General features: G+C 43.0%; 1 protein-coding gene across 3 annotated transcripts; it reads right to left on the bottom strand.

Moving 5' to 3' along the window:
* Positions 1-16,003: 16,003 nt before the first annotated feature.
* Positions 16,004-49,864, bottom strand: NR1D2 (nuclear receptor subfamily 1 group D member 2). 3 transcript variants are annotated; one of them, XM_029213966.1, is made up of 8 exons: positions 49,556-49,571; positions 43,275-43,535; positions 42,267-42,355; positions 40,236-40,380; positions 37,785-38,407; positions 35,864-36,049; positions 33,270-33,480; positions 16,004-16,059 (listed from the first exon to the last, which is right to left on the bottom strand). In XM_029213966.1, exons 1-8 carry the CDS (start codon positions 49,569-49,571, stop codon positions 16,016-16,018), a joined length of 1,575 nt encoding a protein of 524 aa, XP_029069799.1. In that variant the 3' UTR covers positions 16,004-16,015. The 3 variants fall into 3 exon arrangements, with proteins under 3 accessions (XP_029069799.1, XP_029069798.1, XP_029069800.1); XM_029213965.1 differs by lacking the exon at positions 16,004-16,059 and adding an exon at positions 23,390-26,784 and having other exon boundaries at positions 49,556-49,864; XM_029213967.1 differs by lacking the exons at positions 16,004-16,059; positions 33,270-33,480 and adding an exon at positions 23,390-26,784.
* Between the last annotated feature and the right edge of the window lie 22,225 nt (positions 49,865-72,089).

Raw genomic sequence — 72,089 nt, 5'->3', positions numbered from 1 at the left:
CTGCGCGTCCGGAGCCTGTGCTCCGCGGCGGGGGAGGCCACAACAGCGAGAGGCCCGCATACCGCAAAAAAAAAAAAAAAAAAAAAAAGAATCACACAGGTAAATAAAAATTACTACTATGGCAAAAGCTACTAAAAAGTGCTACTCTCTGTTACAAGAACTCAAAGAGTGGGCATTGGTTTAGGAGGAGATGTTGGCTTTGGATAGATCAAGTGCAGCTGCAAGGCAGAAAAATGGATTGGTTAAAAAGCAGTCTTGGGGACTTCCCTGGTGGCGCAGTGGTTAAGAATCCGCCTGCCAATGCAGGGGACACGGGTTTGATCCCTGGTCCGGGAAGATCCCACATGCTGCGGAGCAACTAATCCCGTGCTCCACAACTACTGAGCCTGCGCTCTAGAGCCCGCAAGCCACAACTACTGAAGCCCGCACGCCTAGAGCCCGTGCTCCGCAACAAAAGAAGCCACCGCAATGAGAAGCCCGCACACCACAACGAAGAGTAGCCCATGCTCACCACAACTAGAGAAAGCCCGCGGGGCAGCAACAGAGACCCAATGCAGCCAAAAATAAATTAATTAATTTTTTTTAAGAAAGCAGTCTTGGGTCAGGGGATAAACAGAATGTGGGCAGTGGCAGTGTAGTCCTCACAAAAGCTGTGAATAGCTTGGACTAGAGTGGTCGCAATGAAAATAAAGAGGAGCTTATAAAAGGTGTATTTGGAAGGTAAGATGGACATGAGTTGATAGTGGACTGGAGGCTGAGGGTGACAGAAAGGGAGGTGTCAAGAATGGACAGATGTAAATCAACTATGGCCCAATACAAAATAAAAATTGAAGAAAAAAAAAAAAAAGAATGGTTGGATGGATGGTTCTCCCCTTTGCAGACATGAGGAGCACAGACCCAAGTCTGCGCTGGGGAAACCACGAGTTCATGCTCGGACAGGTAGGGTCTGGCGCATCCCGAGATGCCCACTGTGGGTATCAAGTGGGCAGTACGGAAGCTGAGGGGAAATACTCACACGTCACTTTTCCAACAGATATGAGATGGAGCAATACTAGCTGCTCGCACAAGCGCGCCCCTCGGCTGTGCTGACTTACACTCCCGAAGTGGGTGTAGTCCTCGTGGAGCCTCGAAGGCGACGGCCGTGAGCAACTCGGGGCCACGTTTATCCGGGGCCCTCCGGTCCTGGCAGAAGCGGAAGGAGAGGGTGCGGAACACACCCCCGGACGCCGTCGCCGGAAGTGACGCACCACGCTCTGCATGTCACCGACTTCCACAGGGGAGGAGAGCCCGGGACTGCGGCTGCGCAGCCGCCTCTACCTAGTGTTGCTGCGGATAAAGTCCAGGGGGAAGAGGGGGCGTTTGCAGTAAGTTGTTACTGAGTTTGAGCGACTAGGGAACGGGCGACTTAGCGGATGAGCGCGGAGCGCTCTTGGCAAACCTTGAAGTCAGAAAACACAATTCTGTGCAGTTTACCCATTTCGTCAGTGAGTATTTATTGAGCACCTACTGTGTCCTCAGTGCCGTGCCAGACGCGGAAGACCCTGGGGTATTGCGGTCCTCGCCCTAAGAACGTCGCAGTCCAGGGTAGGGATGCGGGTGGGGTAAAAGGAGCATAAATGGGCGTAAAGGAGCAGATGACAGTGTAGCCCAGAGCTCAAACTGGTGGAACCCCGAAAGGTTTCCAAGGGGAGATGCTGGCTGAGGCTGAGCCTTCGAAGTGGGGCAAGTAGGAATCCACCAAGTGAAGATGCGCAGACTGTTACCTCCACCCATGGGTGTAAGTAAGTAGTAAGTGGTCCTCGACGTACCTTCCCACTGTAAGCAACGAGAACACTGGACAAAATATGTGAAGCCGTTGACAGCTGGCAGGTCAGGTCTGTAATCTCTGAAAGAAAGTAAATAAGGTGAGGCCTCCCTACAATTGCCCTGGTTTTCTGCCTGGAGGCAATTTCTGGACTTTGGCGCAGGGAAATGAGCCCAGACAGAACCTGGGAGACTCGCCAGAGGAGGAGACAAAGATGCACTTGGGGAGGCTGAGGCAGCTGGAATTTATGGGGCAGAGCTGGCATCAGAGGGGAGGGAGCTATGCAGAGAAAGTTTTCCAGAAATCTGCATAGGAGTCTTCTCAAGTCTTTGACTGAATATTTATCTGTAAACACTTAGGTACAGCTCCACAAAGCCAGAGACAGGATAACTGCCAGGTAGCTAAAAGTTGAACAATTCCCAGAGCCAGTTCAGGGCTGGGAGATATTTTGAGTTCCCCCAGCCGGAGTTGAGTGGACTCATTGAATACAAGGGCATTCAGTGCGACCCCGAAATTGTCATGCCTTCGTAGGAGAGTAGACCAGACCTAACAAAACTTAAAAACAAGCCTAGGAAGGATCAAGGTGATCTGCAGAGTAAGTTTACTGCCTACCAAAACAAATGTCAACATTCTGCTTAGACAGCAAAATCCAAGCACACAACAAAATATCATTTATAAGGTCAACATCTAAAAAAATCACTAGACATGCAGGAAGATGTGACGCACATCTAGGAGAAAAATCAGTCCAAAAAACCGCAAAAAACTGACTCAGAAATAACAGAGATAATGGAATTACCAAGTGAAGGTGTGTAGGAAGGAGGTGGAATACCAAGCCAAAAGAGTAGCTGGAATACACAGGGCTTCTGGACAGCTGGCCTGGAGAGTGTCCAGTTTCTCTTGGTTGCTCTGGTGAGAACTGTTCGGGTCTTGTCAACTGACAGAATGGCTGCCTTCCTTCCCGCTAAGGTACCAAGTTCCCTGGGACTCAGCCAGAATCTGAGTGTCTCTCTTCTCGTTACAGCTTCTCACTTATGTCTAAGATGAACTTGGATTGAATACTTGCATTTCTAAGGAAAGAAAAGGGAGTTAAGCTTTAAGAAGCACCTACTATGTGCCAGGCACTCTGACATACATTGTTTCACTGAATTCTTCTACTAGCCTGAGAGACAGCTACTTATCTCCTTAGAAATGGAAACACTTACATCCAGAAATTAAGGAGTTTGCTCGTGGTCATACATGTAAGGTCAGTTTGAACTGAAATCTGTGAAAATTCCATAAACTGTGTCGAGCGTTTTGAAGTCCTCTTGTGGTGGGTAGCCTTTGCAGTCAGGCACACCTGGGTCCAAATCCTGTTCGGTCACTTGCCAGCCTTGCCTTTGGAAAGTTCCCCAGCTCTTGAAAACTCAGGTTCTACACGTGTTCAGTGGGGAGAGTAGATCGTAGGGAAGATTAAGTGAGAAGATGAAGAATGTAAAGAGCCCAGAATAGAGCCAGGCACACAGTAGGTGTTCAGTAACTATATCCTCCGCCTCTGGTAGATCTTACATCATTGGTAGGAGGGTGAATAGCAAAGCCACAGCTAAATCATAGAGAAGGTTTTTCAGCAAACGTACATGTCAGTGGTTCTCAGAGGGAGGTCCCTGGACCGGGAGCGTATCAGCATCACCTGGAATTTGTTAGAAATGCACATTTTCTGACCCCACCCCACAACTCCTGAATGGGAATGAGCCGAGCAATCTACCTTCAGGAACCCTCGGGTGAGTTCGATGCACGCTACATTTTCAGAACCACGTGTACAATAGTTTTACCTTTGCGTTAGTTTAATTAAAATACTGCATAGACTGTGTTCAGAGTCTAATAACCAATCTAACAATTGTTCATCCTCTTGTCTTTTATGGATTGTTTTCAGATTACTTTAACGTATTCTGCTGATTGCATCTCTCTATAGGAAAGAGTAAACCAAGGGAAATGGTGTTACATGAAAAACCTTATAACAAGAGATTTGCAAAACTATTGATTTGATACAAAAAGATAAACGTAGAGAAGTTCTCCTTGAGAAAAGTCATTTTAATGGCCCGGGGGAGGAAGTGACTAAATTGGGAGCATCTTCCCTAACTCCCATAAGAGGTTAGCACACATGACACTTCAAAACCCCAGCCATTTTCACAGTGAATACGCTTTTTCCTTTAATTTAGCTATTCCTGCCCCAATCCTTTTAACTAAAACTTAGTTCCTAATTCAGCTGTTTTGTTTTCCTAACTTGAAACTTTGGAAACCAGTGAAGCACTTTTGATCCAGAAATCAGGCACTTGTTATTAGGTGCAAAAGTTTATATGCTGAAGACCTCAAAATATTGAAAGCTGCAAAACAAAACCTGGATGTGGGCTGGGCAGCTGAAACCAATTACGCAGGAAATTTGGCATCTGAAGTCAATGGTGCATCTGAATACTTAGCATGATTCTCAATTATATTTCAGTCGTTTTCATTTTTTCAACTGTAGACTCTTCCTCCACACCCCTCTCCCAAGGCTGTACGCATACATCCTTGCTCGCAGATGATTTCAATTGTTTCCTATTTTCTTATTCTTCTCTTTTATCTCTGCTGTTTTTCTTTCCTTCCTCGTTTCATGATTTTTTTTCCTTACAAGGCACTCACACAGCATCTGATGCCTCTATAAATGAGGGGATTTTTCTTCCTATGTTTTCTTCCTATGAAGTGACAGCTTGTCTTTCTCCTCAAGTGTCTTTGTCGCAATGACTGATAAACTGTTTATTTTTCCTCACAGCTTTCCTATTTTGTCTGAAAAACAAACATTAACCGGGAAGTCCTTGTTTTGCTAGTGGTACTTTCCATGCCATCCCTGGTGCTAGAGCGCCCCCTGCTGGGTAAATGAGAATTAGCAGGTCTTCCGCCTCTGGTTCAGCGGAGGATGAAATACTTGAATTTGAGTGGCCATGTTCTCACCCCGGGTACAAATTCTTCAGAAATGACTGGTGTACTATTCTTGATATGGTCCCTCCTCTAACTGTCCTGCAGAAGTCCCATGCTCTCCAATAAAATCACACTGCTGTATGATAAAACTATATTTTTTTACCACCGCCTACTAGATACTCAGCAAAATGCCCCCCATAGAATAGAATGGCCAACAAGGGGAATGATATGGAACGTGTGACCTCGTATAACAGGGAGGCCAGATGATTCCGAAGTTCTTTCTTATAATAAATTGAACTCAGCTTAATATAGTTTTCATAGCTTTTATCTGTAATTTCCCCTTCCTCTTCTGAGATACTACAAGGTTTACTTACTTTTCCACAGGTGAGCCCTTTAAATATTTGAAATGTGCTACCATATCCCCCTAGACATTCAAAATACTGCTCACTCCCCAGTAAATGTAAACCTGTGTCTGCAAGCCAGGAAGAGGGCCCTCAGCAGAACCCAGCCACGCAGGCACCCTGATCGCAGACCTCCCAGCCTCCGGACTGCGAGAAATAAATTTCTGTTGTTTAAGCCAGTCTGTGGTATTTGGTTATACAGTGATCCTACTTTGCATAGCACTATTATGTCTTGTAATCGTCCATAGCATATTCTGTACTCTACAGGTTTTATTTCCTGGTAGTTACATTTTTTTTATTATTAGATGTTCTTAAATTTATTGGAGAACCGGAGTTCAAGTACTGGATACAATCTATGGATCATCTCCCAAGAAAAAAAAGGCACATAAGTTGATTCATGCAATGTTAGGTACGATGTTTCGTGCATTTCCTGGAGCTCATTTATGGATCATCTAAATTTGGTAGATCTCAGGTTAAGAATCTGTTTTAGATCATAAAGAGTAAATACTAAAGCGCATCTCATTTAATCCTCTTATTTAACAGATGACAAATGGAGGCATGGAACTTATCAAGGTAGTTACTTTTTCGAGTGAGCTAACTAGATGTACCTGTTCTATAGCTGAGATACTGAAGATGGTCTCTTCAAGGCAAATGCTCTATTTATTTATCTCACCAAGGCACATGCCACAGCAAGTTTTTGCCATAATGGTTTTTGAAAAAGCTCTTCACCAACTGCTGACTTGCCATCTCAACTGAACTCAAAATCCTCATTTTCAGGGCTTCTCTGTTACTCTGACACATTGATATACCTGCTTTCCCAGGAACTTACATTTTCAACAGTAGCCTTGGACATTTTCTTGCTGGTGCCCATATGCAAGTTGGGGAAAACATGCACTGACCAAAATTACAAACCCAATGTGGTAGACTGAAAAAGTGGCCGCACATTCTTTCCTTCCTTATACCTACACCCTAGCAAGGTGACACAGTAGCTCCTTAAATCAGGAAGTAGATTCTTTTTCTCCACCCTGGACTGGTCTTGAGACTTTCTTTGACAGAGTGATATTGTACTAGTTCAGAACCTGAGGCCTCGTGTGCTTTCACTCTCGCTCTTGGAACCCTGGCTGCCAGGTGAGTGAGCCCAAACTAGCATCACATGGATCACAGTTACCCGAGCCCCCAAGCTGAACCCATCAATAAGCCAGGTAACCCATCCGAACCACCAGCTGACCAGAGATACATGAGTGAACCCAGCCAAGATTAACCAAGCCCAGCCAAGACCAGATCTTCCCAGCGGAACTCAGCCCAAACTGAAGACTGATTCAGAATCATGGGCTAAATTACTAGGTACGATACTATGTGAAGCTGCAATGTCACCTACAGTGTATTGTAGACATAAATAATTAACTTACATCTAATCAAGTCTTGAGATCTAATTTCCAGTTTACAGGAAATATACAGGATAAAGGAACAAGCTAACTTCTGTTTGGGGATGAGGCAGGTATACATAAATAAACACACACATATGCATACTCTATACACATCATTTTACACTCTTGCTGTAGTGTTTTACATTAGAGAACTCCCCGAGAACTTTTGGGGGACATTTTCCCAGAACTTTCTTGTGCCTAAAACCTAAATTAGTCTTAAAAAGAATAAAAAATCATACCAGTGTTCCAGCAGCACTGTTTACAGGGTTCTGTAGACTGAAGATGTGCAGTTGCATTTCAGGGACCCTGAAGAAAGTTGAAGTCTAGCCACTTTAGAAGCTGTGACAAAAGTTCATCTATATACAGTCTCTGAATTGACCACTTCTCAGTTAAATCTTTTTTAGGACCATTTTAACACCCAGCTTCTGAAGCCCAGCTGTACAGTGTCTGTGACTCAACAGAGTGAAGGAAAACCATCAGACTGGCCATTTTTCATCTCAAAATTTTTATTCTCATTGACACAAGGAAGGATTTATTATCAGCTTCTGCAAGATGCAGGTAATAAATCAGCCTTAGGAGTTTGAACTAGAAATGGATAAGTATGACCAGAATGTGGGTCCGTCTGATATCAGGAGTGGTTGGGAGTTCTGAAATTTTTTTTAACTAATATTATACATTTTTTTAAACCGATAACATATTTTCTTAAGGATTTTCTCCTTCATTTCTAAGCCCACATGTCTTATCGAGGAAAATGGAACCCATGTACTGTTGAATGTATTTACACCCCGTTCATTATAGGCGTTACATTATAGGACACTGACATTCTCTTCTGTAGGAGTTATTTCAGGGCTCAAATGATTCTGAGGCTAAAATTCTAGAGAACTCTCTCTCCCAGCCCCTCAAAGAGTCCCAGAATTTGTAAACCATACTCTTGACTCCTCACTGGAACATCAGATTCTTTTTTTTTTTTAAATTGAAGTATAGTTGATTTACAGTGTGTTAATTACTGCTGTGCAGCAAAGTGATTCCATTACACACACACACACACATATATATGTATATACATTCTTTTTTTTAATATTCTTTCCCATTATGGTTTATTACAGGATATTGAATATAGTTCCCTGTGCTATACAGTAGGACTTTGCTGTTTATCCATTGTGTATATATATATATATATGTAGTTGGCATCTACTAATCCCAAACTCCCAGGCCATCACTCCCCCATCCCCCCTCCCCCTTGGCAACCACCAGGAACATCCGATTCTTAAAAAGGTTTGTCCAATTTTAATATTCATCTGATGGAAAGATCTCCAGATTAGGGAAACCAATACTTCCCCCTCTCTCTTTTGTCCTTGATTCTAGCTGCTCTGGATAAAGCGAATGAAATTGTTTCTCTGTGAAGCAGCGGTTGGTACAATCTTGCAACCCTCTCAGCAACTGAATGAAACAGGATGCCATTGGGGACTTCCATAGTAAGGAAAGAAAAGGCACCATATGAGTGCAAGGTGCTACCAGACTCTTCACAAAGCCCATTTCAAAATATTATCTCCCCGGAAGGCAGATGAGGGACTGCTAACGGTACAGCCGGAAACACCTGCCAGTGTGCACTCAGGGGAGGGTCTCCACCGCCCTTGGCTTCCACGGCCTCTCTGAGAAATGACGGCTGCCCTTGCCCCCAAAGGTGCTATGTGCGCATTACTCCAGTTACCATTATTGCATAACAATGTACTTCAAATGTCAACATGTAAAACAACTATCATTTTATTTTGCTCCCAGATTCCGTGGGTCAGGGATTCAGGCAGAGCTTGACTGGGACAGACGGTCCCACTGGGGGTCATGCAAGAGGCTGCAGTCAGATACTGGCTGAAACCCCAGGTATCTGCAGGTTCAACTGGGCTACACGTCCGAGATGGTTCACTCACAGAGCCGGCAGCTGACGCTAGCCATCGGAGGGGAGCTCAGTGGGGGCTATTGACCAAAGAGCTTCCCCATGGCCCCTCCGTTGTGGCAGTCCCAGGGTAGCTGGACTCCTTATACAGATCAAAGCTCCAAATGCAGGCATCCCAGCAGCCAAGGTGGAAGTTGCATGGCTTTTGATGACCTAACCTTGGAAGTGACAGAGATTATAACCGAGCAGGACCCTAGGAGGCCTTCCCAGAATAGACCCTCCCCACCCATGTCCTCCGCCTGCCTTTTGTCTGTAGAAAAACTTTAGTCAAAGAATAAATTTCATCCGAGAAGTGAGCAAATGTAGACAGAAAGGAAAAACAAGCAAGACAAAATAATAGTTTAGCCATTAAACAAAGTCAAGGACCTTTAGTTCTTCCCCCAGGACTATAGAGAATATTCTGAGCCGTGTCCTTTGAGCTGTTTTGCAGGTACTGAAAACCCCACCAGGTGGAGGAAGTTAACTGCTGCCCACAGGCATGTAGACCTCAGACCGGTTGGAACCAGAAGGCTGACGATGCCGACTCCCCATTACCTCACCACCAACCAATCAGAAGAATGTCCACGAGCTGACCACGCCCTGCTCCTTGAACACCGTAAGACTCCTCACGACCCCCTCCAGGGCGGGGCGCACAGTCTGGAAGGCATGAGCCCGCTGTGTTCTCCTTTGCCTGGCAAAGCAATCAAGCTCTTTCTACTTCACCCAATACTCTGTCTCCGTGTTTCTATTCGGCACCAGTGAACAGAGGCCAAGTTCTGGCAACAGGATCACTTTTCTCCTGTTCTATTGGTGAAAGCAGTCACAAGCCTGCCTAGATTCTAGGGAAAGAATCCATAGATCCCCACGTGTCAATGGGAGGTGTGTCAAAAATTTGCAAATGAGACTTTAAAACCACCCCAATTACTACGGATACTCCCACGGAAATATGTAACCAAAAGTTACCCCCGAGGCCAACACTGCTGCTGCCGTGGTCCACGTCTGGGTCCACCTCCAAGTGCAGAGGGCAGTTCCGGGGTTGCTGACCGTGACCCACTGCAGGGGCTCAGGCCGCTCTGTCTCACAGCCTGAGGGCTTTCTCTGGGGTGTGGGAAGGAGCTCAGCCCTAAGGTAACCCCCAACCAAGAAGAGACAGAGTCGGCGGGTAAATACCCTACTTCCTGTCCTTCTGGGGAGACAGTTCCGAGGCACTTTCAGGTGGTCCCCAACACAACGGTGTGGCGGCCACCTCACGAGCACACCCTGTACAGGCTTCCCTCCTGTCCCTCTCCGGCTCTTCCTGGTCACTTCTGCCTCCTTGCATCCCTTCCCAGTACCCAACATCCTGTCCTCGGCTTTTAGGAGGATGCAAACTAAAACACTCGCTACATGTGTCCTGGCGAGAAAACCCTGAGCATCCTTGCAACAGATGGTCTGAAAGTCCTTCCCCAGCCCAAATTCCTGCTATTGTCATCATCCATTTCATGAACTGGGTCAACTGAGAAGGTCTGAGACTGCCCTGCATTCTCAAAGAAGTCACAGGGTAAAGCCAAAATCACCCCCATGCTGGGGGGGACAACCAATTTTCCCTTAGCGGATCCCACCTTCCCAATGAAAGAAAGCACTTGTTGCACCAAAAAGCCGGGCGTCCCTGAAAGCAGCCATAGAAGTCAGCACTGAACAATGGTCTAAAGCCTGAAAAGAAATTAAGCAAGATTGAAAATAAATAGATCCCGGTAAAATCTAAACTTTCATAGCCAGCAAACTTCAGGCAATTACGATTTCTGCCGTGAGGGGTGGGTTTTATGGATGGATTTTATTTTATTCTTTCACTCTCATCCTTGCCTCCTGGAAAGCTATGCTCTGGAATTAGCGTATCAGATGAATCAGCCTTCCCTGGTCTCGCAGGATCTCTTATAACTAGCTTTGTAACATAATGCAGAAGTGGCTGTGCGCAGAGCTCAGAAGAGTGAGAAAATCCATCTAGAGCCGTTGCCAGGAGTTCCAGCGTTTTCTCAAGCTTAGCTGGCTAATTCAATTTCTTGGCATAATCAAGAATGGGTCCCCAGATCCGCCAGGCCTTTCTGGCTCCCCTTAGGTTGGAAATGTCTCGAGAACCTTCCGTTTCTCTGGAGCCTTCTCTTATGTCCTACCTGAATGAAAGAAGTGTGGTCACAGAAGTGACAGGAGTTTCTCATGTGTCCAGCCTTGAATTGGAGCGGGAGTTTAATACATCCATGCCAGCCACCCCCAAAACTTCTTAACTCCCACTGACTGTTACCAACAGAAGTAACAAAACTGCCTGGGAGACAGCAACCTGGTTGTTTTCTTGAAAGAACTCCAGAGACCAAATTATACAATTTCTAACACTGGGCTATTCAGGGGCCTGGTAAACACAGAAACCACAAGAGGGAAGGGAAGGAAAGAGAGGCCGGAGCAGGATGTCTGCCCTAATTCCGCATTCGCTTTGCTCTGCTCTGTTTTATAATAATGTCAGCTCTATGGAATAAAATCAAATGTGGTGTCTGTGTCTTTAAAGCCCAGGCAGTTTGGGCAATAGATAGGTTGCCATGGCAACCTGTAATTCTACTGTCAACTAAATTGAAAAGCAACAATAGAAAATCCCTAGCAAACAAAGTGTGCTACCTCTCAATGACAATTATCTGTTTATTACAGTCTGGCTTTGAGTGCTGAAAAATACAAACACCTAGAATCCTTTGCCATGTGTGAATGAAGCAGGCTATTTTTTTTTTCTTTTTTCTTTCAAAAGCTCTCAGACAGAAAAGAAGAAAACAAACAAACAAGTTTCTGAGAGAGTTTAGATGTCAAGCCTCTGCTGTGGCCCCAGAAGAATGCTCCCAGTACACACACACTGCACAAAAGAAGCGAGCCGGATTAGGCAATTCAGAAATCTATGGCAACAGAAAGGGGTAAGACCTCAGCCAGTAAGTGTGCTACATCAGACTTGCTTGAAAAAAGGCCTAAGACCCTACTAGGCCTCGACATGTGTGCTTTGCACACCAAAAAGAGATTTTAAGATTATAACCCCAGGGGACTTCCCTGGTGGTGCAGTGGTTAAGAATCCGCCTGCCAATGCAGGGGACACGGGTTCCAGCCCTGGTCCAGGAAGATCCCACATGCCGCGGAGCAACTAAGCCCGTGTGCCACAGCTACTGAGCCTGTGCTCTAGAGCCTGCGAGCCACAGCTACTGAGCCCACGTGCCACAACTACTGAAGCCCGTGCGCCACAACTACTGAGCCTGTGCTCTAGAACCCACGAGCCACAACTACTGAGCCCGCATGCCACAGCTACTGAAGCCTGCGTGCCTAGAGCCTGTGCTCCACAACAAGAGAAGCCACTGCAATGAGAAGCCCGTGCACTGCAACGAAGAGTAGCCCCTGCTCGCCGCAACTAGAGAAAGCCCGCACACAGCAACAAAGACCCAATGCAGCCAAAAATAAATAAATTTATTTATTTAAAAAAAAGATTATAACCCCAATAAAACATCAAAAAGCTCCTCCACCAATAGTCAATCAATTTAAACAACCTTTATTGAAAGCCTACTGGCGCACTTTGTAAGACACTCGAGCTACAAGAACAGGGAAGGACTTCCCTGGCGGTCCCGTGGTTAAGACTCCATGCTTCCACTGCAGGGGACACGGGTTCAATCCCCGATCAGGGAACTAAGATCCCACATGCTGCATGGTGCTGCCAAAAAATAAAAACCAGGGAAGACCCGATCTCTGACCTCTATAAGCTCACGATCGGGGAATGGGGGGGTGGGGGAAACATACATAAATTATATGACCAGGTTTCCCAAGTGTTACAGGCTGAATCATGTCCCCACAAAACTCCATATGTTAAATCCTAAGCCACAGTACCTCAGAATGTAACCATATTTGAAGATATGGTCCTTAAAGGAGTAATCATATTAAAACAAGGTAATTAGGGTAGACCCTAACCCAATCTGACTGGCATGTTTATATGAAGAAGAAATTTTGGACACAGACAAGTACGGGAGGAAGATGTTGTGAAGACACAGGGAGAAGGCGGCCGTCTAGGAGCCCAGGGGCAAGGCCTGGACAGAGCCTTCCCTCACGGGCCTCAGAAGGAACCAACCCTGCTGACACTTTGATCTCGGACTTGCAGCTTCCAGAACCGTGAGAAATGAATTTCTGTTGTCACCACCCAGTCTGTGGTACTTTGTTACAGCAGCCCTAGCAAACTAATACTCCGAGCTATATTCTAGAGTAGCAGTCCACAACCGTTTTGGCACCAGGGACCGGTTTCGTGGAAGACAATTTTTCCACAGACGGGACGGGGAGGGGGAATGGTCCAGGCGGTGATGCGAGCGATGGGGAGCGATGGGGCAGCGGCAGGTGAAGCTTCGCCCACTCACCCGCCACTCACCTCCTGCTGCGCGGCCCGGTGCCTAACAGGCTGTGGACCGCTAACGGTCCACGGCCTGGGGGTTAGGGACCCCTGTTCTAGAGTAGTGGCGCGCAATTGTTTTGCTGAATCAGAGTCGCCTGGCGGATTTTTTAAAACAGACTGTTAGGCTCCAGCTACAGAGTTTCTGATCCAGGAGTTCTGGGGGGACTCTAGAACCTGCGATTTTTATTTATTTATTTTGCCACACCACACGGCTTGTGGGATTTTAGTTCCCCAACCAGGGATCGAACCCAGGCTTTCAGCAGTGAGAGCGAGAAGTCCTAAGCACTGGACCGCCAGGGAATTCCCTGGAACCTGCATTTCTAACATGTTCTCAGGTGATGCTGCTGCTGCCTGTTTGAGCACTCCTCCCTAAGAACGACTGTTTTAGGGGTACACATTCAAGATAAAGGCTATATCTAATCTGGCAGAATCAAGACCGGAGACCTCTTGCTTCCTACCTGCCCCGAGACTAAAACGGGAAGTTTTCAAACCTGAGCTTCACACCAAGGTGCAGGAACAGGAGGTGAGCTGCCCAGGTATGCTCACCCCACTGGAGGACACAGTCAAAAAGCTGCACCTTGCAGCAATCCCAAACCTTGGGAAACAGTAACCCTGTCCACTACTAAAACACGGCCATGAATGAGTCCTGGGTTCTGATCAATAAGACCGGCAATCCTCCCTGCATTGAGAAGGTCGTCAGGAGGGTAGATGGGGGATGCAGTTCAATCCTCCCTGTGTTACCAAACCCAAGTTCGTGTGCCCAACACACAGTGAGGCCAAACAAACTGAAACATCGGAGTCTGGAGCAGAGAAAGGTTTATCGTAGAGCCAAGCAAGGAGAATGGGTGCCTTGTGCCCAAAAACACCCGAACTCCCCGAAGGGATTCAGCAAAGCATTTTTAAAGGCCAGGTGAGGAAGGGGCGTGGTTGGTTGTTGCAGACTTCTTGGTGTCAGAATCCTTTGTTCTTGCAGCTGTCCATGTAGGTCAGGTCATGATGTTCCTGTAAACCTCCAAGACAAATGTTATTCTCTATTCTGCTTTTTATCTCTGTATGAATGGAAAAGCATTATACCCTCAAAGGTCAGAACCTTGAGAATGGGCTCTATATTTCAGGCTCTAGGCAACATTCTTTCGTTCTTTTTTTTTTTTTTTGGCTGCGCTGCGCGGCATGTGGGATTTTAGTTCCCCGACCAGGGATCGAACCCGTGCCCCCTGCAGTGGAAGCGTGGAGCCCTAACCACTGGACCGCCAGGGAAGTCCCTAGGCAACATTCTTAACTCAAAGCAGAAGCAATAGAATACAAAAGTTGTAAAAGAAACAGATCTAATATGGAGTCAGATTTTTTCTTAGCTATTACACCTGCCTTGAGAAGGTCGTCAGGAGAGTAGATGTGGGACAGAGGTGTTGTCTCCCATCCAACCAGAGGCTGAAGACTGGAGGGAGGGGACAAAAGAATTCCTCTCTTGCCCTCCCTACAACCCAAGCTACTTACTGGGCCTCTGCCCCCGAGTCACACTTTAAAGTCTCAAGCCTATCCCTCCTCTGGCTGTGCCCCTCTCCTCGGCCAAGTATGCCCAGAACCGATCCTAGCTTCTAGATCAGCTCCAGATCTGAACCCCCTGCCCGAATGGCCCTGGGCTGCTTCCTAGGCCTGCACAAGCCTCTTTCCTTGGATGACACAGCCGAACTACACTGCCAGTATCCAAAGCTCTGGGCCCCACGGATGGTGAAGGGGGATGAGCAGAGCTTGGACCTAGGAGCCAGGGTGTGTGAGAGGCTGAGCAGCGCATTGGTACCTGGGGTGGAAGGAGCCCTAAACTGTAGCATTTACTGATTTCCACAGTTATCAACACTCCCACTGGGGACAATTTCAAGATACCAATGTATCTTGAAAATCACAAAATTCCTGAAAAAATAGCTCCTCTTGCTATGGGACAAAGGCAGGAGTGGGCAAAGGACAGGGACAGGCTAGTGGCCTTCGTTTGTATTTCTGCCCCAGCCCTGCATATATTAGAGGTAAGCCAAGAGCATCATTTCTGCATCAACAAGGATGCTGCTCTGGGCATGACTGATTGTAGCTCTCAGTGATAAGCTCACAAAGGAGGACGCTTCCTCCCTAACAGGGTTCCATGCAGAAGACAATATTGTTGGTTGCCTACCCGACAGCCATTCTCCAACCCCTTGTTCTTTCTGGGAGAGACTGCTGCTCTCTACAGAGGGTGAAAGACACTACATACCAGCTTTCCAGGCTCCTTTGCCACATGAGACCCAACTGGCCAGTGGCAGCTGAGACGTGAAGTCTGCTGGGGCCTCCTGAGAAAGGTTCCGCCCTAATAATCAAGAGGAAGGTCTCTTCTTCTCTGGACACAGTGCTTCTGTTGCGATGCCTGATGGTGGTGCCCTCTTGCAATGTTACAAACATGCACAAGATGACAAAGAAGGATCAGAAGTTCCTGGGTTTGGTTTTGTTTTTATTAATTGTGATAAAGTACACATATCATAAAATTAACCATTTTTAAGTGTATAGTTCAGTAGTGTTAAGTACAATCACATTGTGGTACAACCAATCTCCAGAACTTTTTTCTTATCAGTATTTTTTGAAGTATAGTTGATTTACAATGTTGTCTTAATTACTGCTATACAGCAAAGTAATTCAGTTACACACATATATATATATATATATATACACATTATTTTTAATATTCCTTTCCATTATGGTTTATTACAGGATATTGAATAGAGTTCCCTGTGCTATACAGTAGGGCCTTGTTGTTTATCCATCCTATATATAATAGTTTGCATCTGCTAATCCCAAACTCCCACTCCGTCCCTCTCCCACCCCCTACCCCTTGGCAATCACTAGTCTGTTCTCTATGTCCTTGATTCTGTTTCTTTTTCATAGATAGGTTCATTTGTGTCATATTTTAGATGCCACATATAAGTGATATCATATATTTGTCTTTCTCTTTCTGACTTACTTCACTTATCATGATAGTCTCTGGGTCCATCCATGTTGCTGCAAATGGCATCATTTCATTCTTTTTTATGGCTGAGTAATATTCCATTGTATATATGTGCCACATCTTCTTTATCCATCCGTCAATGGACATTCAGGTTGCTTCCATGTCTTGCCTATTGTGAATAGTGCCACTATGAACATAGGGGTACATGTATCTTTTTGAATTATAGTTTTGTCTCCAGAACTTTTTTCATCTTGCAAAACTAAAACTCTGAAATGCCTCTCCATCCTGCCCCTCCTTCATCTCCAGGCAACCACCATCCTACTTTCTATCACTATGAATGTGGCCACTCTAAAGTACTTCATATAAGTGGAATTATACAGTATTTGTCATTTTGTGACACTTACACTCAGTGTAAGGTTCATCCTAGTTGTGGCATGTGTCAGAATTTTTTCTTTTTTAAGACTGAATAATACTCCCATTGCATGTACATGTGCCACATATTGTGTATCCATTCAGACATCAGTGAACACTTGGGTTGCTTCCACCATATTTGGCTACCATGAATAATGCTGCTATAATCTGGATGTACAAATACCTTTTCAAGACGCTGCTTTCAATTCTTTGGGGTATAATCCCAGAAGTGGCATTGTTGGATCATATGGCAATTCTATTTTTAGGACTGCCATACTGTTTCCACAGCAACTGCACCATTTTACATTCCCACCAACAGTGCACAATACTTCCACATCCTCACTTATTTTTTTTTGTTTTCCTGTTTGTTTGATGATAGCCAATCTAATGGGTGTGAGGGGTACTCGAGTTTGTTTTTTTTTTTTTGCGGTACGCCGGCCTCTCACTCTTGTGGCCTCTCCCGTTGCGGAGCACAGGCTCCGGACGCGCAGGCTCAGAGGCCATGGCTCAAGGGCCCAGCCGCTCCGCGGCATGTGGGATCTTCCCGGACCGGGGCACGGACCCGTGTCCCCTGCATTGGCAGGCGGACTCTCAACCACTGCGCCACCAGGGAAGCCCGGTACTCGAGTTCTTGATGGCACTTGGAGCCACTGAACCAGCCTGGAATTGCCCTGCCTCCAGAGGTCTTTAGCAGGAAATAAGTAATAACTATCCTTATTGTTTTACTCCCTTTTCCATAGGTCTTAAGCATCTTCTAGTTGATGCACTGCTCTTTCTATTAAATTATGATTTAATTCTGTTTCTCATGCTTTCCGTTATGTGCTGCTTTCCACACTCTTGGAACCTAACACTAATTCTACCCCAGAGTCAAGTTGTGCTATAGAGCTACTACAAATACAAAGGAGTGCTCATAAAACCTTTACCCATAATAACCCCAAAACTGGAAACAGCCCAGATATTCATCAATAGGAAAAATAAACTGTGGTACATCCATACAAAGGAATACTATTCAGCAATAAATAGGAACATATAATTTTAGAACAGGTTAATCTAATCTAGAGTAGAAGAAATCAGAGCTTAGTTACTGTCTCCGTAGAGGTGAGGATTGCCTGGAAAGGGGTCTCAGGGGACTTTTTGGGGTGACAGTAATGTTCTATACCTCAGTTGGGTTTGGGGTTGCACAGGGAGACTGCATTTGTCAGAGTGATGAATGTACCTAAAGATGTGTGCATTTCATTGTCTATAAATTTTACAGCAAAAGAACAAACTGTAAATTAATATTCAACTCTAGCAAACTATATGCAAGCTGAAAATTTTAGGGGGCAGTTTACTGATGACTGCAATTTACTTTATTATTTTTTTGAAACCCAAGATGGACTGATGGATAGATATGTAATAAACAAGAACAAAACAGTGGTAAAATACAGGTGGTAGGTGTCTGGGTGTTCCCTGTAAAATTCTTTTGACTTCACCAGTTAAGGGTGTTGGAAAGTGACAGTAGGTGAAATTTTGGTTTTACATTGTAAAGATTTCCCTGATTTCCTTGAGGGCTGGAGTAAAATTAGAAGGATTTAGGGGAACCCGCATACACTGTTGATGGGAATGTAAATTGATACAGCCACTATGGAGAACAGTATGGAGGTTCCTTAAAAAACTAAAAATAGAACTACCATACGACCCAGCAATCCCACTACTGGGCATATACCCTGAGAAAACCATAATTCAAAAAGAGTCATGGACCACAATGTTCATTGCAGCTCTAATAGCCGGGACATAGAAGCAACCTAAGCGTCCATCAACAGATGAATGGATAAAGAAGATGTGGCACATATATACAATGGAATATTACTCAGCCATAAAAAGAAACGAAATTGAGTTATTTGTCATGAGGTGGATGGACCTAGAGTCTGTCATACAGAGTGAAGTAAGTCAGAAAGAGAAATACAAATACTGTATGCTAACACATATACATGGAATCTAAAAAAAAAAAAAAAGTGGTCATGAAGAACCTAGGGGCAAGACAGGAATAAAGCCACAGACCTACTAGAGAAAGGACTTGAGGACATGGGGAGGGGGAAGGGTAAGCTGGGACAAAGTGAGGGTGGCATGGACATATATACACTACCAAATGTAAAACTGATAGCTAGTGGGAAGCAGCCGCATAGCACAGGGAGATCAGCTCGGTGCTTTGTGACCAGCTAGAAGGGTGGGATAGGGAGGGTGGGAGGGAGGGAGATGCAAGAGGGAAGAGATATGGGGATATATGTATATATATAACTGATTCACTTTGTTATAAAGCACAAAGTAACACACCACTGTAAAGCGATTATACTCCAATGAAGATGTTAAAAAATAAAATTAAAAATTAAAAATAAGTAAATAAAATAAAATGCCACCTTAAAAAAAAGTAGTTTCTAATAATTTTAACTACATAGTTATGGTTGCCACAAATAATATAAATTACAATGATAAAGTGTAAATTTTAATGTGTTATTGACTATACTAGATGACACAATGAAATGCTTATTTGCTTGAACCCATATGTAGACTCCTAGCAGCTACATCATTGAACTGACACAGGTGTTTCGTATTGTAATTCAAAAACCACAGATGTCCTTGCCATAATGAATGGTATTCCAAAATGAGGAAATAAATCTTGGTCTGGTTTTGCCTTGAAAAAAAAAAAAGGATTTAGGGGAAGAGGTAAGAGAATCAACTACAAAAAACTTCACACTCTTTTACACTTTTACTACAAAAACCTACATTTCTGTTAGGATCGAAAACTGGAAAGCGCTGCTGTGCAGGAAAGGTCTGGTCTTGAGCATCCCGCGTTCCCCTAGCACTTGAGGACCGCCTGGAGCAGACAGGTCAACCCGGCGCCCCCTGCCGGGAGCTCCTGACATTGCTCCTGCTCTGGGCACCCGCTCTAGCTTCGCAGGAACCTTGGGGGAAGGGAAACTCCTCGACACAACCCCCTCCCCGGCACACTTCTGCCCCTGAGCCTTGGGAGGTGACTCGGAGCTAATGGCGGGCGAGGGAGGACCATGGACAGACGGCCGGCCGGCAGGGCGCCAGTTCACCCCGGGTTAAGGTAGGTGAGGTGTCACCCTTTAGCTGCAGGGTCTCTGCCCACCCCAATCCCCAACACATTCTCCACTCTGGCCCTTCTTTCTCTTTTAACTGTGTTGTTTGCGTACCATCACATCACAGAGTCGGCCCTGGAAGGGATGCTGGAGGGCATAGTTCAATCCCCTCACTTCGCAGAGGAGCACTCAACCCAGGACGGGAAAAGGGAACCTCTAGAGACCATTGAGGATACGGAAGTTATTTTTACTGTCCAGAAGCATTAAGCCAATGATTCCTGCCCTCTGAGGTAGAAGTTCATCTTGGACGATGCCGGCACCAACTAGAACACTACGGATCCTCCCCGTATGCTCTCGTCTGGGGGACCGGTGATGAGATACAGACTCGGTTGTCTGTTGTCCCGTGTTTCAGATTCTCCTGAGGAAGCAGTGTCTGAAGGCTGAGATCATCACCGAGTCAGTCTTTACTGACAGGGCAGTTTCTAGCTGAGAAGGCCTAAATCCAGAGTCACCCCTCAGTGACTCCAGCCCAGAGGGCTTGTGAGAGACCCACCACCCAGGCTGAGCCGGAGAGAGGACCCTCCAGGGCGCCTCACTGCCCCAGGGACAACTCCCACTTTCTCCTCGTTCTATTTAATGGCAGGGACCTTGGGTCTGTATAGGCTTCTCCATCTGCAAAGTTTTTAACACACCTCATTTAGTCTTGCAGCCACTTGAGTTTACCCTTTTTACAGATGAGAGAAAATTTTACTTAGGGGTTGGGGGGATAACATTAGACTATTATGTACTGAATCCTTGCCTAAGAGCTTCCCCTTTACCCCTTCCCAAATAACCCACATCTGCAGAGATCAAAGCAGACCTACGAAAAACCACTCTGCCAAGGAGACCCCAAGCCCAGTGCCTCTCTGTTACACATAACAGCTGAGAACAGATTCTAAGGCCCAAATATCTGGGTTTTGCAATCCGACTCTCTACTCAGTAGCTGTGCGACCTTCAATAAGTTACTGAAACTCTGAACGCAGGTTTCAGAATCACCTCTTGGGGTTAAGCAATAGTGGTGTGCTGCTAATGTTTAACAACCAGCTCCCTGGGAAGGAAAAACATATGTGTGAGTGTGTATGTATGTATTATTCTTACTGAAAGGCTATGCAGCACACAATATATAAACCATACAATACTCTTTACTGTAAATTCCATATAAACAATTAATTCTCATAGAATGCATTATTTTATTTTTGCCAGAGTTGCAACTGACAAACAAGTATAGTTCTGGCATGAATGTTGATTGATATTTTAAGTATATTAATACAACAAAACAAACAAGAACTATGTTAGAACTTGACTTGTTTATCAGTGATATGAGAAACTTCTTTGCTGAATCAGATAATAGATTTCAACTACTGGACAATTTCTTCACTTCTCTGTGCCATTTGCAATGGTTAATGGCAACAGACTTTTAACCTGTATTATTAACATTTTCTCCATCACTTTCTTAGGTCTAGAAAGTCAACAAAACAATAAATCAAGCCGTGATTCAGAGCATGTGCAGCTTTTCACGGTATAAATAATCCCTTGGCAGGGAGCTGGGAAGAGATGTGCAGGAACACAGCGTCATGAAGTATTCCCACCATACACATAACCCACCATACACATAAAGCATTAACAATAAACTTAAAAGAATTAGGAAGAGGCGAGCTTTGAGTATTCTCTTTCAAATATAACTCAACTGTAAGCTTATATGATTTAACTTTTAATAATGGCTGTGTTTCTAACAACCAGGTCCCTAAATTCCTGAACATGTCACACCAGACCTCAGGAGCCCCCAGAAGCCGGCCCCGGCACAGCACGGCTAGAACAGGAGCTGCTGGCACCCACCAATGCAAGTGCTGTGACTGACAGCCACCTGCTGTACCGGCATACAACTTAACAACGCTGTCCGGATTAGCGCCCTGGATTTTCATGGAACCTCCCTTTACATTTGGATTAAAAAAAAATAAAAATCCTGAGACACAGATGTTCAATAAACATAAGTAATGAAGAACTAAACCATCAGTCTATTCCTCAAAAATCCTGTCAGATATAACAGTTCAGAAAAAGAACAGCAATTGCAGGGGCAGGGGAGGGGCAAAAAGGTGATCGAGAGAATGGAAGTGTAGGTGCTTTCCACTTTTGGAAACTACCCTACTTGTGTTTAACTGCAGAATCTCTCAAGAAATGAAATGCCTCTTGTAGGAGGGAAAATTATAGATGAAAATTTACAAGCAAAGCAACAAAGTAATGGGGGGGTGTGGGGAAACTGCTGAGGTTAAGGGTAAGGAGGGTTCAGAGAAAAATGAAACAACGGAAGAGAAAAACGCTTACCTTCGAGACCTCAGAAGATCACACTCAATTCTACGTACACCAGTAGGAAAATGGACAAAAAAGATTTAGGAACGCCATATTCACCCCAGGTGTTTTGTATTGAGTTTTCTGAAAAACACTGATCTCACCCTCTTTAGTAATTTGTTAAAATGTAGGGGAGGGCTTCCCTGGTGGCACAGTGGTTGAGAGTCCACCTGCCGATGCAGGGGACACGGGTTCATGCCCCGGTCCGGGAAGATCCCACATGCCGCGGAGCGGCTAGGCCCGTGAGCCATGGCTGCTGAGCCTGCACGTCCGAAGCCTGTGCTCCGCAACGGGAGAGGCCACAACAGTGAGGACCGCGTACCGCAAAAAAAAAAAAAAAAAAAAAAATGTAGGGGAAATGCTGATTTTGAGAGCATGATTACCTTCTGGGGAAATGTGCCCCACATAAAGCGTTCTGGAGAGGTTCTGAGCTTCCTCGGAGACTGCCCTTATGGATCCTACACCCGTTCGATGCACTGTTGCTCTAAGTGGATCTACTACTCTGGTGTCTGAAAATCACCACAAAGCCACCAAATTTCACACTGCGAAGAGCAACTCTGACTTTCACAGAGTTTTCTTACACTTTTAGACAGAGTAAGAGTTAAGAAAAGCAAATGTAACAAATTTTAACAGGCCGAAATGCGTGTAAAAACTAAAACCAGATCCGTGAACTGGCTGTCTTTACTCATTTACTCAGCTGTAGCATTCCCAAAATTTGGAAGGGCTTTAATCTCTTTTGTTTTCCATCAACCACACATTTATTTAGAGCTCAATGTTTCTTACACTGTGCAAAAAAGGGGCAAAATACAATGCAAATTTGTACACTAATCCACAGAATACGACCAACATCCTTATGAAAACCCAAAGTGGGTTAACAGGGATTTTTTCTCCAGAAAAGCACACTTTCCAAGGAGCCCTCAGAAGAGCTCAGCACAGAAAAAAAAAAAGGGGGGGAGGGGTTATTTGGTGGAGAAAGTTTGGGAAAAACTACATCCCACTAAATCCTTCCTTAGGATCCACGACGCACATTTGCTCATGAGAGCACAGGAATGCCACAAAGACGTCTCAGTAACCTTGGTTAACCCACTATTGCCACATTTGTTTAATCAAGAAGCCCATTTCTCCCACCTAACATCGATTAACATTCACAGAAAAGTAGTGGATGTTACTGGTCTTGGAAACAACCGCAGGGAGTGCTGAGTTAAGTAGCTACCTTAACTTTGCCCCCCTGGCTGCAACCACTGGGAAAGGGAAAAGGAGGTCGTGGTCCTGCTGAGGCTCCTTATCCCATTCACGGCCAAGGCTGAGTCTCAGCTACATCAGGTTTCTTACCCCTTCCTCTCTCACCATCTCCTTCCCAGAAAGACCACCTTATCCAATACGGCAAACCACCATTCAGCTGGCATTACAGAAAAACGATCCTTGCTGGAATCTCTCGACAAACTCTACGACAGTCTTCTTTTTAAAACAGCCCTGCATACGGACATGCCCCCTCCCCCCACTGAATCAGAGATTTGTGCAATGCGTAGGAGACCCTGCTCTGCTCCAGGGAAAGTAGTAAGTTAAATTATAGATGGCCTTACCAAAAAGTCAGGATAGAAAGATACCAGAAACCACAGCTGGTTAGAAATAATATTTATTATTCCCTCCCCCCATGTACAGATCACTTTTCAGAAAGAGGAAGATATTATCCATGTGTTCATCGATAACAGTTTGTAGAAAATAAACGTAATTCCTATCTTGTCAACAATATAGTTCTATCATTTTTTTTAAAACAATAGCCATTTTATTTTTCCATGTTAGTTCAAGAATAGCTTCAAGTTTTATGTTTCAGATCAAATCAAGACAATCTTTGTTTCTAGGTAATTTCCTGACAGAGCCCCTCCCCCCCAGCCCCTAAAAAATTCTATATCCTAAGTGATAAACTCTTCTTGTACATTCAGCAAACTTTATATTGGAAAAGGATAACTGAGATAGGTACTTACTCTCGTGCACAGTAATAAATCTAGCTGAGCTTCTACACCTTGCTTTGCAATGATGTTTACATAAAATAAATCATATCTTATCAAGTTACAATGGTAATTTCTTGAAATGTAGTTACGAAAGCTATACACTTAATCCACTGAAATTTCCTTCTAATTTCCGAATCTGTAATTAAACCATCGCCATAAGGAAAAGCTTCATCCCAAGAAGATGTTCACCCCCTTTTCCTCAGCTAATTCTCTCTAAAGGCTTGAACCCTCTCTCAGATCATGTAAAGAGATATATTAAAAGCACAGGAAAAGAAAGTTTTAGCTCGCTGACATAATGCCCTTAAGTTTGCTGACATAATGCCCATATGTTAACTTTAAAATGTAAAATCAGAGTTAAAGCGTCACTTAATTCATACAGTACATTGTTCATTAATCAACAGTGTCCCACCAACTCAGAAGTTCCCTAAACTGGTCGTCTTCTCCGCATTTAGTAGGTTTATAACCAATGACTCAATCAAAGAATGTGCTTGTAATAGGCTGCTGGTTTAATTCTAGAATTAGAAGTTTCAATCTTGGGCTATTTTCAAATACAGAAATGCTACAAGTGGCATATGAACTATTAATTTTGTTTCCCATTACCTACAGGAAGAATTTGTTCAAATAAAATTTTACAAGACAAAATGCAAATCTCTATACCTATATATAGATGTATACATGTATATATTGAACCTAACTAAAGTTTTATAAGCAATACTAACATAGTTCTGGTTACACATTCCTAAAGACTTAGTAACTGTTTTAAAGATATATGTTATAAAGAGGCTTATGCAAAAGGCAAAAATTAAGAAACAACATGATCTTTGAGGTTTTCAGTATTACTTCAAAAAAGCTGTTTCTATTCCCCATATAAGAAAACTGTGCATTTATCTTAGAAAAAAAAATTATAAAAAGATAATGGTATCATGTGAAGAGTTCACAAAAACTACACTATATATCCCATAAAAGTCATACCTATTTAAGGTAAATCACGATTATGGTTTATATTGTATTACAGACATCACCATCACCTTTCCTCTTTAATAATGAGAGGGTTTAACTCTGTTTTAACTTAACTAGTGCCACAGAAATTCAAGTCCCAGTAGCAACAAGTTAAACAAGGTTATTACAAAATAAGGCATTCTGCTCACATGTCATTAAAGTAACAGGCTGAGTATAGTAAAATGGGATCTTTTCGTTTTTGTAATTTTATACAATCCAAAAATTATATAGAAGGCAATTTTACCCAAAAATCCAATTAATTGCTATCTTCCAGGACAACAGAAAAACATACATAAAATCCTCAACTTTTGGGCAATTTTCTCCAACTGCCATAAAGAGGCTGATCTTATCTATTTAATAAAGCCCAGCATCAGAAATACGGATGAAATGTCTCTGACTATGCCATTTCTAAGCCTGTAGGTCACACACTAAACGATTTTTCAAATTATACATTAAATCTAATTTGACAAAATCCCTGTAGTGTTATTTAGGGGAAAAAAAACCCCAAGTGGATTCAGAACACACCTGCACACCCACACTCACACACACAGGCACACATCAACATATTGAACAGTTTTCTTAAACATTGGTTGGTTCTCCAGAAAGACTCCAAGTATTTATCATCAAGCTACAGCATGTGTGTAAGGGGCAGCAATGCAACTTTCTTAGCACAAAGAATCTGAATGAACTTTTAAACAACTAGTACCTGAACCAAAGATTTTGCCAAAGATGAACTCTGAAATACATGTTTTTTTGAAATCTGGACCCAACTGCCTGTTGCACTTGTACATTAAGTGTTGCTTAAACAAAAATAGAGCATAAATTCATTACTCTACTATCTAAAGATTTAAAGCAATGGTTATGTCATCAACAGGTAAAATGCACCTAATTTGGGTCTTTTGACATCTCTTGCTTTAAGTTTATTGTATGATAAAGTTCTTCACAGTTTAAAATATTGTGAAGAAATATATTTATATATAACTATATTCACATAGATATTATGTACACATACTATGTATTTAATGTACCCATAAACTTTGAATATGTGTGTGCCAGAAGGATAACCCACACATACGCAGGAACCCTGAATAATAGATTGGTGTGGACTGTGAAATGATTTCTCAGAAATGCATAGAAATAAAAAGAGTATTATTATGAATAATTATAATAACAAAACTTTTACCGTATTTACATAGTGCCTATCTCCCAGGAGGTAAATATGCTTTCTAGACATTCGTCAGCATCTCTGTGAGGCGGGGCATTGGGAACACGATCAAGTCTCATTTTCCACAACCAGCGAGCCTGTCCAGGACCACGCACTTTCACGGTGGCAGAACGGAGCACAGACAAGGAGGTTTCCTAACTGGCAAAGTCTCCAAACACCAGATCAAACAGTCTTGGGGTGAAATCAAGTTTCCATCTTACAAGAGAACTTCCACCACAAAGGATTAATTTTTAAGTCCTCATATACTTGTGATTGTGCATTATATTTGTACCACAGGGAGATCAAAATGGTTTTTGGTTTTGGCAGATGAAAAAGTCTAACATTCAGTGTGACTATAATTCAGTGTAACTTCTCCAGTTTAAGTGCAACACCGCTGACTGGTCTACCGGGGAATTGCAGTCAATGTCTAAGCATGGCTGAAGAAATCTCAAACAGCTGCTGCCTGGTCACAGAGGCGGCCTGCAGTCTCACGTTGTCTTAGAGGTCTCTCCTACCTCCACATATGGTACACACATAAATAAGCATTTCCGCACAAAATATACAGTCAGCGTGAGTCAGTCCATGTTTAAATAAACCAAGGCCTTAGGGGTGAACTTTAAAGGCCAAGAGCTCCTCGGAGTGCATGTTGTTTAAAGATCGAAGATCTGGCAACTTTAGAAGAAGTTTTGTAAAAATAGAGGCCTCGTTTGGATGGTTTTTCATTATTAAGGTCCTTAGGGCGCGGATGAGCGTTTCCTGCAAAGCCTCCACAGAGTTGACGTTTTCTATCCCTGATCGATCTGAGGGAGAGCGAGGAAGAGAGCGAGATGGAGGAGAGGACATGTTATTAACATTAAATACAAATATAATCCGTGCTGTCGGTCTCATCAATGAATTCAAAACAAGGTGTTACACATTGGAACAGAGGCAAAAGATAACTGACAATTTTTTAAATCCCAATGGCAAATTTTTGTAGCTATTTATTATAAAAATATATATCACATAGTTCATTTGATAAATCAAAATTCTTTATAGTGATTAGGTATCTGCTCACAAAAATCTAGAGGTTCTGATTTTTAAAATTAGATGCTATCTAACTTCAACTGCTTCTGATTGCCAAAACCAAACGGGTCATGTGGTTTAGCAGTGTATTTTCATCTCATGTGGAACATACCACACTGGCACGTCACCATAGGTGGCAGGCACCTGGGACCCACGAGTGGATCCCTCTTCCCTTGGGTGGGCCAGACTCACTCACTACTAATGAATAAAACATTGTAGAAAAAGCGGTGGCTTCCACCTTAGGCAAGCTCTCACTCACTTGCCCTGAGGAAAGCCAGACGCCATGTGAGATGCCCTATGAAGTGGCCTGAGTGCGAGGGAATTGAGGGTGGTCCCCAGCCGCCAGCCAGCCAGGAACTGAGGTGCTCAGTCTAACGACTGCAGGGAATGACTCCTGCCAACCACCACGTGAATAAGCCTGGAAGCGGATCCTGCCCTAGTGGAGCCTTCATGTGAGACCACAGCCTGCCCACAGCTCGACTGCAACCTCCTAAGAAACCCTCAGCCAGAGGCACCCATATCCTAACCCTCAGAGATAATAAACGTATGCATTTTTAAGCCACTGAGTTTTCGGGTAATTTGTTATGCAGTAGTAGATAACTAACATAGTATGCAAATTTATTACCTAGTTATATTAACTTGCATTCACTTTTACTTAGCATACTGTGTTTATTAAACTCATCATACAAAAATGTTAATAAATTAGTGATTTAGCATAAACCAGCAATAAAGGAAAGTATCCTTAAATGAGCCGAACTTATGTTGTTTGCCACGGACTTTTTTCATCAGCATGGGTCATTTCTTCCCTTTACAATAGGACACCGTAGTGCACAAGAAATAGTCAATGGCTCCAAGTATAGGGGGTTGTAATTAACAAGAAAAGGACTTCTCCAAAGAAGCAAAATTCTCTGGCCATTTACACCCTTTTTTCATTTTTTTTTACAAGGAAATCAAGGAGGTCTTACATTATAACTGATAGCTGAAAAACGTTACTTGCAATGCAAACACTCAGAACAAGGATTAAAATTTAATAGTAAAGGGGGAAAGTCTGACTAACTTAAATGCAGGAAAAAATGATGAAAATAGTTTTATATTACATTTAATAAAATTTGGATTATGACTACAACTGTGTGCTAATTCTTACAGGAAAAGAGACAAATTGAATGTTGACTACGGGCTGGGGGGCGGAGGGAGTCATGATTTATCACACAAAATTGTGAGATGGACAAAAGATCTCTTTTGACACTTGACTCTGCCCATACAATCATAAGGGTCATCTCTGCAAACCTACTTAAAGCTTTCAATCATGCTTCCAAGACTCTCCTTGCCTTTAATGTTCAAGTAATTGTTTTCTTTAACAGCCTTGCAATTTACTAATTCATTCACCAAACACTTATTCTGTGATGGGTGCTAGGGAATTAGCAGTGAACATAACAAACAAACCAAAATTCCTTCCTTTAGAGAGCTCATATTTGGGCAGAAGAAAGTAATAGGTTTACATTGTATCATCAGTAATTTATAATAACTGGGAAAAAGTGACGGTGATCCCCACAAACAAAATAATCTAGATGGCAAAGAAAGAAACAGACAGGAAGTGGGAAAGGACATTTGAGTTAGTATTATACGTGGTTGGTCCTCCAGCAAATATGTTGTGTTTCGGTGACCTATGCTTATGTAGTCAACCCCCTTCGGGGAAAGAGATGCCTATACTGTACCTAAAAATGTTAATCATATTAAATTTTTCTAAAACCATGCTTTCATGATTTGAAGGCCAGAGGACCTAACTACAAATCTAGCTGGATCATAAAACAACGATCCTCTAGAAACTGCAACACTAGAAGGCACAGACTGAAATGGAAATTCACCTTCCAAAGGATGCCCTAAGTGCTATACTACTACCTGCAGAATTTAATTCATGATACGGCTTTCTACTTCCTTAATTAGCTCCCAAGCTTGTCCTCCTCACCAACTGTGCTCCTGATGCATATTCACTTCCTACACGATGGAAGTTAATTTCCTTCAAGGAAGCCTCCATGAGGACAACTGAAACCTACATCCAGGACAGCTCTGGTCTCACACCCACAGGCCAGTCTCTCATCTTCAAATGGAAGTGACTGCGGCCATTACACACAACCTGAAAAAGAATTTACCTTCCAGGTGTAATTCCTCTTCTCTCCATGGTATCAAGTCTTCCAATCTCAGGCAAATAAATACCATGCTTGAGACTGCTCTCTCCCTTAGCAGCTACAGTTATTCTGTTAACAAGCGGTAGAGTGGGAAGGCTCCTGAAGCTAGACTAACAGGAGTTCAAATGCCTGATCAGCCCATTATGAAAAACGTGACCTTGGGCAAATTATTCAAGCCCCCTGTTCCTCAAATTCCTTGCCTATCGTAACTGAGGATAACATGTCCTAGCTCACATCCAAGGTCTGCTGTGAATACAAAATTATATAATGAAATCATTAACTAGCATTTCTTCGGACAACCACCACCAGAAGAGAACAAGAACCAGAAGGCAAGTGTAGATTCCAAGAAAAACAAAAGCTATTTTGAATATAAAGCGAACTATAATGTTGCTTAATTCTAAACAGTTAACAGAGAACATAAATAAATAACCCATTTGTTATCTGACCCTGGAACATGCCCTTCAGGAAGGGCAGGCTTAGGGGAGAGTCTACGTTGCCTCGTTACCCTTTCAGTCCCACCATGTGAACACTAACAGCACTAGTCACGTGATCACATTACTACGAATGCTGATGTTTGACTGTTCAATGTTCAGAATCAACTGATAAATAAAGCATGGGAAATAGCCACATTTATAGAACAGAACGTAAATATTTTCATTCTTGACAACGGAGAAGAAATGTTAGCACAGAAGAAGCCAGGATGTGGAGAAAGGAGGGCCCTGTGTCCCTGGATGGTGAGAATATTCTATCTAAACTATCTGAGAGGTTATGAAAGAGTGAGTGAGCAAAGACTGTGAGCACGTTAAATTTATAAATAAAACCAATAAAGTAGCAGAAGAAATAAAACATAAAAATTGAGGGGGAAAAGTGAGAGGGAACTTTTTTTTTTTATTTATTTATTTTAAATTTATTTTTGGCTGCATTGGGTCTTTGCTGCGTGCGGGCTTTCTCTAGTTGCGGCGAGCGGGAACTACTCTGCATGGGCTTCCCATTGCGGTGGCTTCTCTTGTTGTGGAGCATGGGCTCTAGGCACACAGGCTTCAATAGTTGTGGCACAGGGGCCCTAGAGCACAGGCTCAGTAGCTGTGGCACGTGGGCTCAGTAGTTGTGGCTCACGGGCTCTAGAGCGCAGGCTCAGTAGTTGTAGCGCACGGGCTTAGCTGCTCCGCGGCATGTGAGATCTTCCCGGCCCAGGGCTCAAACCTGTGTCCCCTGCATTGGCAGGCGGATTCTTAACCACTGCGCCACCAGGGAAAGCCCCAAGAGGGAACTTTTACTTATCAGTTACATCTACTAAATAAAAAGAGGTACAAGCATAGTATTTAGAGTTGGGTCAGCAACCATCAGAACAATTAAAAAGAAAGTTGGTTAGAAATCTAGTTCTCTGAAGAACAGGCTAGGAATAGAAGAAGGAAGGCTTTCCATTTTATACCCTTCTATAGTAATGGAATTTTATTTTCCTGCTTTAAAAACAATAGTTCTTTTTAAGTGACAAAGCTTTAAATTCGACATTTTAAAATGCATGCATGCTGTGTTGCCTGTGTATCTTCATATATGAACGCAACACAAACAAGAATGCCTTACCATCTTTTACAGTCAGTCTCTCCCCTTTGGTACCATCTATCAATAAGCAGGCAAATGGACAAATGGATGGATGGGTGAATGGAGAGAGGCAGACCCCTAATGCTAACAGTGGTCTTTCTTGGTAGTGATATTATCATCTTTATTTTCATTTTAATGTTTTCTAATTTCTCAAAGAACCCATATTATTCTTATGATCAGATAACAAAAGAAGGGTTTTTCGAAATTAAAATTTGAAACATAAAAATCACGTTCCTGGTGGAAAACACAACTGAAGTAGCACGGTGCCGGCAGAGAGCTCCCCTTTACCCCTTGGCCTTCTTTTCTTCCCCTGAACTACCTCGGGGACACAGTCCCTCCTTCCCCCCTCCTCTGCCACAACCTATTTCAGGAGAGTTCACTCCACTGCCTCATTCCTGGAGTTATTTCAACAGCCTCTCGACCTGACTCGCCAGCTCTGATGACTCACCTGTCTAATCCACCCAGGACAGAAACGCAGAAGTAAGGTTAAAGCATGGCTTTGTTCATGCCAGACCATTCCCCTACTTAGGAAGTTACACTGACTTCCCACTGCCCCGTATTCCAGGTAAAGCTCTTCTGTTCAGCTCGCCAGCTGTCACTCTGTAACCTGGTGCTCCCCTCACCCCGAGCCTTCTGCCCCCTCCTCCTCGACGTGCACCCCAGGCTTTAGCCCCGCCCCATGCCATCCCTCGCCTCTGGCTGGGAAAACCTAATACCCCGTCCTCCCCACAAAGCCTTCTCAGATGACTTCATCTTCCTTCCTGAACTCCTACCTACCTCAGTCAGAACCAAGCAGTTTAGTAACACAAAGCTTTCTGTGTTGGTTCTGTCTCTCCAAATGGAACACAAAGCCGGTGTCTTAATGCTTGTTCTGTCTCCCCCGAGCACCTGGCACTTAAGGCATATTCATCAGATAAAGAAGTTACCGAGTATGGATTACCTTTATTTCACAATTAAAGATTTACTAATCTGATGACAACTCAAACCATTACTAATTACTCATGAAGAGACTGTGAAATGGTAGGTAAGTGCAAGAAGCATTACAAGGTTACTAAGAAACCAGGCATCCCTCACTGACACAGTCCATCCAAACTACTCCCATAAGTGCATTTTTAGCTACCCAGGTAGAGCTGATCAGAAAAGGTAGCCAAATAATGCCTGCAAATGGCGTTAAGTTTTTTATACCACTGACGTGCAACAGGCCCTTTAAGATATACAAAGAGCTTCCTCTCCTTAAGGATCGCTGACGTAAGAGTTACTGACTTACAGTCCAGCCACATAACCAGGGGCCACAACTTATACTTTACAACCCTCACAGTGTTCAGCACAAGGCCTTTTACACAGTAGGAAGCAAATGGGAAACTTAAAGCAAGCCATATCAAAATACTGTCTAGGGCAGGGCTTCCCTGGTGGCGCAGTGGTTGAGGGTCCGCCTGACGATGCAGGGGACACAGGTTCGTGCCCCGGGCCGAGGATCCCACATGCCGCGACGGAGCGGCTGGGCCTGTGAGCCATGGCCTCTGGGCCTGCGCGTCCGGAGCCTGTGCTCCGCAGCGGGAGAGGCCCCAGCAGTGAGAGGCCCGCGTACCGAAAAAAAAAAAAAAAAACTGTCTAATTCTCAACAAATGGTTTAAAATAAAGTTAGCGATACCTAAAACTGGCTGGCACTTTCTTACATGTCCCTAAGAAAGTCACTGTCTCAATTTCCAATTTGCTATGGGGAATAATCTCTGCCTCGCTAAGTAACGTCTGAGTTGAAATACTTTGGTCAGAAATAACTGCAATATAATGCACGGTGGCAGGGAAATTGGGAAACATCATCAATGACTCATATAAATAAACATTAAATGATAGGATTCAACAATCTTGGAGGCTCCCATGGTACAATCCCTTCCTTTCACAGGATAAGGAAACCGAGACGCAAAGAGAGAAAATTACTTACCAAGTCACACAGAAAGTTCAGTAGCAAAGCTGGGTGAGAGCCTACAACTCATAATTCTCTGATTTTTGTAACAAAGCACAGTAATACATCTTGATACTTGTAACATTTTCAAGTAACCCACATAATATTTTAACCAAAACTTAGATTCATATTATAACCATCTACCTAGAAATACACAATGTTCCAAAAAATAAATCCATGAAATAACACTTTAGACTCATAAAAAATTATGAACAAAAGCTAAAGACTAAGAGTGGTATATGTGAGGCCCAGATCTAAACATCCTTTTATCCCTATACAGCACTTTTGACTTTTACTGCCATGATAAAAAAAAAAAAAATTAATTATGCAAAAATAACAGATTCATAGTTTAGCATATTTCCTAAGGCCTTCTCCCCTCTACATAGCTTGCCAGAACCTAGCCGATTGCCACCTTCTCCCCACTTGGTCACTATATTCCAGGTGTCACACAACTGTCAAGCAGCTTCCTTACCTGCAGAAACCAGGACAACTGCTGTAAACAGACTCATCTCTTCATCACTAAGTTGGAGGGCATTTAGCTTCTCACTAAATTCAAACATAGAGTTTAGCAGATCCCCTGCTCCCATTGAGTGTAAATCATCCACACTATACTTCTTTCCACTTAAAAAGGTGACAGTACGTTCCTTTGCATCAAATAATGATGCAAACCGTACCATTAAAACCTGGAAAAAGAAAAAGACTTAAATGTATCTGGAGAAGTTCAATAGTAATACTAAAAAATAACTCAGTATTCAAGTCAGTTAAGAGACATCCTACACATAAAAAAAGAGTTGTAGAAGAAAAAGTGAGTTTATTTTTACCCAGAACCATTTGCTTAAGACAAAATCTCCACCAAAGCGATAAATACTCTAGGAAGAGCATCAAAAAAATTCCAGCCACCAGTGGCAAAATACTCAAGTCCTGTGATACTCTGAAACTATTAATAAAGATTCTGAAATGTAAATTCAAAATTAAAGCAGGCAAAAAAAAGCCCAAAACCCGAAATTAAAGCAGGCAATAATGCCAAGAAATTTGAAACTGGGCCTTGGCCAAAGGCATTTAGCAAACTCTTTAAGCTACCAAGTGTATCATATGGTCTCTAAGCCCTAAGTAAAAAGAGCAGTATTTCAATGCAACAACGCCTGGAAACACACAAACACCAAATGCAACCAAGGCAAATGCAGCAGACGAACTCTAATCATAGTCTATTTTAAGAAAGCATAACCCAAAGAGACAATACACAAAGAAAACTATGGTAGCAGGTGCTCCAGACATCAAGGTATAATGGAAATCCAGACCAAACCAGTCAACAACTGCTAACCTGCAGCACTCCCTCCACTATAGTAAACGGTAACATCTAGGTCACATATTCCTCTCATAACCAGAGGAACATTGAACAAACACCTGCCCTTTGCAATGCTCCCAAGCAAAGACTTGTTTTACCCAAGACAACCCAAAAGAGAGTGAGCCTTCTAAGATGGTGCTAGCTCTACAACACAGCAATCCTCAGACAAATCACAAGGTGAAAAGAACACAAGTCCTGGAGCGAGAGATTTGTGTTCTAGTCCTGACTGTGTTATGAATTTACTGGTAACCCAGGAAAGAAAAGTCTCTTCACCTCTCTGGGCCGTAGTTATCTAACCTCAAAACTGGGTGAATTGAACTTGATCTCTGACATCCCTTCTGACTTTAAACCTTAAGTCTAATATTTTCCTTTGAACTGAAAACCCTAACCTATAGGTGTTTCTTTGGAATTCTATCACAGCTATTTTATTTACAAAAACATCTTCTCTGTTCTAGCTCAGGTGCCCCAGAGAATAGAACCGAAGGCAAGGGTTTATATGGGATGTGCACTGGCACATGTGAAAACAACAGGAGTTAAGAAAAAGGAAATGAGATGGAAAGGAAAGAGAGTCAGTATCAGAGGACATACTGCTAAGCTGGACACCACCTGACATCAAGAACAACTGAGAGCCCGATCCCGTGGGACCCTCCGGGGAAGTGAAGATCTTCCCCCAGCTCCCTTCCCCTGCTGATCAAAGACTGGGCCCACCGGCATCAACGTCCCACCCACCCCCTGCCTTTCAGGATAATGCCTACGTGAGTGCTGAGCAAGTGCTGAGGCCTCCCCCACCTCAGCAGCAGCAGGGAAGCCCGGGGCAGACAGGTGAGAGGTCCCTAAGCAAGCACAGCGAGAGGCTCTGTCTGCATCCTACTCAACTTGGCAACACGGGCTGCCCCAGGCCCAGGCAGAAGGCACCACAGCAGAGAAAGTGGAGTAGCAAAAGTAGCCAAGGATCCTGGAGTGAGGCGAGGCCATGAAGATCCACAGTGGTACATAAGAGATGTCTGAAACAACTCCCAAACATCCTACCATCTCCTAGGAGACAAAAACCACCATCTATTTACCCTTCGTGTCCAGTACTGAACATAGTAAACGCTGGGTTAGGCTATCAGGAGGTGTCTGACTCGGGGAACCCACCAAGTCCACACCTGAAAGCGACTCTAGAACTTGGAGTTCATGTGCTGCAAATACAGTCCATTTGTATTTAAAGTCCTAAGTAACTCGGCCTTTACCTTGTCTTTTCCCAAGATCCTGAGATGGTCATTCTTTTGTTGATATTTTCAGCCTCTGGACTAATAAACAGTTGTTGAGGAAAGAATCAAAGTAAAATACTACCTTCGACTTCCCTGCGGCACAGTGGTTAAGAACCTGCCTGCCAATGCAGGGGACAAGGGTTCGAGCCCTGGTCCGGGAAGACCCCGCATGCCACGGGGCAACTAAGCCCGTGCACCACAACTATTGAGCCTGCGCTCTAGAGCCCGCGTGCCACAACTACTGAAGCCCGCGTGCCACAACAACTGAAGGCCGCGCACCTAGAGCCTGTGCTCCACAAGAGAAGCCACCGCAATGAGAAGCCTGCTCACCGCAACTAGAGAAAGCCCGCGTGTAGCAACCAAGACCCAACACAGCCAAAATAAATAAATTCGTTTAAAAAAAAAATAATAAAATAAAATAAAATACTACCTTGCCCTGTATCAATATTCAGGATAAATAAAACCTACCTCGAAAGTCCCAGCCTTTAAAAGGTTGACCTGGTCATGTTGAGAGAGATCTCTGAAGCCGGGAATACGCTTTGCAAACTCCACCACTTCCTTCACTGCTGGGGTGAAGCTCATCGAAAATTCTTCCCAGATTTCATGCCCCGATTTATGAGGATCCACATACGGAGACTTATTCATTGGACAAACCTAATACGCATAAAACAGAAGAACTACTGAATTGTGAGAGGTGGTACAGAAATTTCAAAGGTAGCATATCAATCAATGGAAAGCCCATGAATATACCCTCCAACACCAGTAAAATCTACTAATATTAGCACTCTCTCCATTTGCTACTTGCCTTGTGACAGAGAGCCTCAGAGCAACCTAACTTAAACAGCAGTTAACTTATCTTAAAAGAGGTAGCCTAAGCAAAAAGTACGTCTATCACAAGCTAGTTCAAAAGCCTGTTGCAGAGGTTTGAGAGATTATTTTGTAATATTGCTGCCATCTTGCACTGGGTTTTATGGTTTTCAATCAAATTCATACGTATTCATTCACTTGATTCTCAACCCTACTATGTAGTCATGGCAGACATTATAATTACCATTTCTTAGATAAGGAAATGGGACTTTATGAGGTTTAGTGATTTATCCAAATACAGCTAGAAGTCACAGGCCTAGAGTCCAACCCCACACTTAGTATTTCAAAACTCACTTTTTTCTAAATAGGCACAATTACACTGTTGTAATTTCAAACAGGAAAAGACAGTGAGATGCCTCACTTTTTTAAAAAAGGTCACTGACCACTCATTTCATATACACTGGTGTGACCACTGGCCTCCACTTGTTCAATTAGGACACAATGACTGGACATACAAGATGGACCTTCTAAATAAGAATTGGAGAGGAAAAAAACAGGAAGCCAAAGAAGGTATTAGGACACTACGAAGATTATGAAACATACACTGTATACTCTATTAGTAAAATCAGCCTTTAAATTTTCATTAAATCCATAGCAGATCGAGTAATGGGACGATTCTATAACCATGGAAAATATCACAGATCAGAACCTAAATGCTTACACGTTTTCTCCCTCCTTAACAGAGCCACTAAGCCTAAAAAAATTATGAGGCTACCTTCCAGATCCATGGAATCAAATACTTGTAAGTGACCCCAAAAAATCTAACATTAGGACTGGGGTAGAGTCAACTATCTTGAAATGAAAAAAGAAGATTTTAATTACCTGGCTGTAGAAAATACCAAGCACTATCAAAGGATCTCATTGTGTAAACTGGAAGTGCCATGCTACTGCTGTTTTAGATGAAATTGGGGCTGAATACAAACAATGTACTTTTATGCAGACTATTGTATTTGATGAAAACACTTAAATGATATGAGTAACATTAACTCATTCCATGGGATGAAGTCGGAGAAAATCCTTAGAAACCAGCGAATTATATTAAACTATGCCTAAATTTTCAAACAACGAAACATCCATGTTCTATATCCAAAGGCCTTTTTGCATCATAATGGTTAAAGAAAACACTTTCCTTCTAAATCAAGGAACTACTGACCATGGCAAGCTAAAAGATCAGCCCTCTGAGAAAATCCCAAAGCTAGGAAGGCAATGCTTAACCTGAACACTTCAAGTTTGAAAAGGATTTCTAAGAATTAGGACCGATTCTTCATGATCCATATTTTACATAAAATCCTAATCCCAATCATAGTACCAATCAAATAACACGCCTGTACCTAGCTCTGTATGAAATCAGCTCATTCAACAAATGATGTTTATTAAAAATATCTGACCTAAAGTACTGCGCAAAATTGATTCTGTAAATCTCTTAGGTTTTCTGACACCCCCGCCCCTGTCCTCTGAATAAAAGAAAGCCTTCAAAGCTTTCCTTGATACAAAGTGGGCAAAAGAAGTGATTTCACTATACCAGATGCATTCTCCCTCCAGTGTTGCACAGGTAACTATTCTCGTTCTCATTCTGAGAACATCCATCTATGGAAACTCTATCACATACTCTCTGAGTATAAGCATTGGAGAAGTTCACACAATGTCCATTTGTAATACAAATGGCATGCCCATTGGCGTAATGCATTACGTTCCTCCCTTTGTACTGTCCACCGAGGTGCTGCTGGCTCTCACGACAAGGAAAGTGGCTGCTAAGCCCACTGCCACAATGGTCATGATTCAAATTATATTGCTCCATGTTCTTAGGAATCCGTTCTCTCTGCGGCTGCACGGTCTCTGCCGAGTTTTCTCGCTGCTCCTGATTATACATAAAGGTATCCTTGTGCGCTCTGGTTACCATGCCAATCACTTCTTCCTTTGCAAAATCTGAAGAGGGAGAAGAGCTTTTGATGTTTTCTTGTTCCAGCTGGGGCTTGGGTCGCAGCTGTTCCTGGGCTGGTAAAGCTGTCTGTTCATGATGTTCTACTAATTGGTCGTTCTGTAGATGACCACTGAACTGGCTGTTCATCATGGTCTTCATGGCACTCTGCATCTCAATTAGCATCCTCTGTTTTTCACGCTTAGGAATACGACCAAACCGAACAGCTATTGAAGAAAAAGATATTTAACATCTACATTCTAAATAAGACCCATTTATACAAAATAACACAAAACTGGCTCTGATAGCTATGGCTTCTGGTCATATGAGTAAAGAACATCCATTTGTGTCTGGCCCAAATTATCCTAAACTTGCTGGTTATGTTTTTCTGGTACCACAGGAAGTGGGAGCAGGAAGACAATTTTTCGTTTTTCTCTCAAAATAAAGCTCAGAAGATCGCTAGGGTATTTTATAAACAAAGCCTAAGAAAGAAAACTGAAATTAACTGATGGAAATCAGTTTGCAGCAGACCAGCATTCCTATACAGCACCTTACTAAGAAAGCTGAAGGCTCTGTTCTCAAGAAGGCACACGTGATTCAGCTACCCACATCCACCAACGCTGATGGAACCCACAGGTACAATCACTCCCTGAATGACCTCTGTCCGTTCATTTCTGTAACCTTATTCTCAAGACCCAACTATGAAGGGATCTCCTTTTCCAACTTCTTAAAAGAGAAAATCTTTAAAAAAAAAAAAGAAAAGAAAAGAAAAATCACAGTCAATAGAAATGTAGTTATTGGAAAATAAACTTGCTGGATTTCAATTAAAATCAATGAAACAAAAGTAAAATCATTCATCCTGCACTACCTTAGAGACTAGTCTTAGAATGAGTCCTGTTTCCAACGTTCATATCCCTGAGGGGAAAAAGCTTCTTTCCACCTAACATTTATACAGAGATAACAAAACTTAAATATCCACCCAGCAAGAAAGCCTCACTAATCTAACTGCAGCCTCTGACACTGTCATGACCACAGACGAACAATTTTATCATGGTGCACACTCTACCTCTGCTCCCTCCTGTACAACTGATGGCCATTTTTACTCTTTCTGGGGAAATCACAATATCCACCAACTTTGGATTAGTATTTCTAGTGCTATAAAAAAAATTTTCAAGCAACTGAAAATACAAAACATCAATTGCTGAAACCTGTCATTCGAGAACCTCCTTATTACAATACTATATTTCTGTGTCATTAAGATACTAGAGTAATCTAAAGGACTGCTTAAATGACCCTTCCCTAGATTAATACAAGGTTCATTCTTAGCAATTCTTAATTAACTCTACGAAGCCAATCCCTCTGAAAACCTCATACTCCTCTATTATGTTACTTAGAACACAATGAGACTATCCAAAAATGATTTCCCAAGAACAACGGACGGAAGAGTCACATCTTCCAGGGACGTCATCCATAAATAATACTAAAGGTCCTGCAAATCACCACAACCTTTATTTTCCACGGGAGTGGATCATGCCAGAAATGAGCAACCACCTCCACTCCAGACCCTGACGTCTCTTTCAATTTTGCATCTCCTTTCCAAGTATTCAGAATCAGTGCCCTAAAAGCACTGTGTCATATCAGGACTGAGAAGTGATAGAGCTGATTCACGTAGGGAGGAATGGGTTCCTCAGGACTGCTAAGAGATCAGGGAAAAAAGCCAAGGACTCCTATATCAAGAAAAAGTAAAATTTTTTTTTTTTTTTTTTTAGGAAAAAGAAAAAGTACTCAAATTGCATAGGGAAAAAATGGGTCTTTTCACAGGCAAGCAGCAAAAAAAGAAGAGAGCCAAAAGCTGTTTCTGGGGTGATGATGCTAGAATTTTGACTTGAATTAATTTGGCATCCTACAAGGCATCAAAATGTGTTTTCTAAAATCTGTTTCACCCTGAGCACAAGGGGGCCATTGGTAATCAGCTTATAGCTCTGGTTTATGCTGAGAAATAAGGGCCAAGCTCCACGCGCTTTAAGGAGAGCACTCTTTAAACTGGAGACGTACCATCTCTCGACATTCCAACAGACAGACACTTTTTGAAACGACACTGCTGACATCTGTTCCTATTCATTCTCATTATAGAGCAGTTTTCATTCTTCAGGCACTTCTTGTACTGAATGTTTTGCTGAATGCTTCTCCGGAAAAAACCCTAAGAATAAAGGAAGACGAAGCCATCCATTTAAAAACATCCAGATGAACTCCCTGTAAGCGTCCTCCCACACCTAACCAGCCAGGACACTGCTAGCCACCAGGAAGAAACTCTGGCTTAGAGCTGAGGGAAGCAGAATACTGACACACAGAGTTTAACTGGGTTCTCACCGACATCAGCAAGCACCTGTGCCTACCAGCCAAGCAGAGCCCTTCTTCCATGCTTCCCGCTGGAGAATCTCAGTACCGCCAAAGACCCCTGCCCACCCAACCCCCGTCCTACACTTTACCCTGTTACCAGCCCTGCCTGCCAGCACGCCCTCCGGCTCACGCTTTAATCACATACAACTTCCAAAACCCTTGAAACATGAATGACATTTTCAACAAGCTGACAGAGAAATGTGTTCCATACCGTAACTTCCTCACTAGAACTAAGCATTACGTTGGTAGAACTCGGTCTTTCCTGGATTATTACCTGCTGACACCAGCAAGGCCTACTTATATGTGCCAGATGTTCCTGGCTACTTGTCCGCAGCAGGTAAGTGTCACACCACACGCCACAGACCAACTAAGGATCCAGGAAAGACAGTTCCCAGCTAGATGGCTACACAGAACTGCCTTCACTACACAATTTAAGTTCATGCTCTGTGAGTGGTCTTCAAAGATCTCCAGCTTAATGGTTCCCCTGACTTTTTCAGCAAAATCAAAATTACCAAAATTATTTTAAACTGCACTTCCCTTGACTATCATAACTAACCACATATTTGATGAATCTATATTAGTAATTATGGGATACAACATTTTTATACTTTGTTACTGCAATACTATACTTGGACACTATAATATCTGAGCTAGACACATCTTTAAGAGCAATTACGTGTGGTGTTTTATCAGGAATACACATCTAGACTCCTGTGCTTATGCTTTTGTTTCTCTAGCTATAAAGTGAGACTAATGCCTGTCCCACATTATTTCATATTTTTGTAAAAAAAAAGAACTATTTATAGAATTTTAAAACAGTGGAAAAGTGCTACATCTGTACAAAATACTGAGTAGCCTTGTGAAGTGATCGAGCCATTAAGAGCTACAAAATTCACAATTCATTCAGAGCCACCCTAGAAAATATCTTCTCTTTCATCATGTACATTCACTGTTTTGCTCACCCACCACATCCTGCCAAACTGTATTCCTGCTTCAGTCAGAGAACAGCAAGAGCACGTGTCTTGGCCATGTTAACTTTAGATACTCAGGAGAAAGGACTGTGCCAGATTAGAAAAGAGAGATTCCCTAGATATAAGTAGGAGGTATAGACTTCTCACTTGGAATTATCTGACTCAGGAATATTCAACTAAACTTATAAATGAGCTTTCCCAAGGGCTCAATTTATACTCAAGATTCTTTTACTTACTTGGCATCACTTCTGAAGACAGCACATTTTTACAAACATCTAGGAATTATTCCCAACTCCTAGCACCCGACATTGTCAGAATGTCAAAGTATCTGATGAGACCTACTCGAAGTCTGGTTTAAACTAAGTCCCAGAACGGCAGTAGCGCCTCATCTGCTCTGCTCCCTGCTGTCCGCCACCACCTAGAACAGTGCCTGACACATTAATGAATAAACACTTCATACCATACTTAAGTTTGAGTGAGAGAGCAAATTTATGTATACCAAAATTTTAAAGAAAAAAGAAATAGTTTCACTGAATTTAAAATATATTTTTCAAAACAAGTTATGTTTATACACTACATAAAATGCTTAAAACTTTAAGAGGAACAGCTGACTTCTCTCCTCCTCCCAGATTATCAACTGTGTAAATTGGCAATCCTAACTGCAATTTCTTTAATCCCAGAATCGGTAGCTTAAAGAAACAAAAGGATGCTTTACCTTACAGCCTTCACAAGCATGAACTCCATAGTGGAATCCTGACGCCACATCCCCGCAGACTTTACAAAGTAGAACCATGCCACTAAATTCTAAGGCACAAACAGACACAAAAGTGAAATGCTGGAAGAAAAACTAAAATTGTTTGTTTTCTTTCCAACTGAATATTTTATTTTGTTCAACCTGTAAGTACTTTAAAAATATACAAATCTACTTTTATAACGTAAAAGAAAAATCTTTACACCAAATTGACATATCAAAAGGAATCATGAATTTCTTTTAAACAGTTTATGGCACTGCCAAAAATATCTCAGAGAGCTAGTTTTTCCTTTCCCGATGATTTTAAACATACACTGAAATTTTATAAATCTAGAGTTACTTCACATCAGACATGCAACCAGAGCTAAGAAAACAATCCTGCTGGATAAGAATTAAGAAGTTAGCCAGAGGTGTCAATCAACAAAAGGTGCAAAGGGGTGTCTCCACAGGCTGCTGTACAATACTCAATTCAATTCACATGCTGGTCCCAGTCAGGCCCCATCTCTGCCTGATCCTGCCCTGTACCAGCCCATCACCTCCACAGTCACTCAGGGATACTAATTTCCACAACTCATTTGGATATCCCAATCCGCTAAATGTTCCTAGCTCCAACTTCATGAAAGCAAACCCCTTTCCACGAGTTAAGTACTCTGTCTAGAAACCAGATTCGGCACTAGGAGTGCAGAAGAGAGATAACTGTGAAATGGGGTAAGAGGTTACCCTCGAAGGAAACATGGTCAGACAGAGTACATAAGCACAGATCTTGCTCTGCAGCAAGAACCAATTATGACAGCCCCTAGGCTGCAACTTTTCAGATCATCACTGATTTCCTACCTAACTACTGAACTATGATTACCCAGAAGGGAGTGAAAATTATACCCCCAAATAAAATGGTCCCCCAAATGAGCAGCTGATAAAACAAGCCCCACCTGCAATTGGTGGCACAAACCTTTAGAAAACTAAATAACTCACTTGTCACTGAACTGTGACTCTTTGTCATCCCAGGTGCGCTCGATTTGCTTGTTTTCATAGAACAATCTATCCGATCATCCTTCAGGATGCCTTCAGTATTGGAGAGATGGCCATTTTTGGGATTCCCGTTGTTATCAGCATTACTGCTAGCCGGAGAAGATGGGACGGAGGAGGACTGGAAACTGTTCTCGGAGCCCTCACTGTGACAAGACGCAGGGCTAGAGGCTGAGCTGGAAGAGCTGATATAGGCAATCACACCTCCTAGAAAAGATGGGGGAAATCAGACAATTAGATACTTGATAATACATATTTTCTATTTTTGCAAATCTGAACAGTAACGTCACTAACTTTAGAGACAGGTTAACGGTAAAATTACTGCACGAGGAAAAAGTAACTTATTTTCTTCCTTATTTCCTACTATTCTTCTTGCTTCCACAAAGTTCAAAGCCAAACAATTCCCACTAATTTAAAATGTGAGCAGGTTCTCACTGGCTTTGTCATTCTGAGCACACGCAGATCCAAACCTAAAGCTTTTCATTTTCCAACCTATTACTAAAAGGAATGAAAAACCTTCCCGAGCGACAGCGTAGTTTAGAGTAATCAAGTTGTTTTGGCCGTGAAGAAATCGGGTTCTGGTCCTGTCTCTGCGTCCTTCATTATACCTTTACATGGAACAATCCCAGAACAATGCGTTCATCATTTAGCTCCCCCAGCACTTGGCTAAAACACAGGTCAACCAGGAACAGACGTAACACTTGGAACTCTGGATAAAGTAGTTTATCTGGAAATGGAAAACCTTTCATAGCTGTTGCCCCCAGAATCTTTCTGTCGCGATGTTCCCCAAAGACTCTATGACTATCCACTAAACCCCAGTTCCACACACTGCCTTCTCCACCTACTTCTGACGTTGGACTTGCAGACACCCTTATCGCAAAGCCCAGACTAGAGAAGGCACCCTCAGGAATGAGCATTTTGAACAAGTTCTCCAGGCGATTCTTTGTCATATTGAAGTTTAAGAATGGCTATAACTAGTGAACTCAAGCACAAATTGGCCCATAGTTTTCAAGGTTGATTTTTTCACCGACTTAACTGCCTGAATATCTCTAATACACTGTGAATCCAGAGAAAAACGATTTTAACCTGGAAGTCTATCAAATGTCGTGTTACTGGGTAAAACCACTGTGCCCTCTGTTTTCATAAAACTTCATAGATCTAAAGGTCATATTAGAAATTCCAGGTGGTAGCAAACTGCTACTTTTTTCTCACTTACCTCCACTGGGAACAGGATACAAAGAAAAATATTATCCTTAGTCTTCAATAAATTCTCACAGGAAGGTCTCACAGCTATTTATCTTTTCTAAAGAACACTTTAGGTAGTAAATTCACTAACATCTCAAAAGGATAAAAGGTGAGGAAGTTAGACCTTCCCAGGGCCAGCATTTGAGTCAGCCATTTACACCCATGAGGTCTTCTAACTACCTCAGCTTAGAAATAAACTTCTAGAGATCAGAGCTATCCTGATGGCTTAAGAACCGGATTAAAGCACTGACTGGGCAATAGAAGGTACTAATTACCCAGAACACACCTTCCTTTGCAAAAGCTCCAATATCAAATCTAAGAAAAATTACTGGGCTATTAGCAATCCAGTTAAGATCCAACTCCTGTCTTTAGGGAATCAAGTCATTTACAGGAAGCATTTGTGCCAAGAACCATGGAACCAAAGATGACCCATCAAGAAGCAGCTACATTCTCTTAGCAAGACCTTCAACACTGATTTAGTTGTGTTAGCATGTACCAGACACCAATCTACCCACCTGATAGTTAGCAACCCAAAAACATTAAAATTTAATTTCCTAGAAGGTAAGGAGTACATCTAGCAGTTCCTCAACCCAATGAAGAAGGGGAAGTGAAAAATACAAGACACCAAGAATGCCGAGAATAAAATGACAGAATTTCACACCACATTTCATCCTCACAAGAACCCTATAAAATTAACTTCCATTTTTCCATTCTATAGAAGAGGAACTCAGAGAGGTTAATACAGCTACTAAGTGGCAGGGCCAGGGTTGAAAGTCAAGGCTGTCTAATTCCAGAGTACAGAGTATTATTTCTTACTGCGAAGACCTGGGCAAGCAGGTTACTTTCAATCTCTCTAAACCTGAGTCATCTTCTATAAAATGGCAATATCTACCAGAGTTATGGTAAGATTGAAATGAAATGGTGTCCATAAAAGGGGATTATTAAAATAAGTGATTTTTACAGAGACAGTTTTTAATGGTAACACAAGAAAGGTAAAATCCCTGAACCAACAAGTCCCAACAGCTCCAGAAACAGGCAGAATATACTTCTTAGATGCCTCAAGCTAAAATTAGCTGAGGCACAGTCTTCTCTATTTTTAGTTGAAAAGGACCCTAGAGCTGGGCCAGGTTCCCAGGCTAGGGCTTGCCCAGTGGTCAATGTCAGACAGTATCAAACTTTGTACTGCTGGGAAGCACTTACTGTCCTGGCATATACTGGGGTTTTCTTACCCTAATTCTAGGCTTGCCCACCATCATCACCCACCCCCACTGCCCATCATCCTGGAAAATATGCTTGAGTTCAACTCATGAGTGTACTTTTCTGCCTAGTGACTTAGAACCAAATGTTTTTACCTTTAAGAAGTTTTAGTTTTCTCATTTTAAAAGTAGGTTTTTAATAATTTCTACTCACAAGATGATACAGTGGACCTAATGAAGCACTAAACTTCCAATTGTATCCCAGTGTCAGGGCTCCAGAGAACAAGATGGTCCCTTCCCTAAAAGGCTTTAAAGGCCAGCTGGGGAGGCAGCCTTATTAACCAGGCATTCCAATGCAACATGAGCAATGTTTCATACAAACTACTGTGAACTGCTGACAGCACAAGAGCACTATAGAGGGCAGAGATCATGAGCAAGGTGACAATAAGTGGGATCTTAAAGAATATGTAAGTTATTAAATGATGTACTACAGAAGACGTTATTTAAGAAAACAAAAACCGTGGTGACAAAAAACAAATAGGTCTTATTTTGTAAAACAGTGTTCTTGTCTCCATGTAAATTGCTGGGAAGGGGTAGGGGGGCAAGTGTAATCTAGTGTCTGGGGAAAAAAAAACCCTACTGACTAGCAACAAGATTAAAAAAGAGGAATGATGAAATGGGGAAGCTCTACTGACCCCTTCCTTTTCCATCAGCTATGACTCTGTACCACGGCAAACCACATGGACCCACGAGGAGACAGGACCACCAAGCTTTGCCTATGCCTTCAAATGTTATGTGGGCTTCAACCTATAGCACAGCTTGTGCTCCCCAAGTGCATTATGTGCATCTGGCTCTCCCACTTGCCTGGGTAAGTTACTCACTTCAGTCTACTTTGACCCTCATCTTCAAATGGTGACAACAGCACCTTCCTTCATAGAGTTAATGTGAGGCACCAAAGTAGCAACACATGTAAAGGGCCTGGCACATAAATGCTCAACAGATACTGGTGATTATTATTTTACCGTCATTATACTGGAAGAGTTGGATCAGGATAGTTCAAACAAAACTAACCCTCTCTATCCACGCTTCTTTCCTTCAATTCTGAACGTGTCGCGTGGACCCAGTGGTTTCTCTGAAGGTTCTTATTTCCAGGCCACCTTCTGACTCCCTCAACTCCAACAACGAGTCAGGCAACTTCCTTCTTCACTTCTGATTCTTCCCATTATCTTACTGTTTCTCTTTCCAAGTGACAAACAGAGTAGACTACAGATTTGTAAAGATAACGATGGCCTATGTGGGAATGTTTTCCTAATTTTTCAAATGTGCATCACCGCCACAGTTATGAAGTGTGTACAATATGTTATTTACTTTAAAGAACTTGGTATACTCAATCAAAATCTGTGACAAAAATGTATAGAGTCAATTTCTACAGTTTCACTGTCTCCCCTCTGTATTAGTCATGGAGAGGGCAGAGACACAGTGAGTCATGATTTACAGGACAGTTACATGAAATGGTCACTGGGTGAATAGGTATTGACTAATAAAATGTTATCGACCCAAAGGGAGGGGTCAGAGGCTGCCACACAGCACTGAATTCGGCCCCACCCCAGCCAACATTTACAACAACGTGAAGGAAGTTCAAGAGAATGCTTATCAACGCTCCTTCAGACAGAGGGATGGCAGAAATAGTATACTGGATTACAGCTTGCGACAGCTTGAACTTGGAGCTAAATGGAAAAAGAGAAAATTTAAGAATGATAATGGCAAGCCCCTACAGTTCAGCTCAAACAATTATCTGCACAATGGATGAAACCTAGCTTCAAATCAGTTCACATGAAAAGGATCTAGCTGACTGCAAGGCTACCGTGAGTCAGCAAAGCAATATGCTACAAAAGCCAAGCCTGCCAGAGAACTCATTTACAAGCAGCATCCCCAGCTTGGAACTTGGTAACCGACCAACAACTTCCACTTCTGGGTGCCACATCCCAAAGGGCAACAAGGATGATGATCAGAAAAAAAACAACACTGACCAAGGGATGTGAACTGGCGACAGGGGAGGGGTGGGGGTCAGCAATCATCGTAAGGAAATTTTATAATTTGTAGCCACACTTTAAAATCAAAATTAAGTTCACTGATAATGTTCCAGGAAGGCTCAAATCAGACAAAAACTTTCTAATCACTTGAGCCGGCCCACCTTATCCGACCACGAAGCTGGAAGACTTCATTCACGCTGGGTTAGACGAGGTGGAAGTTTATAAACTCTAAATCCTTACCATGTAAAAGTTTAATTCCGTAAGAGTTACTTAAATTTTTAAACTATCCTCAAAGCTTAAGTAAGCCCACAGGTAATTAAAACACAGGAAAATGGCTTTTTTTTTTTAATGTTCATGGAACGTTCACAACAATTTGTTATCAAGGGATGGTTTTAGTACATATAATAACTTAAAAAATAATCACTGGCTGTTTCTGCAACCTCACTGGCTTTAGGTAAAGGGCCATCCTTCGTTGGGAGAAGGGGCGGCAGCTAAAAGGGCAGAAGCGAGACTGGTATTGCTCTGTGGCGTTGCAACAGGAACTGTAGCAAGAAAGGGATTGACAGAGTCAAATTCTGTTATCCTGAGACTTCCCTGGCGGTGCAGTGCTTAGGACTGGTGCTTGCACTGCTGGGGGCCCCAGTTCAATCCCTGGTCCAATCCCTGGTCCCGGAACTAAGATCCCACATGCCACGCAGCACAGACAAAAAAAAATCTGTTACCGGTTTCAGGAAAGACCAGTGACCCATGGGTTTAAAGCAATTAAGCGAATTGACAAGGACCAGCTGTACAGGAGGCCTAGGAGTCACCCCGGGTCACCGCCCACATGAGCCAAGGGCTTCGCTAAGGGTGGAATCCCTCACGGTCCCGACTGGCGCCTAGGGCGTATTCATCACAGAAGGTGTGCAAGGTCAGTCGCGTCCCCGAGCAGATCGTTAAAACTGATATTTTTCTTTTTTTTTTTTTTTTTTTGGTAAACACGAGGCAGCGCTACAACCAGGGCCTTCCTCCGCCCGTCCGCCGGGCGACCCCAGAGGGTCTCGTGTCGGGGAAGCCCCACACCGCCCCGCGGGCCCTCCTCCTGCCCGAGCGCGCCCACGCCCCGCGCTTCTCCCGCCCGCCTGCCAGGCCCCGGCTCCGCACGCCGGCGGAGGACACTGCGGCCTCCGCGCCCGCTCGGGGCCGCCGGGCCGCGGATTACCGGGGCGCGCACGCGCAGCCCCCTCCGCGGCAAGCAACCCCGCGAGGGAAGAGGGGGATCGCGGCCACGTCACAGCCCGGAGGGCTCCGGGGGCGGGGCCTCCGCGGGCTGCGGCGCTCACGGCCGGCGCGCGCCCCCGCCCCCACGTGTCCCTGCGGCCCCGGGAATGTGGGTCACGGAGCCGCGCGGCCTCACGTGTCCTCGCCCGCCGCCGCCGCCCCAGCGCCCATTATGTAATGCCTCGTCACGCGCCCGCCCAGCCAACCGGCGCCCGCGCGCCGCCGAACGTAAACACAGCGCGCACGTGGCTCGCGCGGCCGGGCCATGTGAGGGGGGGCCGGGCCGGCGCCGTCAGGCCGCGCTGCGGCGTTGCGGTCGGCCAGCAGGGCGGTAGCGGGCCGGGCCGGCGGGCGACGAGCGCCGAGCCCGACGCGGGTCCCCGGTGCGCGGCGGCCCTCCCGCCGACCCCGGGCCCCCGCCGCCGCCCTCGCAGTGCCCAACGGGCTCCGAGCGCCCCTCGGCCGCGCCCCACCCGCCGCAGTCGGCTCTTACCCGCATTCACCTCCATGGTGCTCTCGGGGAGGAGGCCGGAGCCGCCCGATCCCGCAGAGCGGGCAGCGCCGCCGCCGCCTCAGCGCCGCGCCGCCCCGGGCCGGAGGCAGCGGTGGTCGCGGGGCCCCCTCATGGGCAGGACAGGCGGGGCGCCCGGACCCGGGCCCCGCGGCCGGAGAGCGGGCTGCGGGGAGAGAGGGCGGCGGCGAACGGCGCTCCTCGCGGGGCCCCTAACAACAAAGCGGCGGCGCGGCGGCTTCCTGCAGCCAGCGCACCGCGGCGGCGAGGGCGGCTGACGGGGAGGGCAGCCGCGACCATGTGACCCGCGCACACACCCCCTCCCTCCGCCCGCCCCGCGGCCGGCCGCTGCGGCGACTCCGCCCCTCCCGCGCCGCCGCCCCTCCCCCTCTTCACCCTCCTTGCCGCCGCCGCCGCCGCCGCCGCCGCCGCCGCCGCCGCCGCCGCCCGCTCGCGCTCACCCCGGTTCCCCTCCTCCTCCTCCTCCCGATTTCCCGCCTCCGGCCGGGAGTCCCCCGCCACGCTCCCCTATCCAACCCTGCGCCCCTCCCCCATCTAGTGACACCTCAGGGCCCCTCCGATGGTTACCTAGGACCGTCGGGTGGCGCCGAGCAGACCCGCTTTTCAGGCCCCAGGCAGGGCCAGCCCCAGACCGCCCCGCAGGTCCGCTATCCCCGCGACAGACCTCAGAACGCCGGGCTCCTTGCGGACACTGCCCACATCTCCTCCCTCTACACCTCCTCGGTGACTTCATCCAGTCCAAGAGCTCAAACAGACCTGTGTGCTGAATGAGCTCCACTCTCCGACATCCAGCAGCCCGTTTGATTATGCCACCTTGATGTCCTTTAGGCAGCTCAAATTTAAGGTGCAGACAGGCGTATGCATGTGTCAGAACTCGGCGAATGCACGCTGAAGATTTGCGCATTTCGCCTTGTATGCAAATTTTACATCAAAAGGAAAAAGCTGGAAACAAATGACGCGTGCTGAGGTATGAAGAGGGAAGTGCGTTGATGTCTGCAATTCAAATGCATTACAAAAGTAAGATGGGCTGAGGGATGGATGGATAGAAGTACAGTAAGGTGGTAGTTGAGATGTTGTTTGTGGGTATTCACTGTAAAAATCTTTCCCAGTTGCTTTTTGAAAATTTGCGGTATAAAACGTTGAGGGACATGTAATGTGTGAGACTCTTTTACGTGTGCACCATCTCTTCTCCCCCCGCCACCCCTCCCCCCATCACACACATACACACACTGCCCCAACTCAATCTTTGCTTTTTGGTAAATCTGCCAGTTCCTGAAGCCAACAAGTCAGGTTTCTCTACTCTCCTGTCTCTCCCCCTCCGTCTGTCTTTCTCTCTCTTTGCCTTTTATACCCCCATTCAATCCACGAACAGATCTGAGCTATTCTCCCTTCAGTCTTTGTGCTTCTCACCATCAGCATTGCTATTACTCTGGATCAAACCATCCTCATCTCTTGCCTGGGCTACTGTAATAGTTCCCTAACAGGGGAATTACTCCTGCCTGTATCCACCTACAGTCACTTCTCCCCAGTTAGAGTGTTGTTTTTTACATGTAAATGAGATCTAATTCCTCTGCTCAAAACCCTCCAATAGCTTCCTATTGCTTTTTTTGAAAAAACCAGTGTCTTAAGCTGCCCTGCAAAGGCCTGCACAAACTCTGGGCACCCCCACCCCCCTGCTTTTCTCCAGGCCCTCCAGCAGCCTCTGCACAGCTCTCTGCACAATGTGCTCCTCCTTCCTTCCCTACCTCAGGGCTTTATCACCCTCTGTGATGCTGGAGCAAGGCTTCCCCGGGCTACACTTCGTAGCTTGCTTTTTTATTTTATGTGCCAGCCACCATCTGCTTCTGCACGGGTAAAACGAGGCAGATGTGAACAGTGTAGAAGGCAGAAGTCGTAAAGAGGACCCCATTCTGAAAAGGCCGTGCCGTATGGTTCCCTCCGTGTCCTCGGGGCGTCAGTTCCAGGACGCCTGTGGATACCAAAATCCACGGATGCTCAAGCCCCTCATATAAAATGGTGTAGTATTTGCATATAACCTATGGACATCCTCCCGTATACTCTAAGTCATCTCTAGATTACTTATAATACCTAATACAATGTAAATGCTACGGAAATAGTTTCCAGCATTCTGGTGGAAACTTTACGGAATTTTCTTTCCGAATACTTTCGATCTAAGGTTGGTTGAATCCGTGGATGTGGAACCTGCGGATCCGGAGGGCCAACCGTATAGCCTTGTGACTTGCTTCCTACAACCTTGTGAGCAAAAGCTCGAACAGCATGCTGTACCGTGCTCTCTTCGCCCCTTTGCCGTGGGCACCTGGCAGTGTTCCAGGTAGTGGCTATTCCAATAGCCTGGTTTCTGGAGTGAGGAACGCGACCAACCCTCAATGAACATGTAGTACAGAATTTCGATCCATAGCTGGTTGAATCCAGAGATGTGGAACCCATATATACAGAGGGCCAACTATGTATGATATTCTGGAAAAGGCTAAACGATGGTGACAGTAACGATATCATTGGTTTCCAGAGGTTAGGGTGGAGGGAGGGATGAAAAGGCAGAGCACAGAAGACTTTTAGGGCGGGGAAGGCGTTCTGGATGATACTACAGTGGGGCTACATGTCAAAGGTACAATACCCAGAGCGAACCCTAAGATAAGCTATGGACTTTGGGTGATGACGATGTGTCAAGGTAGGTTCGCCAGTGGCAACAAACGTACCACTGTGGTGAGGGATGTTGATAGTGAGGGGAGGCTGTGTGTGTCTTGGGGGGCAGAATGTATATGGGAACTCTGTACTTGCCATTCAGGTTTGCTGTGAACCTAAAACTGCTCTAAAAAGTAAATTCTGCCTTAGAGAGAGAGAAGATACCGCCATTTAAATTTGAAAAGGAGAAGAGTGGAAGTAAAAATAAGCCATGGCACAGGAAGTAAGCCTCTCTCTTCCACGATAATGCATATGAACGAAAATTCGTGTCTATGGGCCTCACACCTCTTAAAGGCCGCTTCCATCCTGTGAGGCTTTGTGGGGTAACTATCAGAGACTCTAAAGCTATAGCCCAGGTCAGTCACCAGCCACACCTCTGGCCACTGGAAACGCGTGGGTCTCATCAGTGCCAGAGGAAGATGCTGAGCGGCATCCGGGTTGGACGGTCCCCAGAGTGCCCATAGCTGCAGTGGAAATTGCCTCTGCTGCTGTCATCCTAAAGAGCCTCCATTGTTACTCCTATGGAGCCTATGGCTCAGTCCATAGGAAGGCCCAGGCTATTGAGAGGGGGTCTCTACTTACTCTTTCCTCTTTCCTCTGACCAAAATAATAACTCTGTTGAATGAAGTGACCGTGTCCTCAAAAGTCATCTGCTAGAAAATGCAAGTTTCCTGGGAAGGCTACTGACACCAGGGCCTTATAGCCCACTGACACCGGGGCCCTGGGAAACTGAGCACAGGACAGCTCAATCTGGATGTGGATAAAGGAGAGGAGAGCCTAAACATTAAGAGTCCTCTAATCCCAAACTCGAGTACAACAGCCCAAGTGGGGCACTTCCGTATGAGGACCTGGATGAAAGAGAGATATGGGGAGAAAGAGAAAGGAAAAAAGATGGAGTTTCCTTAAAGTTAAGGCCAATTAAAAATGTCTAAGGTTATTCCTCATTTTAAACTGTTCTAATGAACCCTGCTAGTTCCCAGTACCACAGTAACTTTCCACTTCAACTTTGCCTTCTCTGTGCCCTAGACCAACAGTTCTCAAACATTTCCAACTCAGAACCACTTTACACTCTTAACATTATTGAAGACCACAGAGTGCTTTTTTCATGGACTATATTTATCCATATCCACCTATTAGAAATGAAAATAGAGAAATGTTTAAAACACAAGCACAAGAAATTCCCTAGAGGTCCAGTGGCTAAGACTCTGCACTTTCACTGACGAGGACCCGGGTTCAATCCCTGGTTGGAGAACTAAGATCCCACAAGCCAAGACGTGCAGCGGCCAAAAAAATAAAGTAAATAAAATGAAAAAAAAAAACCCACACGAGCACACACATCATATATGTCACAGAGCAACAACATTATCACACGTCAACAGACAGCTTTGGCGGTTTCCTCTGCCCACAGTAAACTGCAATTGGTATTCAACCTCATGCTAATTGCCATGTACCTTCTTCCAGGCTCTTTTGTTTTCTTTACTGCTCTGGTCATAATACTAGCTTCTGTATCATCACCCAATTATGCCTTTATTGTAAGCAAAAATTTTTCTATACTTATTTTTTTAACTAGAAAAATAATTTAATTATATCATACATAAATAATAAACATTTCAACTTTATCACCAATGATGACTTACGTAGGTACCACTGTGTCAATCACATCTTCTCATTTAATATCTTCATAAAATATTCAGTTAAACACAATGAAATATTATATCTGTGCATAGAAAAAAAGTCATTCAAACTGAATTAATCCATTGACACCATCAAGATGAGTGATGTGTTTACGAGGCACACTTTTTTTTTGGCTGCTTTGGGTCTTCGTTGCTGTGCGCGGGCTTTCTCTAGTTGCAGCGAGCGGGGGCTACTCTTCATTGCAGTGCGCGGGCTTCTCAGTGCGGTGGCTTCTCTTGTTGCAGAGCACGAGCTGTAGGCCTGGGGGCTTCAGTAGTTGTGGCACGTGGGCTCAGTAGTTGTGGCTCGCGGGCTCTAGAGCGCAGGCTCAGTAGTTGTGGCGCACGGGCTTAGTTGCTCCGCGGCATGTGGGATCTTCCCGGACCAGGGCTCGAACGCGTGTCCCCTGCATTGGCAAGCAGATTCTTTTTTTTTTTTTTTTTTTCCTGCGGTACGCGGGCCTCTCACCGCTGTGGTCTCTCCCGTTGCAGAGCACAGGCTCCGGACGCGCAGGCCCAGCGGCCATGGCACACGGGCCCAGCCGCTCCGCGGCATGTGGGATCTTCCCAGACCGGGGCACGAACCCGTGTCCTCTGCATCGGCAGGCAGACCCTGAACCACTGCGCCACCAGGGAAGCCCGGCAGGCAGATTCTTAACCACTGCCCCACCAGGGAAGCCCACAAGGCACGCATCTTAACACACTCCGAGGCAGTGATGATATCTTATGAGATGCAATAAAGCGAAATATAGTCTACCAAAACAGTCAAATTGTGTTGAACAGAAAAATACTTTATACTGTTCCCGTCCTTAAATTTAAATTAGTTAAAATTAACTAAAATGTAAAGTTTAGTCCCTCAGTGACACTCACTATGTTTCAGGGGTCAGAGTCACATGTAAACTAATGGTAACCATATTCATCATTACAGATTTAGAGACTTTCTTACTCTTCCTGAGTCACTGTGATAAATTATTATTATAGGAATTTGTCGGTGATGTTTAAGTTTTCAAATTTATTGGAATAAAGTTATTTAATTCTCTTTAATCTCTATCAATTCTGTAGTTTCTCATTCTTAATTTTGTTTATTTGTGCTTTTTTCCCCCTTAATCAGTCCTATAGAGGCGTATCTACTTTATGAGCTGTTTCAAAGCCTCGATTTTTGGCTTTATCGATTCACTGTACAGTATATGTCTTCAGTTCTATTCTAACTTCTTAACTTAGACCTGTATCTCATTAAGTTTGCTTCGGCTGGCCAGAGCCCATTTTTCCTGTTAGTGACTAAGGACCCCTCACTGATGCTGCTTTAACATCCTCTCCTCTTATAGGGAGTATTCCAGTTACTACTGCAATGTCACAAAACCCCTCGGAACTCAGTGGCTTCAAGTGGAGCAATCATTTTATTACCTCTGATGGTTTCTATGGGCCAGGAGTTGCTCCTGTCTGGGCATTTCTAGCTCAGAGTCTCTCATGAATGGCAATCAGATAGTAGGCAGAGCCCAGAGAGCAGGAGCTGGAGCTCTGAGGGTCAACCCGGGCTTTCTGTCTCTTCAGGTAGTTACAGGGCTTCTGCACACGGTCTACAGGGCAGCACAAGTGTTCCAGGAAACAAGGCAGAAGCTGCATCACCTTTTCTGACCGAGCCTCAGAAGTCACGCAGCATCAATTTTGCCGTATTCTTGGTTACAAAGGAAGTCAGATGTGAGGGGAGGGCACACAGACCTCGTGTCTTCATAAGAGGAGCATCAAGGTCCTACTGTGAATAGCATGTGAGAGGGAAAATATTGTGCAGCTATTGTTGTTGAAACAGGGAACAATTTTAAAGAACACACAGTCCACCTTGACTTGAGGACCACATTACAGTGTCAGCTTTAAGATGGTGTATTTCTCAAAGTGAATATTTTTACCCCCTCTACCTGGCGGCATTTTCTAAGGCTTAGTATAAGGAGAAAGAATGCTCCAGAGAAACGAATGAATCAGACAAAAAGAGGGCACAGATAGGCTCCCACTCGACATGATGGTTCGTTCAGTTGAGGTTCAGCTCTGTGGAGCTGAAGGTCAGTGGGATGACCTTTCAAATACAGACCCAGTCTCTTGCCTATTCTGAGTCCTTTATTGTCCACCATCAATAATATCTGACAGCACTGGAATGGGACCGCTCCCTCAGAGAAGAATCTAGTAGGAAAAGGGTGATGTCTATACATAATGAGTGCAATCTATACAACATTACAGAAAACTCCAAGACCATTCACAACAGAAACCATCTGGCCAAGATGCCTCATTGAATAGAGTGGAAAAATATCTAATGCCATCTGGACACCCTAGTTGAATTTTGTTAAGTGCTCCATTGATTTAATAACATACTAAGCAAATTTGAAAAGAAAATAAGAGTGGAAAGAAGAAAAAGTTACATGGCAGTTCAATAAATAAAAAGGCTATAAGAAACGCCTGATCATCTTCAAGACTCTGTATCATAGTTTGAAAAGAAAAAAACCTACAATAGGGAGGTGGGGGAGGGAGGGATTGGGAGTTTGGGATTAGCAGATGCAAACTATTACATATAGAATGGATAAACAGCAAGGTCCTACTGTATAGCACAGGGAACCATATTCAATGTCCTGGGATAAAGCATAATGGAAAAGAATATAAAAAAGAATATGTATATGTTTAAAACTGAGTCACTTTGCTGTACAGCAGAAATTAACACAACATTGTAAGTCAACTCTACTTCACTAAAAAATAAATTAAAAAATAACATAACAGAAAAAAACCCTACAATAATTTTTCCTGGGTTTGGGATGAAGAAAACAAAAACATCAAGTACAAAACCTAGCTCTAACAACAGCGTATGTTATCTCACGAGAGGAACAATACATATTGCTGACCCTCTCACTGATTTTCCCATCTAATCTTCCTATTTATTCTTTTGAAAACTTCTCTAGCTGAGCATCCCTCCCAGCAGTGGCATCTGCCCTGGTGTGACTCCATTAACTAACCATCAACCTAAGTTCGCCAACCCAAATTCTCACCAACACTCAGAGGGCGCTTAGAGGCCCAGGTGTCTCCTTTTCCAGCAATCAACTTCTCTCCCCTCAACCTCAGTTTATCAGCAATTCCTCTCACCTGGTGGATTCTCCAGGGCTTCCTTCCCTCCCGAGGAAGTTAATCTGGACCAGTGGTTATCGCAGTGTGGTCCCTGAATCAGTAGCATCAGCATCAATGTTAGTTGCTGTTAGAAATGCAACCTCTTGAGTACCACCTCAAACATAGAGAATCAGATACTCTGCAGGTGTTGCCAGCAATCTGTAGTTTAACAAACGCTCCAGGTGATTCTGGTGCATTCGAGTTTGAGAACACTGGCTTAGAAACTGGTAGCATCTACCACCAGAGAATTGATCAGCCCATGTTGATTATAACCCATGTTGTAAGTGTATAGGGCTAGAGGCTGCCTCCTTCCAGGTTATCTGCACCATGTCTCCAGTGAGCAGTATCTCTGCTCTGTAATATGTATATGTAATATGACAGGATAAAATTCTAAATGCAAAGAATTCTTCGTATTAATTCATGCCAGAATTCTTTGCATTAATGCAAAGCCTGCAATGACTGGGCTTATGACTTCAGTTCCTCCTTCAGAGCTGGGTGCATTTCTGCCCATAGACTATAGGAGAAACCTGCTATTCTCATTAATTGGTTATGCTTATCACCAATGAGCCTTTACCAATTATTTATAAATTTATCTACATTCTAAGAAAATTAATTTATCTCTAAGGTTTAGATCCTTCTCCTTTCTGACTGTGTAGGAAAAACAAAATGTTTTAATAGTGGTAAGAATAGTATGATCATTGAAATCTCAGGCAATATCCAGGACCATCTCTTTGCTTCTCAATTCATGTAAAAACTCACTCTTCCTTCTCATCAAACAGTTCTATATTGGAAAGAAAGAAATTTGGAGACGAAATTCCTCACCTCTTAACTCACTGACTGCATACCGGTTCGTTTTATGTCTGGATTCCATTTTTTTCTATTCTAAATTTTTATTATTTTTTAATTGAAGTATAGTTGATCGAATTCCATTGTTTTAAGGCAATGCAGATACGTACTGGGAGGTCCAAAGGCTTTATAATCTGTGACTAACATACTGGGCTTTTGGACTAGCATTGGTCTTTTATGTATGGGAAGAGGCTCTTAGGAGAGAACTTTAGAAAAGAGGCCAAATGTAATTTCTTCAGATCAAGCCAAGAGGCACGTTGCTCTTCTGCTACCTCACTATTCGAAGTGCGGGCCTGGATTAGTAGCGGTGGCAACACCTGGCATCCAGTAAGAACTGTAGCATCTCAATCTCCACGGCAGTTATTGAATCAGGATCTGCATGCGAGCAAGGGCTCCAGGTGACTTGAATGCACAGTGAAGTTTGAGAAGCCCCGCTCTACTCTGCTGGAAGACAGAGGCTTTGCAGCAGGAGTGCTCTCTGGAGGGCCGTGGTAAGCAGCCTTCTGAATGGTCCCCAGTGATCCCCACCTCCTGGTATTTACGCTCTGTGTAATCCCCTCCCCTTGAGTGTGAACTGGATGTAGTAACTTGCTTCTAAAAATAGCATATGGGGGAGGGACAGATTGGGAATTTGGGATTAACGTACACACACTACTGTATGTAAACTAGATAACCAACAAGGACCTACTGTATAGCACAGGGAACTCTACTCAATATCTTGTAATAACATATAATGGAAAAGAATGTAAAAAAAGAATATATATATTTATATATATACATATGTATAACTGAATCACTTTGCTGTACACCTGAAACTAATACGTTGTAAATCAGCTATAGTCCAATATAAAATAAAAATTAAAAAATAAAAGTAGAATATGGCACAGTGATGGATGCCACTTCTGAGATTGTTATACAAGACTGAGACGTATCTTCCTCACACTCCCTCTTTCCAGCTCTTCTTACCTGCTCACCCTTATAAAGCAAACAGCAGTGTTAAGAGCTGCCCTGTGGAGAGACTCATGTGGTAACTTCTTGGCCGAAGAACAACAGGCAAGAAGGAACGGCATCCTGCCAACAGTGCGTGAGGTCAGAACGGATCTTTCCCGGAGTTGAGCCCTGAGCTAACTTCAGCCACACCCAGCACCTTGATTGCAGCCGGTGGAGATCCCGAAGCACAGAACCCCCGCTAAGCTGCGTGCAGATTTCTGACCCGAGGAAATGCGAGATAATAAAAGTTGATGTCTTAAGCCAGTAAGTTTTAGGGTAATTAGTTACTCAGCAGTTGATGACTATGACGAATAAAAGGGGCAATCAGCAGATCAAGGACACTGAAAATTCAAACAAGTCCAGATTCCCCTGAAGTCACAGGGACCTAACAGACCGGTAGATAAATAAGCACCGCCTACTAGAGCCAACACCTGGGAAGAAGGAGATTTTCTTTGAGTGAGTAGTGAAACTGAAAACAGTGGGATTGGTTGAAAGTCTACATAAGTGAAGCAGTAGCTGCCGCCTAGGTCCCACCCAACAGTGAAGCTTTATAGTCAATGCAGGTCCCTAGAGCTGCCCAACACACACACACACACACACACACACACACACACACACACACACAGTGTCCAATCAGCTTTCTAATGCTTCACTCAAATATAAACAGATAGCAGTGGATCACTAGACTTTTGAGGGAAGATTCTACCATATGGAAAGAAAATAGGAACTAAAGAAACAATACAAGGAGCAAGAAAAGTATTCTTTATTTTTGGAGAAGTGAGAGAAGACAGAGCATCCATGAAACCAGGATGTTACAAAAAAGGAACACAAAACAAGTAAGAATTCTTGGAAAGTAAAGACAATATACAAAATAAAAATGTATTGGAAAAATTAGAAGGCAAAGAAACCATTAAGCAGAACAGAAAGACAAAAGATGGACATTACAAGCAATTTTTGGTGGTTTTTTTTGGCCGTGCCACGTGGCATGCAGGACCTTAGTTCCCTGACCAGGGATCAAACCCGTGCCCCTGCAGTGGAAGCGTGGAATCTAACCACTGGACCACCAGGGAATTCCCACAAGCAATTTTTTAAAAAACTTAAAAGATCAATCCAAGAGATGTAGGAGTTCTGGAAAGAAAATGATCAAAGAAATAATTCAAGAGAATTTTTCCTGAAAGGGTTTCCAGATTAGAATATTCACAGATTATCCGGCGCAATTATCGTCAAAGCATGTCATGGTGAAATTTTGAAACATCAGGGACCAAGAGAGGATCATAAAAACATCCAGAAACAAAGATCACATCACAGGCAGTACATAGAAATCAGACTATCAACAGACACCTGATGAATGCCTTCAAAGTTTTGAAATAAAAATAATTTAACCTAAATCTCAAAACTCAGCTGAACCATCAGTCAAGTGCAAGGATAGGATAAAGATATTTTAAGACAGGAAAATTTTCCAAAAATTCCCCTTCTATACACCTTCTCTTAGAAGGTTACTTAGGTGATGTAACGTAGATTAGGAGGATGGAGGGAAGAGAAGTGTATGTGTTGGGGGGTGGGCAGGGGAGGGCGGCAATAGACCCACACATGTCAAGGTACGGGAGGAAGGGATGCTTGTGATAGAGGAATGTTGTTTATTTAAATTCTCATCTTCCATAATAGAAAGTCAATAGATAATGCCTAAAACTTATGAGTAAAAGAAATAGCATTTTAAGGATACCATTTAGAAATACTAAGGAGATACTGAAAGAGTTAAAACTGAAGGACTGAAGGATGGGGAAGGGTAGGTAGGGCAGGGTACCCCTGTTATTCATTGTAAGCCTTGTAGTACCATTTGATTTCTTAAAATACGTGAATTCATTGGTTTGACGATAATAAAAATTGCTTTAAAAACAAAAACTGTCCGTTAGCAGATGTAAGCTATTATACATGGAATGGATAAACAACAAGGTCCTACTGTATATCACAGAGAACTATATTCAGTATCCTGTGATAAACCGTAATGGAAAAGGATATTTTAAAAATATACATATATATGTATAACTAAATCACTTTGCTGTACAGCAGAAATTAACACAACATTGTAAATCGACTATACTTAAAACAAACAAAAAACTGTCCAATTCCCCTTAAACACCATAATCTTCCAAGATAATAAGTAAAGAATACAGACAGCTGAATTACAGAAGGGCTGTTATTAGGTGTTTGAGTTGCTTTCTCACTGTCCCCATTTCTGGTCAGGGTATTACTGGTGAAAATCAGTCTCCTTCGAAATTAAAAGAATAAAGAATACTTTGAAACTATAATTCCATTTCTGGCACTCAATTCAAGCAAAATAATCCTAATAATAGAAAAATCTTTATGTGAAATGATATATAGCACTGTTTATATATTACTATAAAATTGGCAAATCCTTAACTGCCCAAACATAAGAAAACATGAGTAAATTCTCCTCAGCCTTTAAAAAGAATGTTTATGAAGATGAGGTAGTAACGTGAAAATGTCGATAATCTACTGTTAAGTGACAAAATCAGTGTGAAAAATTGCATATAAAGTAGTATTACAGCTATTTTAAAAATATCTGTGCATAAAGAAAGGTTGGAAGAATATATCAAAAGGTTTACAATGGTTTTGTTTCAACGGTGATTTTATGAATAATTTTTTTCTTTATACTTCGTACATTGTCAAAAACATTTCAAATTTTTATGTTAGTATTATAACAAAATACTTGAAAATATGAATTAAAATTAATTTTTATATTTTAAAAACTTTGGAGCTTACCATTTTGATTCTGTCAACTTAGCCTTAAAAAAACACATGGGATTTTTTTCTTAATTTTTTACTGGAGTATAGTTGATTTACAATGTTGTGTTAGTTTCAGGTGTACAACAAAGTGAATCAGTTATACATATACATCTGTCCACTCTTTTTTAGATTCTTTTCCCATATAGGTCATTACAGAGTATTGAGTAGAGTTTCACTGTGCTCTACAGTAGGTCCTTATTAGTTATCTATTTTATATACAGTAATAAAACCCATGGGATTCAAAAAAAATTTTTACTGGAGTATAGTTGATTCACAATGCTGTGTTAGTTTCAGGCGTACAGCAAGGTGAATCAGTTATATATATACTTATATACATTCTTTTTTTTTTTTTAGATTCTTTTCCCATATAGGCCATAATAGAGTATTGAGTAGAGTTCCCTGTGCTCTACAGCAGGTTCCTATTAGTTATCTATTTTATATATAGTAGTGTGTATATGTCAGTCCCAAACTCCCAGTTCATCCCTCCCTCCCCGCCCCTTCTCCTTTGGTTACCTTAAGTTTGTCTTCCACGTCTGTGAGTCTATCTCTGTTCTGTAAATAAGTTCATCCATATCATTTAGTTTAGATTCCACATATGAGTGACATCACATGATATTCATCTTTCTCTGTCTGACTCATTTCACCCAACACAATCCCATGGGATTTTTTAATGGCAGTCATTTCAAACCCATAGATAGTTGATTCTTTGACGAGTTGATATTTTGACGAGCTTTAGTCAAAATCATCCCAACATTGATAAATTTTCAGCAAGAAACTATTAACTAGAGAAATCCATTAGGCCAACTTGACTTGAATAATTTATTGCTGAACAAATCAGTAATTGATCAATTTTGTGTATGGCGAAGTTAAGCTGTTTCAAATAGCTCCCATTTTCACTTTGGTTTGCTGGAACTATGTTCATAAAAATCAGATTTCTCTCTCAAAATCTTATACAAAAGAGTTGATTCATTGATCATCTTTTTTTGACAATCAGAGCTTCAACTATTAAGATTTCTGTCAATGACTTATTTTGTCTAAGTCCTTCTGCCTTATCGAATTTTGCAGATTTTCATTTTGCCAAGATTTAATTCTATTATTTGTGAGTCAACCACAGATCTTACCATATTTAGTTTTAGCTGTTGTCAGTTTTATTTTTACCATAATAGTCATCATGAATTTTATTTTTTATGCCTGTTGTTTTCTATTTTTAAAAACTCTAGGGAATTCCTTGCAGTCCAGTGGTCAGGACTCTGAGCCTCTGCTGCAGGGAGCACAGGTTCAATCCCTGGCCAGGGAACTAAGATCCCACATGCCACACAGCATGCCCTAAATATTAAAAACAGAAACAAAAACAGGTACTTCCCTGGTGGCGCAGTGGATAAGACTCCGTGCTCCCAAAGCAGGGGGCCTGGGTTCGATCCCTGGTCAGGGAACTAAGATCCCACGGGCCTGCGAGCCACAACTAAGGAGGCTACCTGCTGCAACTAAGACCCAGTGCAACCAAATAAATAAATAAATATTAAAAAAACAAAAAAACAAAAACCTGTCCTTCCGATCTCCCTGACTTCCTGCTTCACTGACCTCCTTTCTTACCTCCAACCTCCCAAGCTCATTCCCAACTCAGGGCCTTTACATTTGCTGTTCCTTCTGCCTGGAATACTTTTCCCTGAGATCATCACATAGAGACTCCTTCTATCCTCCACATCTTATCTATGTCCTCTCCTCCTGGGGACCTCCCCAATTTCTATTTAATTCCACCCTTGCTCCACAATTCTTGTCACTATCTGAAATTATTTCATTTATTTACTTGTTTATTGTCTTCACTACTAAAATATGGGATACACCGGAGCAGGAACCTTATCTGTCTTGTTCACTGGTGTATTTTATTCTCCTGACACATGGTTATTCCTCAATAAATATTTGTGGAAGGGACAAACAAATGAATGATGTGTAGAAAGAGCTGTTATGGAAGAATGAAACAAATTATGTCACGGAAGACTCAGAAATGCCATCGCTATACAGGCGTCTTATGATTGAAGGATGAGTAGAAATTCAGATGGTGGGGGACAGGCAGTTGAGAAGGGGGCCAAGCGGAAGAAAGGAGATGAAAGAAAGGTACAAGACAATAAAGTCTGTGAAAGGTGTCTAAACGAGAAAGAAGGAAGAGCTTTACTGAGCATCGAGAGAGCAATGTGGTTGATACTTAAATGGTTTCATTACTGCCTGACGGTCAAAGGCACTGTGACAAGCAGAATAACACCTCCAAAGATGTGCACCTTCTGTGACATGATTCCCAGAACCTGAGAGCATCTTACGGTACGTGACAGGGGGATTAAGGTTGCAGATGGCATTCACGTTGTTAATCAGCTGACCTTAAAACAAAGAGATCAGCCTGGATTATCCAGGTGGGCCCAGTGTAATCACAAGGGTTTCTGTTTGTTTGTTTTTTATTCTTTTTCAAATTCTTTTTCCATTTAGGTTATTACAGAATGTTGAGCAGAGTACCCCGGTGGGATACGGTAGGTCCTTGCTGGTTACCTATTTTAAATATAGCAGTGTGTACATGTCAATCCCAAGCTGCCAGTCTATCCCTCCCTCCCCAACCCTTCCCCCCCTGCTAACCACAAGTTCATTCTCTAAGTCTCTGAGTCTGTTTCTGTTTTGTAGATAAGTTCACTTGTATTTCTTTTTAGATTCCGCATGTAAGCAATATCACGTGATATTTGTCTTTCTCTGGCTTACTTCACTTAGTATATAATATCCAGGCCCATCCATGTTGTTGCAAATGGCATTATTTCATTCTTTTTAATGGCTGAGTAATATTCCAATGCATATATGTATCCCATCTTCTTTATCCATTCATCTATCAGTGGACATTTAGGCTGCTTCCATGCCTTGGCTATTGTAAATAGTGCTGCAATGAACACTGGGGTGCATGTATGCTTTCGAACCAAAATTTTCTCCGGATATATGCCCAGTAGTGGGATTGCTGGGTCATATGGTAGTTCTATTTGTAGTTTTTTAAGGAACCTCCATACTGTTCTCCATAGTGACTGTATCAATTTACATTCCCACCAACAGTGCAAGAGGGTTCCCTTTTCTCCACACCCTCTCCAGCATTTATTGTTTGTAGATTTTTTGATGATGGCTGTTCTGACTGGTGTGAGATGATATCTCATTGTGGTTTTGATTTGCATTTCTCTAATAATTAACGATGTTGAGCATCTTTTCATGTGCCTCTTGGCCATCTGTATGTCTTCTTTGGAGAAATGTCTATTTAGTTCTTCTGCACAAGGGTCCTTTAAATGAGGAATTGGGGGGCAGAAAGTCAGTGTCATCATGGGGCAGGCTGAGAAAGACCAGACCGGCCACTGCTGGCTTTAAAGATGGAAGGAAGCCACAAACGAGGAATTGGGGCAGCTTCTGGAAGCAGGAAAAGACAAAAAAACATCTTCCCCTAGAGCCTCCAGAAAGAAATGCAGCCCTGCCAATACCTGGATTTTGGCCTCGCAAGACCCACTCTGGACTTCTGACCTCCAGAACTGCAAGATCATAAATTTGTGTTGTGTTATGACAGTAAATGTGTGGCACCTTGTTACAGAAGCAATAGATAACAAATACAGACACCAAAAAGTCACTGCGGTCAGATGAGGAAAAGGAAAGCAACGTCCACAGCTCGTTTGAGTTTATGTTCTGGTGAATGGAGACACTTTGGTAGGCATCAGAGAGGCTGAATTCCACTCTCAGACGCTGACTTTACCCAATTCATCTTTGCTTGCGTAACCTGCAAGAACAACCTGAAGGACAAGAAATCTTTAAAATCACCTTCAAGGTATAAAAGAAAAATTGAGCAGATTAGATTGGAGTGGGTCCTTCTGGGCAGTCAGCACTGTTTTACTTTCATGTTCTCCCAGGATTTAGAAATCATTTATTCCTAAATGCATCCCTTAAGCAATCTTTTATCAATTTTTAGAAAGCCTATTAGATAATAAGTCTTCTGATATTCTGAATTTTTTTTTTTTTTTTTTTTTTACAGGAGAGCAAGAATGGATGCTTTCACTGAAAGAAGAGGAATAGAATCTCTGAAGAATGTCCTCTCAGGAAGGTGGGCAAGCTGTGAGTAATCACCATTTTGGTAAACACTAATTCTTGCAGAGTTGGTCCTTATAGGTCAACTGGATCCCTTTCTTTTGCTTTGTAAATTGAGCTGAAATCGCTCCTGCTGACCTGAGACTGCTGGCTGCCTTCCCAGAAGTGCCACCCCTGTAGGCACTGTATAATGAGGCAATCCACAGGGCTGATCTCAGCATAAATAAAAGTTCAAGCTGAGACTTAAATTTTTAGCAGTATGAAAGCAAAATAGCCGGAGGAATTGCAACAGAATGACATCATTCTAATAACTGAGTAATCATTTAATCATTCAAAGAACCGATATTGCAAGTGTCATTATGACAGCATGGGCCATAGCTGCCTAAGACACAGGCTTCCTTCTCACTTTATACCCGTGACAAAACATAAGGATACAATTACGTTTGGTGTTTGGTTTTGGTTTGTTGCAGTGGTTTGTTTGGAGGTGAGGAAAGGTAAGATGTTTCCTCTTTCTTTGTGAAAAAAATTTCTGCACATAAATGATGGAAGGAAGGGAAGAACAAAGGATACACATGTTATTGAGTCCAAGCTCATACTGCCCGCTGCAAAACAGGCCAATAAATTGAGGATGAGTTGTTGGGGGCAAGGAATAGTGACTTTATTTGGAAAGCCAGCAGACCTAGAGGGTGGTGGACTAGTGTCCCAAAGAACCATCTTGCCCGAGTTAGAATTCAGGCTTCTTATATACTAAAAAAGGAGGGAGTAAACTCAAACATTTCCTGGTTCCAGTCAACTTCCAGAGGGGGTGTGTTAATTTCTCCCTTCCTGCCATCATTCACAGGTGGGCCTGGTCAGGATGTTTCCTGTGAGCTGAACAGAGGTATTTTAGCTTAATGCTCTTTATCTGGGGAGCAGGGTTCCCAGAGATGGGCCATTATGTAGAATTTAAGCTTAAAGGCAACATCCCTTTAGTGATTAACTTGTAGCAAAAGCAATAGAATACAAAGGTTAATGTAAAAGAAATGGATCCAATATGGAGTCAGATTTGTTCTCCCCTATTATACACACACAAATACAAAGCCTTCCCCATTTCTTTTGGGCTAATATAAAGTCCAGGTCAATACTTTGCCTTTTTTTTTTTTTTTTTGGCCATGCTGTGCAGCATGCGGGATCTTAGTTCCCCAACCAGGTATTGAGCCCGCGCCTTGTGCATTGGAAGTGCTGAGTCTTACCCACTGGACCACCAGGAAGTCCATATTTTGCCATTTCTTGAGCTAACTTTAGAAACCTCTCTTAACCCCCATCCATTAAACTATTGATGTCACTGAAAGAAGAAAGACAAAGAAAAAGAAATCTCTCTTAAGCATTGTTAACATTTATTATAGGTAAATTTTGGAGTATTGCTTAACAGAAAACAAAAGCATTATGTGGTGTGAAACTGAAAATATTCTATTTTAGAATTTCTAGTATTTGTGGTTCTATATTCATTACTGTGGCATTCTACTAGATTTTCCTTCTTCAAATTAATGACTTGTCCTAGTAGGAGAGGTAAAAAACAGGATAAAACATCTTCAATGAGATGTTAACAGTTGAACAGTAAGTTTGTACAGCTTTATGTACATTTAAAAAAATTCATAAGCATGCACATTTTAAAAAATTTACTAGCTTGCAAAAATGTTTATTCGTGAATGTTCTCTGCTACACAACTGCTCTAATAGCTTATGGGTAAGTTTCCTGTAAACCTAACCAAAACAGATCAGAAGAAAAGACCATCACTGGAAAGGACTGATGACACACTTAAGTGTAAGGCAGTATTTCTCAATGTATTTTTTCATTATCACTCACCTAAGGGAAAAAAATTAAACATCATTTAAATTCTTCGTAAAGGGAGAAATAAGTACCAAAGAATAAGATTTTGTCAGGTGGGGTTGAGTTTCAGAGCGCCACAAAGTATCGTAATGCCTGTTTTTCTTCTTTTTGCCCTTCAAGAACCAATTTTCACTCCCTTGGGGGCAATACTACCTTAGCCCTTTGAGAATGCATGGGATAAATAAAGCAAGGCAAAAAAAAAAAAGGCAAGGGGAGGGGAGGAAGAGTGGGGGTTGAATGTAGGCCCTTAGCCCCCAGCCCCATATGTTCTATGTATAAGCTGATGTATGTGATGAGCAGGGTTTTCGCAGAGTGGTGCTATTGATATTTGGGGCTGGATAATTCTTTGTTGCGGGCAGTGTGGGGCGGTGGGCAGGTGGGGGGGAGTTGTCCTGTGCATTATAGGATGTTTAGCAGCATCCCTGGCTTTTACCCTCTTGAGATGCCAGTAGCAAACCCCCAACTCCCAGGTGTGACAAAAATATCTGTAGTCATTGCCAAATGTCCCCTGGGGGGGGTGAAATTGCCCCCATTGAGAACCACTAGCACAGAGCGATTTACAAAGTGGCTACAGTGAGGAGAAGCGTGTGGAGGTGTGGGGTGGGAGACAGAATAGTGACACACGTGGACAGCAGAGCAATACTGTGTGGGCATCCTACCGCTACTATAACCAATGACCACAAACTTGGCGCTTAACAAAAGACACACTTACTATCTTACAGTTCTGTAGGTCCAAAGTCTAACAGGCTCTCCATGAATTAAAAGCAAGGTGTCAATCCATATATACACTATTGATACTATGTATAAAATAGATAACTCATGAGAACCTACTGTAGAGCACAGGGAACTCTACTCAATGCAATGTGGTGACCTATGTGGGAAGGAAATCTAAAAGAGAGGGGATGTATGTATATGGATAGCTGATTCATTTTGTTGTACAGTAGAAACTAACACAACATTGTGAAGCAACTATACTCCAATAAAAGTTTTAAAAATAAAATAAAATCGAGGTGTCAGCAGGGCTGCATTCCTTTCCAGGGCCTCTGGGGGAATCTGTTTTCTGGCCTCTCCCAGCTTCTAGAGTCTGCCCACTGTCCTTGGCGTGTGCTCCCCATCCATCTTCAGAACCAACAATGTCAGGCCAAGTCCTTCTCACCTTGCCATCTCTCTGACACTCATTCTTGTCCGCCTCCCTCTTGTATTGAAAGGACCCTTGTGATCACACTGGGCCCACCCAGGTAATCTCCCCATCACAAGGGGAGCCGATTAGCAACATTATTCCATCTGCAACCTTAATCCCCCTTTGCTTTGTAACTTAACATACTCACAGGGTATTAGGGTGGGACATTTTTGGGAGGGGGCATGATTCTGCCCACCACAAATAAATGTGGAATGATCCTATGTACAGTGATGTTACTAACTCCCAACGTAGAAGAAACACCCCTTTTTGGAGGAAGGAGTAAAAGTGAAACACACACTAGTTCCTGCTCTTCCCAACAAGAGGCCCCTGTAAGCCTCTCTGCCCCTTTCTTTATAAAACAACAGAAGTTAGTTTTCGGCGGGTGATAATAGGTAGTTCTCATGTGGATTGTTTCATTAAGGTTGTACACTTCAGCTCATGAAATCTCAGGTTAAGACAGGGACCTCCAGACAGAGGAGTGGATAAAGAAGATGTGGTATATATATACAGTGGACTATTACTCAGCCATAAAACAGAACAAAGTAATGCTATTTGCAGTGACATGGATGGACCTAGAGATTATCATACTAATAAGCCAGAAAGAGAAAGACAAATACCTAGGGCTTCCCTGGTGGCGCAGTGGTTAAGAGTCCGCCTGCCAATGCAGCGGACAGGGGTTCGATCCCTGACCTGGGAAGATCCCACATGCTGTGGAGCAACAACCAAACCCATGCGCCACAACTACTGAGCCTGTGCTCTAGAGCCTGCAAGCCACGACTGCTGAGCCTGTGTGCCACAGCTACTGAAGCCCGCGCACCTAGAGCCTGTGCTCTGCAACGAGCGGCCATCGCAATGAGAAGCCAGCGCACTGCAAAGAAGAGCAGCCCCCACTCGCCGCAACTAGAGAAAGCCCGCGTGCAGCAACAAAGACATAACAGAGCCAATGAATAAATAAATAAATAAATTTATATATAAGAAAAAGGCAAATACCATGTGATATCACCTATATGCAGAATCTAAAAAAAAATGATACAAATGAACTTATTTACAAAACAGAAATAGAGTCACAGATGTAGAAAACAAACCTATGGTTACCAAAGGGGAAAGGAGAGGAGGGATAAATTGGGAGATTGGGATTGACACATACACACTACTATATATAAAATAGATAACTAATAAGGACCTACTGTACAGTACAGGGAACTCTATCCAATACTCTATAATAACCTGTATGGGAAAAGAATCCAAAAAAAAGTGGATACATGTATATGTATAACTGAGTCAAGAGGGAACACAGCAGAAACAAGAAGAACTACAATTCTGTGGCCTGTAGAAGGAAAATCACATTCACAGAAAGATAGACAAAATGAAAAGGCAGAGGATTTTGTAACAGATGAAGGAACAAGATAAAACCCCAGAAAAACAAATAAATGAAGTGGCAATAGGCAATCTTCCAGAAAAAGAATTCAGAATAATGATGGTGAAGATGATCCTGGACCTCGGAAAAAGAATGGAGGCAAAGATCGAGAAGATGCAAGAAATGTTTAATGAAGACCTAGAAGAATTAAAGAACAAACACCTAGAAGAATTAAAGAACAAACAAACAGAGATGAACAATACAATAACTGAAGTGAAAAATACACTAGAAGGAATCAATAGCACAATAACTGAGGCAGAAGAACGGATAAGTGACCTGGAAGACAGAATGGTGGAATTCATTGCTGCAGAACAGAATAAAGAAAAAAGAATGAAAAGAAATGAAGACAGCCTAAGAGACCTCTGGGACAACATTAAATGCAACAACATTCGTATTATAGGGGTCCCAGAAGGAGAAGAGAGACAGAAAGGACCCGAGAAAGTATTTGAAGAGATTATAGTCAAAAACTTCCCTAACATGGGAAAGGAAATAGCCACCCAAATGCAGGAAGTGCAGAGAGTCCCAGGCAGGATAAACCCAAGGAGAAACACACTGAGACACATAGTAATCAAATTGACAAAAATTAAACACAGAGAAAAATTATTGAAAGCAGCAAGGGAAAAATGACAAATAACATACAAGGGAACTCCCATAAGGTTAACAGCTGATTTCTCAGCAGAAACTCGACAAGCCAGAAGGGAGTGGCACGATATATTTAAAGAGATGAAAGTAAAGAACTTACAACCAAGATTACTCTACCTGGCAAGGATCTCATTCAGATTTGACGAGGAAATCAAAAGCTTCATAGACAAGCAAAAACTAAGAGAATTCAGCACCACCAAACCAGCTCTACAACAAATGGTAAAGGAACTTCTCTAAGTGGGAAACAAAAGAGAAGAAAAGCACCTACAAAAACAAACTCATAACAATTAAGAAAATGGTAATAGGAACATACATATCGATAATTACCTTAAACGTGAATGGATTAAATGCTCTAACCAAAAGACACAGGCTCACTGAATGGATACAAAAACAAGACCCATATATATGCTGTCTAAAAGAGACCCACTTCAGACCTAAGGACACATACAGACTGAAAGTGTGGGGATGGAAAAAGATATTCCATGCAAATGGAAATCAAAAGAAAGCTGGAGTAGCAATACTCACATCAGATAAAATAGACTTTAAAATAAAGAATGTTACAAGAGACAAGGAAAGACAGTACATAATGATCAAGGGATCAATCCAAGAAGAAGATATAACAATTATAAATATATATGCACCCAACATAGCAGCACCTCAATATATCAGGAAACTGCTAACAGCTATAAAAGAAGAAATCGACAGGAACACAATAATAGTGGGCGACTTTAACACCTCACTTACACCAATGGACAGATCATCCAGACAGAAAATTAATAAGGGAAGACAAGCTTTAAATAACACAATAGACCAGGTAGATTTAATTGATATTTATAGGACATTCCATCCAAAAACAGCAGATTACACTTTCTTCTCAAGTGCACATGGAACTTTCTCCTGGATAGATCACATTTTGGGTCACAAATCAAGCCTCAGTAAATTTTAGAAAATTGAAATCATATCAAGCATCTTTTCCGACCACAGCGCTATGAGATTAGATATCAATTACAGGGGGGAAAAAAAGTAAAAAACACAAACACATGGAGGGTAAACAATACGTTACTAAATAACCAAGAGATCACTGAAGAAATCAAAGAGGAAATGAAAAAAATATCTAGAGACAAATTACAATGAAAA

Source organism: Monodon monoceros, unplaced genomic scaffold (genome assembly GCF_005190385.1).
Source record: "Monodon monoceros isolate NGI ecotype Baffin Bay Population unplaced genomic scaffold, NGI_Narwhal_1 Super_Scaffold_11, whole genome shotgun sequence".
Lineage (NCBI taxonomy): Eukaryota > Metazoa > Chordata > Mammalia > Artiodactyla > Monodontidae > Monodon > Monodon monoceros.
The sequence above is the reverse complement of the archived record's forward strand: the minus strand, read 5'-3'. Positions and strand labels throughout refer to the sequence as shown.

Excerpts from the sequence above, each read along its gene's own strand:
- NR1D2 (XM_029213965.1), bottom strand. Across the intron at positions 40,381-42,266 it reads ATGCTTGTGAAGGCTGTAAG|GGTTTTTTCCGGAGAAGCAT; the intron begins GTAAAGCATCCT and ends CTTTATTCTTAG. Across the intron at positions 38,408-40,235 it reads TGTTGGAATGTCGAGAGATG|CTGTTCGGTTTGGTCGTATT; the intron begins GTACGTCTCCAG and ends TTTCTTCAATAG.